The 72089-nt window shown below is 39.1% G+C and overlaps 3 protein-coding genes across 3 annotated transcripts in view; 2 read left to right on the top strand and 1 right to left on the bottom strand.

Annotated features, from left to right (window-relative positions):
- Positions 1–533, bottom strand: part of LOC589393 (proteasome subunit alpha type-6) — an 11319-nt gene extending 10786 nt beyond the window's left edge. Inside the window, exon 1 of the mRNA XM_030999590.1 lies at positions 376–533. Within this exon, the coding sequence (XP_030855450.1) occupies positions 376–451 (76 nt within the window). The 5' untranslated portion in view covers positions 452–533. The remainder of the gene's footprint in view (positions 1–375) is intronic.
- Positions 534–20294: 19761 nt separating this feature from the next.
- Positions 20295–24662, top strand: LOC589437. Its single transcript, XM_011670324.2, has 4 exons — positions 20295–20405; positions 22436–22504; positions 22812–22971; positions 23791–24662. The coding sequence occupies exons 2-4, from the start codon at positions 22459–22461 to the stop codon at positions 24095–24097; spliced, it is 513 nt and encodes a 170-aa protein (XP_011668626.2). The 5' UTR covers positions 20295–20405; positions 22436–22458; the 3' UTR covers positions 24098–24662.
- Positions 24663–51708: 27046 nt separating this feature from the next.
- On the top strand, positions 51709–68237 carry LOC581082 (putative protein TPRXL). The gene is made up of 2 exons (XM_795024.5): positions 51709–53113; positions 67571–68237. The coding sequence occupies exons 1-2, from the start codon at positions 52108–52110 to the stop codon at positions 67714–67716; spliced, it is 1152 nt and encodes a 383-aa protein (XP_800117.2). The 5' UTR covers positions 51709–52107; the 3' UTR covers positions 67717–68237.
- The last annotated feature ends 3852 nt before the right edge of the window (positions 68238–72089 follow it).

Genomic DNA, 72089 nt, shown 5'->3' with positions numbered 1-72089 from the left:
AGTCAATAACTCATAACACACAGATGCACACAATCATGCCGATGCGGCTGATCCGAGTGATCGGCAAGTTTGACAGTGGACTCACTCACAATTTGAATTTTTAAATTATTCTTTCTAACATTGGAAAGTTGAACAAAATTGTATTTTACTGCTATTTAGCTTTGGTGAAATCAGTTGAGTTTTGTACAGTTGTGTTTTAAATGTTGAGAATCAATAGTACAGCTTTAGTTTTACTCTTTAGCAGCCAGGATAGTAATGCACGTCTGTCAGAGGTGCATTGTGTGGCCCAATCAAGTATCAACCTTCATCATAATTCATCATTCATGGCATCGCCTGAACGACTAGGCCTACACTGTTAATTGTTAAGTTACATACCGACTTGATACAGCCGTCCTTCGGGAGAGAAGACAGTTATGAAGTGGTCAAACCCAGCACTTGATCCTCGTGACATTGTGGAAACTAGTAAATCTAGACCAGTCTTTTGAGTGTGCCTGTACTCGACTCCGGGCAAGCTCAGCGCTAATGTAGCTAGGCCTAAATCGTTTACAATGCAAGTCATTGGCGGTGCACGCATAACGTATGGAGCGCCAAAGGGGCCAATATCAACAGTCACAAAAACAAACAAAGATGCATACAAACAAACAAAGAAGCATACAAACAAACAAAGGACAGAGCAAAATAGACAAAGTACCCAGAAGAAAGGACCAATTAACAAAGAATAAATCAAAGGTCAGAGCAAAATAGACAAAGTACAGGTCAGAAGAAACAGAGGGCGTTTTGGTTTACGGTAAGCAAATAGACATCAGGCACGAAAACGAGAAAGGACAAACTCAAAAGGACATCACCTCAGCTACGAAGTGACCCTCAAAGGACAACAGAGGGCGTTTTGGTTTACGGTAAGCAAATAGACATCAAGCACGAAAACGAGAAAGGACAAACTCAAAAGGACATCAGCTCAGCTACGAAGTAACCATCAAAGGACAACAGAGGGCGTTTTGGTTTACGGTAAGCAAATAGACATCAAGCACGAAAACGAGAAAGGACAAACTCAAAAGGACATCAGCTCAGCTACGAAGTGACCCTCAAAGGACAACAGAGGGCGTTTTGGTTTACGGTAAGCAAATAGACATCAAGCACGAAAACGAGAAAGGACAAACTCAAAAGGACATCAGCTCAGCTACGAAGTGACCCTCAAAGGACAACAGAGGGCGTCCTCGAGGTTTTTTTCTTTTTAATCTAGGGCCTACTCCAATATAATACGCTGTAGGTCAATACAACAAATATGGGCTTTCATCGAAAGGGTGCGGTGCGGTGCGGCGCGGTGTGGTGTGCTCAACGCACCCATTCGATAAAAGAGGGGGGGCCTTTTCTCGAAAGGGTGCGTTGAGAGCGGAGTACCATTTTAACACACCCTTTCGATGAAAGCGGGGGGGGGGGGAGGGGGGGGGGGGGGGGGCTTTTCTCGAAAGGGTGCGTCGACTAGTCTTTCGCATCAGTCGTTTAAAATGAGGATCTCGGACAGAAGGTAATAGTTGCCAATTTAAGTATATCGAAAATGTATTAAGTGAAATGGAATGGTCTTGATTACAGAGTGGTCTCTTTGATGGGGGAGACAGAGAGAAGGAAAAAAGGGAAAGGGAAGATAAAAGGAAAGAAAGAAGAGGAAGAAGAAGAAGAAAAGAGGGAAACGGGGGCGAAAGGCTCTTGCCTCCCCCCCCCCCCCCCCCGCCAAAAAATAAATAAGAGAGAAAGAGAGAAGGGAAAGGGAAAGGGAAAGAGAATAAAAAAGGAAAGGAAGAAGAATATGAAGAAAAGAGGGGCTCTTGCCTCCTCCTCCTCCCCCCGCCAAAAGATAAGTAAGAGAGAGAAGGGAAAGGGAAAGGGAAAGAGAAGATAAAAGGAAAGAAAGAAGAGGAAAAAGAAGGAAACGGAGGCGAAGGGCTCTTGCCTCCTAGCCCTTCTTCCCCTCCTCCCCCCCCCCGCCAAAAAAAAATAAATAAGAGAGAGAGAGAAGGGAAAGGGAAAGAGAAGATAAAAGGAAAGAAAGAAGAGGAAGAAGAAGAAAAGAGGGTAACGGGGGCAAAGGGCTCTTGCCTCCTTTCTTTCCTATTCTCCCGCTTTTTTGTTTTTCTCTTTCTTTCTTTTCTTTCTTTTCTTTCTTCTCTTTTCTTTCCTTTCTTTTCTTTTTTTCTTTTCTTTTTCTTTTTTTCTTTTCTTTCCCTTTTACTCTCTTTTTCCCCCTCCCCCTTTTCTCTTTTTCCCGACGGCAGCGCAATTTTACCGACAATATCCTGACAGGTGGGGGGGGGGTGTCGCACCCCCACACCCCCTTTGGAGACGCCCCTGCCTTCGCCACTGTTGGCGACCACAAGGCTATCAATACAAATTAAGACATATTAATGAAGATTCTTTTTTAATGTTGCAGAGAGATAAGTATTTTCTCTATGAACTTGTTTAATGGAAAATAAATAATATTAAAAACATGAATACTATAGCGGTATAATGATGAGAGAGATGATTTAAGTCATACTTTTTTTCAATGTGATTGGAGTGGACTTGAGGGTGGGGGGGGGGGGTCCTCCTAAGATCTCGGCCGTTTCACAGCCGATCGCCGCGAAAATGCATATTTATGGTAATTTATGCAAACAAGGTCAGAGAATTCACATTTTTACCCATAAATCATATATAATTCATATTCGAGCGTTCTTTTTCACTTCATATATTCGTTAGAATAATAATACGACAACAAAGTTGGAAGAGCCAGTTTATCCCTATGTTATCTCTTGTTTTGATTATTTGTATTTATGTATTATATTATTTTGTTATTTCATTTCATTTCTAACCACAATTCAACTATTTTTACCCAAAATCAAACAAATTTACTTGAAACAAGACCAAATAACCAATGTTTTCTCTTTTTTTAAAAGAATAAATGGTATTTCCATATGTTTGGTACATAAATCACAAAAATGAGCGATTTTAGATTTTTTTGACATGCAAAAACAAAAGGTCACGTGACTCCGCAATTATACGTCCGATTTTCAACAAAAAAATGTTTCAAAAGATGCGTAAAACTCGAAAGAAAAAAGTCATGAAAGAAAAACTGCCGCGGTTCCGGAGTAGTCGCGAAATTACTAGAAAGCACTAATCTTTTTTGGGGCCCTCAAAAATTTGAAAAATCGTACCCCCCCCCCCCCCTTGAACGCCAGGGGGGGGGGTATCTCCCAAAAACGGTAAAAATTAACGTGTTTTTTTTACACGTTTTTTTCACAGGGCGGAGCCCTCAGAAGCTCAGGGGTATTAAACATCAAAATTAACGTCGGATGAGCATAATTTTATACCTTATTTGTGACAGTGGCAGGACACAATTTGGTGTTGGGTCCAGGGGGCGGAGCCCCCAGAAGCTCAGGAGTTTTGTCCATTAAATAATTATTATTTTATACCTTATTTGTGACACAGGGGTCACGAATTGGCGTGGGGTCCAGGGGGTGGAGCACCCAGAAGCTCAGGGGTTTTGGGCAATAAATAACGGTCAGATGAGCATATTTTTATATCTATTTGTGACACTGGAAGGACACAAATTGGTGTTGGATCCAAGGGGCGGAGCCCCAAGAAGGTGAGGGGTTTTATACATCAAATTATCGTCAGATGAGCATATTTATATATCTATTTGTGACACTGGCAGAACACAAATTCTTCTTCCTCTTCCTCTTCTTTCTTTCCTTTTATCTTCTCTTTCCCTCTCCTTCTCCAACATAAGATGCAAGACGGATATATATCGACTCACCTTCTTTCCAAGAACCATAAGGGCCTGGAATTTACTTCCCCCCCCCCAGCATCTTTGCCTGCGACGCAGTCGAAACCTTCAAAGCCGGACTCTTATGGGAAGCCATCCAAGGGGGTAATATAATCATAGTCCCTCCCCACAACTGCAATGTGATGGGACTTAATTCTAAAATGTTCTAGAAGCAACAAACACTCTCTCTCGAACGATAACGTTCTTATTGGTCATCTTTATATCCCTCTTGAGGATCAGGACCAGGATCAGAACAGATTCTCTCTCTCTCTCTTATTTATTTTTTGGCGGGGGGGGGGGGAGGGAGGAGGCAAGAGCACTTCGCCCCTGTTTCCCTCTTTTCTTATTCTTTTTCCTCTTCTTTCTTTCCTTTTATATTTTCTTTCCCTTTCCCTTCACTCTCTTTCTCTCTCTTATTTATTTTGTTGGCAGGGGGGGGGGGCAAGAGCCCTTCGCCCTTCCCCCGTTTCCCTCTTTCCTTCTTATTCCTCTTCTTACTTTCCTCTTATATTTTCTTTCCCTCTCCCTTCTCTCTCTCTTATTTATTTTTGGCGGGGGGGGGGAGGGCAAGAGCCCTTCGCCCCCGTTTCCCTCTTTTCTTCTTCTTCTTCCTCTTCTTTCTTTCCTTTTATCTCCTCTTTCCCTTTCCCTTCTCTCTCTCTCTTATTTATTTTGTTGGCAAGAGCCCTTCGCCCCCTTTCCCTCTTTTCTTCTTATGCTTCTTTCTTTCCTTTTATCTTCTCTTTCCTTTTCCCTTTCCCTTCTCTCTCTCTCCTATTTATTTGTTGGCGGGGGGGGGGGGGAGAGGCAAAAGCCCTTTGCCCCCGTTTACCTCTTTTCTTCTTCTTCTTCTTCTTTCTTTCCTTTTATCATCTTTCCCTTTCCCTTCTCTTTCTCTCTCTCTCTGATTTATTTTTTGGCGGGGGGGGGGGGGGCAAGAGTCCTTCGCCCCCACCTTATTCCCTCTTCTCTTCTTATTCTTCTTTCTTTCCTTTTATCTTCCCTTTCCCTTTTTTCCTTCTCTCTGTCTCCCCCATCAAAGAGACCACTCTGTAATCAAGACCATTCCATTTCACTTAATACATTTTCGATATACTTAAATTGGCAACTATTACCTTCTGTCCGAGATCCTCATTTTAAACGACTGATGCGAAAGACTAGTCGACGCACCCTTTCGAGAAAAGCCCCCCCCCCCCCCCCCCCCCCCCGCTTTCATCGAAAGGGTGTGTTAAAATGGTACTCCGCTCTCAACGCACCCTTTCGAGAAAAGGCCCCCCCTCTTTTATCGAATGGGTGCGTTGAGCACACCACACCGCGCCGCACCGCACCGCACCCTTTCGATGAAAGCCCATATTTGTTGTATTGACCTACAGCGTATTATATTGGAGTAGGCCCTAGATTAAAAAGAAAAAAACCTCGAGGACGCCCTCTGTTGTCCTTTGAGGGTCACTTCGTAGCTGAGCTGATGTCCTTTTGAGTTTGTCCTTTCTCGTTTTCGTGCTTGATGTCTATTTGCTTACCGTAAACCAAAACGCCCTCTGTTGTCCTTTGAGGGTCACTTCGTAGCTGAGGTGATGTCCTTTTGAGTTTGTCCTTTCTCGTTTTCGTGCCTGATGTCTATTTGCTTACCGTAAACCAAAACGCCCTCTGTTTCTTCTGACCTGTACTTTGTCTATTTTGCTCTGACCTTTGATTTATTCTTTGTTAATTGGTCCTTTCTTCTGGGTACTTTGTCTATTTTGCTCTGTCCTTTGTTTGTTTGTATGCTTCTTTGTTTGTTTGTATGCATCTTTGTTCGTTTTTGTGACTGTTGATATTGGCCCCTTTGGCGCTCCATAATAACGTGGGTGAAGCTTTTCTTCACACACCTAATCGGAGATGAACGTAGCCCATCAACGTTCACCAATGTGTAAAAATTGCCAATTTGGTGAATGGTAAGGATCGCATTGTACAACCGCTTGCACGCAATATAATGCTTTGTGTATCCTCCAGGCGTCAGCGCAGTGATCGCTGATTTACAACCAGGAGACGGATGGATATAGTATGGAAGAGGAGGATGGAGGGGGGGGGGGGTAAAAGTCAAAGAACGGAGGCCGCATGTAGAGCAGTTTTAATCTTTTAATTTAGAATCGCCATCCCTGATAAGCAAGCGTATATATGCCTACCATTATATTCTTCTTTTGACTTTAGGCTTTACGGCCATCATTAGCAAGCCATATACATTTTCTATCGGGGGAAAAGGGCGTATAATATCAACTCTTACCTAATTACAGAAAGTGATTTCACCGTCATGCATTTATTTCTATACGTATCTAATTTTTCATCATCTCGATCATCATAATTATACGAGGGCAGCTCTTCATCACCCTAGCGCCATGTACATTGTCTATGGATAAAGTGGAATATTAACTCTTCACCACCCTACGCTAACTTTTCACCACCCTATAGCGCCAAGTACATTGTCTATGGATAAACTGGAATATTAACTCTTCACCACCCTACGCTAACTTTTCACCATCCTAGCGCCATGTACATTGTCTATGGATAAAGTGGAATATTAACTCTTCACCACCCTATGCTAACTTTTCACCACCCTATAGCGCCAAGTACATTGTCTATGGATAAACTGGAATATTAACTCTTCACCACCCTATAGCGCCAAGTACATTGTCTATGGATTAAGTGGAATATTAACTCTTCACCACCCTTCGCTAACTTTTCACCACCCTATAGCGCCATGTACATTGTCAATGGATAAAGTGGAATATTAATTCTTCACCACCCTACGCTAACTTTTCACCACCCTATAGCGCCATGTACATTGTCTATGTATAAAGGTTAATATTAATTCTTCACCACCCTTCGCTAACTTTTCACCACCCTAGCGCCATGTACATTGTCTATGGATAAAGTAGAATATTAACTCTTCACCACCCTTCGCTAACTTTTCACCACCCTAGCGCCATGTACATTGTCTATGTATAAAGTAGAATATTAATTCTTCACCACCCTTCGCTAACTTTTCACCACCCTGTAGCGCCATGTACATTGTCTATGGATAAAGTGGAATATTAACTCTTCACCACCCTTCGCTAATTTTTCACCACCCTATAGCGCCATGTACATTGTCTATGGATAAAGTGGAATATTAATTCTTCACCACCCTTCGCTAACTTTTCACCACCCTAGCGCCATGTACATTGTCTATTGATAAAGTGGAATATTAACTCTTCACCACCCTTCGCTAACTTTTCACCACCCTGTAGCGCCATGTACATTGTCTATGGATAAAGTGGAATATTAACTCTTCACCACCCTTCGCTAACTTTTCACCACCCTGTAGCGCCATGTACATTGTCTATGGATAAAGTGGAATATTAACTCTTCACCACCCTACGCTAACTTTTCACCACCCTAGCGCCATGTACATTGTCTATGTATAAAGTAGAATATTAATTCTTCACCACCCTTCGCTAACTTTTCACCACCCTAGCGCCATGTACATTGTCTATGGATAAAGTGGAATATTAATTCTTCACCACCCTTCGCTAACTTTTCACCACCCTAGCGCCATGTACATTGTCTATGGATAAAGTGGAATATTAACTCTTCACCACCCTTCGCTAACTTTTCACCACCCTAGCGCCATGTACATTGTCTATGTATAAAGTAGAATATTAATTCTTCACCACCCTTCGCTTACTTTTCACCACCCTGTAGCGCCATGTACATTGTCAATGGATAAAGTGGAATATTAACTCTTCACCACCCTTCGCTAACTTTTCACCACCCTAGCGCCATGTACATTGTCTATGTATAAAGTAGAATATTAATTCTTCACCACCCTTCGCTAACTTTTCACCACCCTAGCGCCATGTACATTGTCTATTGATAAAGTGGAATATTAACTCTTCACCACCCTTCGCTAACTTTTCACCACCCTGTAGCGCCATGTACATTGTCTATGGATAAAGTGGAATATTAACTCTTCACCACCCTTCGCTAACTTTTCACCACCCTGTAGCGCCATGTACATTGTCTATGGATAAAGTAGAATATTAATTCTTCACCACCCTTCGCTAACTTTTCACCACCCTGTAGCGCCATGTACATTGTCTATGGATAAAGTGGAATATTAACTCTTCACCACCCTTCGCTAATTTTTCACCACCCTATAGCGCCATGTACATTGTCTATGGATAAAGTGGAATATTAATTCTTCACCACCCTTCGCTAACTTTTCACCACCCTAGCGCCATGTACATTGTCTATGTATAAAGGTTAATATTAATTCTTCACCACCCTTCGCTAACTTTTCACCACCCTAGCGCCATGTACATTGTCTATGGATAAAGTGGAATATTAACTCTTCACCACCCTTCGCTAACTTTTCACCACCCTGTAGCGCCATGTACATTGTCTATGGATAAAGTGGAATATTAACTCTTCACCACCCTTCGCTAACTTTTCACCACCCTGTAGCGCCATGTACATTGTCTATGGATAAAGTAGAATATTAATTCTTCACCACCCTTCGCTAACTTTTCACCACCCTGTAGCGCCATGTACATTGTCTATGGATAAAGTGGAATATTAACTCTTCACCACCCTTCGCTAATTTTTCACCACCCTATAGCGCCATGTACATTGTCTATGGATAAAGTGGAATATTAATTCTTCACCACCCTTCGCTAACTTTTCACCACCCTAGCGCCATGTACATTGTCTATGTATAAAGGTTAATATTAATTCTTCACCACCCTTCGCTAACTTTTCACCACCCTAGCGCCATGTACATTGTCTATGGATAAAGTGGAATATTAACTCTTCACCACCCTTCGCTAACTTTTCACCACCCTGTAGCGCCATGTACATTGTCTATGGATAAAGTGGAATATTAACTCTTCACCACCCTACGCTAACTTTTCACCACCCTAGCGCCATGTACATTGTCTATGTATAAAGTAGAATATTAATTCTTCACCACCCTTCGCTAACTTTTCACCACCCTAGCGCCATGTACATTGTCTATGGATAAAGTGGAATATTAATTCTTCACCACCCTTCGCTAACTTTTCACCACCCTAGCGCCATGTACATTGTCTATGTATAAAGTAGAATATTAATTCTTCACCACCCTTCGCTAACTTTTCACCACCCTAGCGCCATGTACATTGTCTATGGATAAAGTGGAATATTAACTCTTCACCACCCTTCGCTAACTTTTCACCACCCTGTAGCGCCATGTACATTGTCTATGGATAAAGTGGAATATTAACTCTTCACCACCCTACGCTAACTTTTCACCACCCTAGCGCCATGTACATTGTCTATGTATAAAGTAGAATATTAATTCTTCACCACCCTTCGCTAACTTTTCACCACCCTAGCGCCATGTACATTGTCTATGGATAAAGTGGAATATTAATTCTTCACCACCCTTCGCTAACTTTTCACCACCCTAGCGCCATGTACATTGTCTATGGATAAAGTGGAATATTAACTCTTCACCACCCTTCGCTAACTTTTCACCACCCTAGCGCCATGTACATTGTCTATGTATAAAGTAGAATATTAATTCTTCACCACCCTTCGCTTACTTTTCACCACCCTGTAGCGCCATGTACATTGTCAATGGATAAAGTGGAATATTAACTCTTCACCACCCTTCGCTAACTTTTCACCACCCTAGCGCCATGTACATTGTCTATGTATAAAGTAGAATATTAATTCTTCACCACCCTTCGCTAACTTTTCACCACCCTAGCGCCATGTACATTGTCTATTGATAAAGTGGAATATTAACTCTTCACCACCCTTCGCTAACTTTTCACCACCCTGTAGCGCCATGTACATTGTCTATGGATAAAGTGGAATATTAACTCTTCACCACCCTTCGCTAACTTTTCACCACCCTAGCGCCATGTACATTGTCTATGTATAAAGTAGAATATTAATTCTTCACCACCCTTCGCTAACTTTTCACCACCCTAGCGCCATGTACATTGTCTATGAATAAAGTGGAATATTAACTCTTCACCACCCTTCGCTAACTTTTCACCACCCTGTAGCGCCATGTACATTGTCTATGGATAAAGTGGAATATTAACTCTTCACCACCCTTCGCTATCTTTTCACCACCCTAGCGTCATGTACATTGTCTATGGATAAATGGTAATATTAATTTTTCACCACCCTACGCTAACTTTTCACCACCCTAGCGCCATGTACATTGTCTATGGACAAACTGGAATATTAACTTTTCACCACCCTACGCTAACTGAAAAGTCTTACAGTATTCGACATAAATTCGCTACAATGTTTACTGATCATGTTTAAGTATTAAAAAAATATGCTCCCTCTTTCATTTCAAAACTTTTACACTATGAATAAAGCTATTCACTCTTACCCTACTCGTAATTCCTCAAATTTTCATCTAGTATACCCGAAATAAATTCATAAGACACCATGGTCCTGACCTATGGAACTTCCTCCCAGAATCTATTAAATCATGTTGCTCCCTCTCAGGGCCGTAGCCAGAGTTTGATGTTTAGGGGGGGGGGGGGGGGGGGGGGGGCACATACATGTAATTGATCGACGTTCTGGGGAGGGGTCTAAACAATTTCAATTTTATTTGGGGGGGGGGGGGCACGTGCTCCCCCCCCCCCCGTGGCTACGGGCCTGCTCACTCTACTCATTTAAGGCCAAAGTTGAAACGATGTTATTATCAGAATACTCAAGGTAGAATTTCTGTGTCAACTCTTCATTGTTTATCATGTCATCTCTTCTTTCATTCGAATCATTATCATCATCATCATCATCGTCTTCATCATCATCATCATCCTCATCTGCATTGTCAATATCACCATCATCGAAATTTGTATTTTCAATTACCTATCCGTATCTGCTTAATATGTGTTAATATATTCATGAGTTTTTGTCTGGGGTTGTCGTTTTATCAAGCAATCTGCTTACAATGACAGTCCTTCTTCCGCAAATAATTGTATCATGTTTTATAATGTTTGAGGAAACTTAGTATTTATGACATTTTATATATATATATATATATATATATATATATATATATATATATGTATTTGCTAATTTATGATTCATTGTCAGAAAAAATACTTATTGTACTTTATATTATTATTGTTATCGAAAAACTGTATGATTACACGAATGCAGAAGAAAATATAATCAAATCAAAATATACTTATGTTATTTTATCTAAGGTCTTTTCAGTCTTCCGTTATTAAAAAATGTACTTATAACCCTATCAGGATTGGGTTTTTTCCTCTTTATAAGATGTAATTTTTCGCACTGCGACCTCACAAATCTTAACACTTTTCCTCGCTCGCAAATAAATGTTCAGACCATCACACCCAACTGCAAGGCATGATGCATTATGCAATATCTTGTATGGTGTATAAAGTGAAACAAATATTGAAATCATCCCTGATAATGTAAACACAATGTAGGGGTATATACCGAAGTCTAAACAATGTCTATTTTCTCTTTGAGATTTCCCTTTGTAGCCTAGGTGTCTTATTTTCTTCAGAAAGTGTCCTTTTTTCTTGGTGCCCCGCCCCCCCCCCCCCCCCCCACTTTTGAAGTCGCTCGGCCGCCCCTTTTCCCCAGTGAGTGGAGACTAAAAACTTGCGATTGATTGGAGGACTTACGATTGATTTGGATCAATCGTAACTCTATAAGACGGGGACAACTAAGCTCTCATGAAATTCTCACAATGATACACATCTGAAGTTTGAAAACAATATTAAGACTGCGGACACCAGAATATTTCGAAAACTAATAAACATTTATTGAGAAATTACAGGAAATGCTAATGCATATATGACTTTTTTTTCCTTTCAATTCTATTTTCTCTTCTTCGTTCTCGTAGACATAGCCTCTACGGTAATACAAGGCAACATTAGAATAAAGAATCATTACTAGTACTGTATAGATCAGGCGCGCCGGAAACAGTTTGGGATGGGGGGGGGGGGGGGTTGGGGGTGGCAAACATTCCAGGGGGCTCACCTTCCAGGGGCAGTGACGTAATGAGAAAAAACGTTCGGAAGGGGGGGGGGGCAGACGAAAAAATCTGCATCACCACCAGTCTTACATGTTACATGCAGCTCCCGCGGAACGTTTTTCAAAGTGGAGTATTAACGATCAGGTAGAGCGTAAATTGGCGTAGGGTCCAGGGCATGAGTCTCGGTAGGGGGTCAAGGGGCTGAGCCCCGGAAGCTCAGGGGTTTTAGGTATTAAATTACGGTTAGATGAGCATCCAGGGGCCCTCTTTAAGGCCATTGACGTGTTCCAGGTGGGGAGCCCCCAGAAGCCCAGAGGTTTTAATATTTAACTACAGTCAGATGAGCATCCAGGGGCCCGCCCTGTAGTGAGTGGGTCCAGGGGGCAGAGCCCCCGGAAGCTCAGGGGTTTTAGGTATTTAATTACGATCAGATGAGCATCCACGGGCCCGCCTTAGGGCCCTTGGTGGGGTCCAGGGGGCAGAGCCCGCGGAAGCTCAGGGGCTTAGGTATTTAATTACGGTCAGATGAGCATCCAGTGCCCGCCTTAGGGCCATTGACGTGTTCCAGGGGGGGGGGTAGCCCCCAGAAGCCCAGAGGTTTTAATATTTAACTACAGTCAGATGAGCATCCAGGGGCCCGCCCTATAGTGGGTCCAGGGGGCAGAGCCCCGGAAGCTCAGGGGTTTTAGGTATTTAATTACGATCAGATGAGCATCCACGGGCCCGCCTTAGGGCCCCTGTTGGGCTCCAGGGGGCAGAGCCCACGGAAGCTCAGGGGCTTAGGTATTTAATTACGGTCAGATGAGCATCAAGGGGGCCGCCTTAAGGCCCTTGGTGGGGTTCGGGGCGGAGCCCCCTTAAGCTCTGGGGTTTAAGGCATTTAATTACGGTCAGATGAGCATTTTTTATACCTTATTTGTGACATTGGCAGGTCACTTATTTCTTCTCTCCGTCTTTCTTTCTTTTTCTCTTTAACATACTTTTTCAAAAAGTGAGGTGGGGGGGGGGGGGAGGCTCGAGCCCAGCCACTTTGCAGACCATGACATAAAGGCTTCTAAATAAGCGTATTTTTCGCTCGACTGTAATTTGGGAATTTCTTATCGTCCAACAAACGCATAAAAAGGTAAGACTTACAAAAAAAAATGGAGAAAAAATACCGGAAAATCATGTCATAACAACAACATTTGTAAATTACTGGTATCGAATAAGAAATACACCCCCCCCCCCATCAGTACGCCAGCGTTCGGGGGCTCATGTCTTCTCACCCCTATAACAAAAAAACAGACACGCTTTCCCATTTTCGCACAATATGTCCATGATATGCGCTATTATAAAGACTTCCATTGATAAATACCGTATAGGTGGCATGCGCAATGTTTATGAAATTTAATTCCTGTGAACGTTTTTTTTTCTTTGAATGGAATTGTATATGTGATTTAATTCAGGATTTTATTATTGTTATGTTCTTTTGGGTTAAAAATACAAACCATGTTTACTCCTTTACTGTTTTTTTTTTTTTTTTTTTTTTTGGAGGGGGGGGGGGCGTTTTTGTGGAGGGGGGGGGGGGCAAAATGCGTTTTGTTAACAAATTCGTTGTTATTCACATTCTCTCTAGTATAATTATATGGGAGATAAATTCAATATTGTACAGTCAGTTTACATCTCAAATGCAGCTGTGCACATATTTAAAACATTAGACATGGCAACCAAGTCACAATGAAAACCACATATTATTAAAAACATTTACGAGACCAGCTTTGCCTTCGTGCTTCATTATGTTGTCATCCATTTGGAATCAATGTGGAATTGTGTGGAGGTCCTACATAAACAGCACAACAATTTCGCCGTTCATTTCCGATTCTCTTGAATTCATAACGACTGAAATAAGATCCATTCAAGTTGCAAACTTCCGACGAATCAACAGTTTCCCAGTTGCATGTACCTGCATAAGGTTTTGCGGTACCGCAAAATATTTCGGGAACAAGGTGTAATTGCGCATTTGCCAGGTATATTGAGGTTCATTTGTAAAATATATTCCACATATTACAGAATGTTACAATATATGTTTTCTCTACAGTTGTATTAGAAAAAGATATACAGGCTAGTACAATAGAATTTTAAATTATTGACGATTATATTTTGGAGAGTGCAAGTTTTATAATTTGTTTGATAGTCTGTTAAATGAAGAGGACTGTTTCATTGTTAAAGTATCTCACCCGTCTACATATCAAGCCCTATATATATTTTTTTAATTTATATAGGCGACAGAAGGGGATCGCATCTGTTTATTTCAGTTCATCCTCGTGAAGCAATTGCTTATACATAAACCCACCGATCGGAAATAATAAATCTCTTAAAGGTTTTATTTGAACCCCATGATCTCTTTTTCAGCCAACATGAAAGTCTGAAGAACTTTGCAGGAATTGTGAATATGTCCTATCTGTTAGCAGTGTCCTATAGAATTCAAATTATGCAAGGAAACCTGTTTACTTTTAAGACTTGACCGTCAGACGCTATTGAATGAATGATTGACTTGCTTTGGTAATAAATAGAGCTGTAAGGGGTACATGAGCATTACATGCAGGCACGGATCCAGGATTTCTTAGGGGGGGGGGGGGGCAAATTTGAAATCATGCGAGCCAAATATTGGTACGTTATGGTGACCAGCAGTGACGTAATTGGGAGGGGGTGGGTGCAAGTAGGGGCGAGTTTCCCCCTCCCTCCTCCGCGAAGCGCGGAAGCTTTGACATTTAAAAAAATTATTAGAGAAAGAAGACGATTCGTTGTACCGTTATCGACTCTTAATCTTCGTCTAAATTCAGTTCCCCCCCCTCCCGCGCGAAGCTTTTACGTTTCATTAAATCATTAGAGAAAGAAAACGATTCGTTGTATCGTTCTTGACTCTTAATCCTTGTCTAACTTCAGTTCCCCCCCCCCCCCGTGCGAAGCGCGGAAGCTTTTACGTTTCATTAAATCATTAGAGAAAGAAGACGATTCGTTGTACCGTTCTCAACTCTTAATCCTTGTCTAAATTCAGTCTCCTCCCCCTCCTCCCGCGCGAAGCGCGGAAGCTTCGACGTTTCATTAAATTATTAGAGAAAGAAGACGATTCGTTGTACCGCTCTCGAAGATAATCCTCGTCTGAATTTATTTTCTTCCTCCTGCGCGAAGCGCGGAAGCTTTTACGTTTTATTAAATCATTAGAGAAAGAAGACGATTCGTTGTACCGTTCTCGACTCTTAATCCTTGTCTAAATTCAGTTCCCCCCCTCCCGTGCGAAGCGCGGAAGCTTCGACGTTTCATTTAATTTTTAGAGAAAGAAGACGATTCGTTGTACCGCTCTCGAAAATATTCTTCGTCTGAATTCAGTTTCCCCCCTCCCGCGCTCCCTCGCTACGCGTTTTTTGGGGGACCACCCCACCGCCCCCCTGGTTACCCGCCTGCAGTCAGATGAACTTATGTTGATACCTTGTCTGCCCCCGGAAGTTCAGGGGTTTTAGGCATTTAATTACGGTCAGATGAGCATTATTTTGATACCTAATTGTGACATTTGCAGGTCATTAATTGGCGTGGGGTTCAGGGGGCGGAGCCCCGGAAACTCAAGGGTTTTAGGCACTCAATTACGGTCAGATGAGTATCAAGGGGCCCGCCTTGAGGCTTTTCGTTGGGGTCAGGGGGCCGAGCCCCCGGAAGCTCAGGGGTTTTAGGCGTTTAATTACTGTCAGATGAGCATCTAAGGGCCCTAGGTGGAATCCAGGGGGCTGAGCCGTCGTGGTTTTAGGCATTTAATTTAATCATGGTCAGATGAGCATATTTTGATACATCATTTTAATGGGTCACTGGCAGTTAACTATTTTTCTTTCTTGCTCTCTTTCTTTCTATTTCTCTTTAATATACTTTTTCAAAAAAAGTGGGGGGGGGGGAGGCCCGAGGATCCCGATCCCCGCCGTTCCGCGGGCTCTGACATGTAGGCATCTCAAGAAGCATTTTCTTGCCTGGCTATAAATTTAGGAATTTGTCATTTTCCAACAAACGCATACAAAAGTACAATTTACTTAAAAGTGATGAAAAATCTCGGAAAATTATGTCATTTCAGCATTATTTGTAAACCACCGTTATGGAATTAGAAATAAACCACGTTTGAATATTATTTCCCCAAAGCCCCCCCCCCTCCCCTATCAGTACGCCAGTTCCCCCCCCCCCCCCCGATTTACACCTTGTTGACGAGAAAATTACAACTGATATCCCTTACCTTTCTTCATTCTCTTTTTGCTCTTTCCCTTTCTCTCCTCTTTCCCTTTCCCTTCCCTTCTCTCTCTTTTAAGTTTGCCTGGGGGGGGGGGGGGGCAAGGTCATTTTGGCCCCACTCCGCCTCACACATTGTTGACTGATCTCCCCTTCTTTTCTCCCTTTTCTTTTCTTCTTCCTCTTTTTTGTTCCCTTTTAGCTCTCCTCTTTTCCTTTTCCTTCCTTCTCTTTTTTTTTTAACGCGGGGACGGGGGGGGGGGGGGGAGGCAAGGGCCTTTTGCCTCCACCATCCCCCCCCCCCCGATCGGGAAAATTGCAACTGATATCCCCCTTCTTTTCTTTTCTTCTTCCTCTTTTTTCCTTCCCTTTATCTCATTTTTTCCTTTTTTTTCTTTCCCTTTCCTTCCTTCTCTTTTATTTTTTGATTGGGAGAGGGGGCAGCAGCCTGGGAGGCAATTCCTTTTGCCCCCCCCCCCGATCTCCTTCTTCCCTCTTTTCTTTTCTTCTTCCTCTTTTTCCCCCTTTTTCTCCTCTTTCCCTTTCCCTTCTTTTCCTTTTCTTTCTCTCCTTTTTTTCGGGGGGGGGGGGGGGCAAGGCCCGCTCGCCCCCCCCCCTGGATCCGCGCCTCTCTTCATGTACTAAATGTACATTTGTCTATTATGTAAAAATCAGACTAATTAAACGAGCGTGCTCGCTAAATTCATTTCGACAACTAATGATCATTATTTTCTCACAAAAAGACATTTTCAAACCTTTTGGTTTTGAGGGAAGTTCTAAATTATTATTATCATTCAAATTACGTTGGAATTTAACCTCGTCATTATTTTTGGCCTGCACATAGGACATAATACCGTTTTAACTTCAATAAACTGTATTGTAATTGGATGGTGAAAAATTAATATTCCAGTTTATCCATAGACAATGTACATGACGGTAGGGTGGTGAAAAGTTAGCGTAGGGTGGTGAAAAATTAATATTCCAGTTTATCCATAGATAATGTACATGCATGGCCGTAGGGTGGTGAAAAGTTAGCGTAGGGTGGTGAAGAGTTATATATTCCAGCTTATCCATAGACACTGTACATGGCGCTAGGGTGGTGAAAAGTTAGCGTAGGGTGGTGAAAAATTAATATTCCAGTTTATCCATAGACAATGTACATAACGGAAGGGTGGTGAAAAGTTAGCGTAGGGTGGTGAAGAGTTAATAATCCATAGACAATATACATGACGGTAGGGTGGTGAAAAGTTAGCGTAGGGTGGTGAAGAGTTAATATTCCAGCTTATCCATAGACAATGTACATGACGGTAGGGTGGTGAAAAGTTAGCGTAGGGTAGTGAAGAGTTAATATTCCAGCTTATCACATGACGGTAGGGTGGTGAAAAGTTAGCGTAGGGTGGTGAAAAATTAATATTCCAGTTTATCCATAGACAATGTACATGGCCGTAGGGTGGTGAAAAGTTAGCGTAGGGTGGTGAAGAGTTAATATTCCAGCTTATCCATAGACAATGTACATAACGGTAGGGTGGTGAAAAGTTAGCGTAGGGTGGTGAAGAGTTAATATTACCATTTATCCATAGGCAATGCATATGACGGTAGGGTGGTGAAAAATTAAATATTCCAGTTTATCCATAGACACTGTACATGGCGCTAGGGTGTTGAAAAGTTAGCGTAGGGTGGTGAAGAGTTAATATTACCATTTATCCATAGACAATGTACATAACGGAAGGGTGGTGAAAAGTTAGCGTAGGGTGGTGAAGAGTTAATATTCCAGCTTATCCATAGACAATGCATATGACGGTAGGGTGGTGAAAAGTTAGCGTAGGGTGGTGAAGAGTTATTATTCCAGCTTATCCATAGATTATGTACATGACGCTAGGGTGGTGAAAAGTTAGCGTAGGGTGGTGAAGAGTTAATATTCCACTTTATCCATAATTGACAATATACATGACGCTAGGGTGGTGAAAAGTTGAGATCGTGAAAAATTATATCCATAGAAAATATGTACATGACGGTGACATAATGGTGAATAGTTTATGTGATTTTGTATTAAAGAGTCAATGCCCCCTTTCGCAGAGAAAAAGCATATATAATTATGCATGACATTATGGTGCGGGGATATATTGCAATTCGTAAGAAGATAATAACGTTTTAATTTCTAACATAAATGAGGTGAGGTCGTAGTATTCTTTGATTTGCCCTTAAGTACTGCGCTTTACCCCCCCCCCCCCTTCCATCATCTACTCTCATTATATCCGACCACCATGCCTATTTTAATTGGTAGCCAGCCATCGTTACACTGATCATGCCTGATGGATACAATACACAAAGAATAAATTGCGTGTGTGTAGTATAGCGGTTGTACGTGTACAATGCGATCCTTACACTTATCAAATTGGCAATTTTTACACATTGGATGGGCTACCTTCATCTCCGATTAGGTGTGTGAAGAAAAGCTTCACCCGCATAACGTATGCACATGTAGAGAACAGTCGAAATAAGCGGTTATTTGACCAGCATCAACATTATACGTTGCCAATCTAATGATCATGACTTATGAGAGAGATGCCAGAGACGTCTTTTCCACGGTCCCAGCAATGGCGGACTGAGGGATACTGGGGCCCCTCATAAGAAAGAGACAGAAAGAGAGGATGTAATTATATTTATCAAGTCTATGCGCTTTATAAAGATATGTAGTCTAGTCCAAGAATAATAACAGAAACAAAAAAAATCGTTTAAAAAAAGTGTTTATGGGAGGAGGTCCAGGGGGAGGGGGGCCGTGGCCAAATATAGATTTTTTTTTTAAGGTGGTAAAGTTGATTTTACCTTTAAAATTAAAAAAAAGAAGACGCCCCCCCCCCCCCCCCCCCCTATAAGCCATACAAATTCGAAGACACCACTTTTTGCCCAGAATGGCAAGGGGTTGTTCAGTATTTCGGCGGGAAATTGAAAATATTTGAATAGGCTAGTTTCCTCACAATGAATGTCCTTCAATGCCATTACATGACCCCGTTTCACTTCTGAAGGGGTATAGGGACAAGATCGTAACAATTCGAAAAACGCCACTTTTGGGGCAAAATGGGAGAGTGATTTAATAGTTCAGCCTTTTTGGGGGTGAAAATATTCGAAAACATCCTAATTTCCTCACAGTGAATGTCCCTACACTCCTACAGCCCTGACCCTCGTTTCTGATCTGATGGGGCATAGGGACATATATCGTAACAATTAAAAAAACGCCACTTTTTGGCCAATGAATGAAAATATTTGAATATCTTAATTTCCTCACAATGAATGTCCCTATACATGCCATGATATGGATTCTGACCCCGTCCCTAATTCTGATGGGCGCATAGGGACAAATATTGTAACAATTAAAAAAACGCCACTTTGGGCCCAAAATGGCGGGGGTTAGTTCAGCGTTATGGCGGAAAAAATGAAATTATTCGAATAGGCTAGAATTTCCTCAATATGAATGTCCCTACATGCCATGCAGAGGCGGATCCAGGGGGGGGGTGTAAACTAAGAATAGGTTTTTTTTAAAGATGGTATAACGCTAATTTTACCTTTAACCAAGACATATTCAGTTGGATATATTTTTCATTATAGTTTCGATAATTTATGTTTGATTTCAATTAACAGTAGTTATCCTATGACTTTTCAAACATTCCTTTATATTGTTCATGGCCTTATAATATCTTCAACGCTACTCCACCGTTAGGCCTTTATATACTCTCCTCGATCTATATAGCTCTCAGTGTGACCTCCCCATCACCCGTAGTATCTGAATGCTTTTGGTTTGTATAACACGTATATAATTTGTAACAGACAAGAAGGGAACATATTTGAATTAGATTCAATTGAATGATCTTTCTAAAAATTGACAGTCTGTAAGACGGCTATATGAGATATTTCCAGATAAACGAAAATACGATTGATTTTTGTTAATTTCCTAATCTGATATAAATCAGTTCTTATGAAATGCAAATAGCAAATTTATCTAATTAAAGTACAAACATTATTTGAAAATATTATTTTTCAGTAAATTTAAAGGAAATTTAAAGGAAATTTAGTATAGTATTAAATGTTTTAGTTTGATTTAAGCGTGTTTAATTCAATCATTTCTTATAATTATCAAATTGGAAACACTCCACTTTGCGCTGTTTACCTACTAATGCTAATTTCAAAAGTATATGTGTGTGTTATATGAATGGGATTTATTCCAGCGCTATCGAAAGACTTGACAACTCGAAATTCAAAACATAAACAGTGAGAGCTAACTCCGCAGGGAAAATCTATCTAGGATTGCATGAATTCAATTTCTTGTTAAAGGTATGTCATCCCCATGATCATATTTGTGTGAGATGTTTAGTTGTACAGATTTATGATACTCAGAAAATAGAAAACGAGCTTCACCTTCGACTCTCTCGAGCTCACTGCACCTCGACATCGACACCCTGCCTGGCACGGATTTGGGACGGAACTGTCGGCGGGAGTGCATGGTAGCGACTGGTATCAGTATGGCTATTTCCTCAGCGGGCGCGGGTAACTGCATGATGATTCGCCATGCACTGGCATATGGCATGGACTATATGCCACGCCCCATCCCCCCTTTTTGGGGTTGCACGTTATGTTGGTATTTTTTCGTAATAAGAACGAACACTTTCACACATATTTTGGGCTTGTCTTGACAGTATACTCTACAGTAGATCTAGTCTAGACCTAGAGTCTATGTATAATGTAGTGATCTGAGCGGATATTAAATAGCTCTGACGAGGTCTACTGATACTAATTAAGGGGGATAAATTTCTGATAATATAATGGATTAATCTAGGCTATACCATAAAACTGGAGATTCGATGCTCGAAGCTGTACGATGCGTTCGCCCTCGGCCGCGAGAGCCTTAGCCTAGGACTTCAGGTGCTTGGGCCGAATCACTACGTCATTATCTCGATTCGATTAAATTAAATTTTCAGGTTGTTTGATTATGTACTGCAACATGGTAAGCCCTAATTACTCCAGGGAGCTCCGACATCGACGTCAAAGGCGTCGGAGCTCCCTGGAGTTAGGTAAGCCCCTGAAACTCACATGCAAGTTTGAGAATGAGTTATGCAGCACATGCATAATCACATCATACGAGTGCGGGCAGGGAGGTGAGGCTATCCTATTTGGAAGGATCAAAATGTAAAAGTCAGATGAAGTAGATACTTCTTCTTCTTCTTGGCTTGCAGTTGGTGCAGGTGTTGGTAGTACACATATAAAAAGGATAGGCAGGTTTACAGTGGCATCACATACATCATATGTAGTGGAATTTTTAACGTGGAGGTCAAGTATGAAACTGAGAGAGAGATTGTGAAAGAGTAAGGGGTTGATCCAGTCATTCTGAGCCTGAGCCTGCTAGAGGAAGAATTAGACAAGGAGAAAATCATGAAAATGATAAAATGTTTAGAGTGGGAGAATGAAAAAAAAATAGCAAGATGTAAAGGAAAAACACAACTAAGATGGAAAACAATTGATTATAGAAGTGGAACTGGGAATTCATAGAAAGTAAGATGTTTTAAACAGAATAAGGAATTGGAGTAAGAAAGAGTTATGACAATTATAGAATAGAGGAAAAGGGAAAATCAGTTGAATGGATATTTAAAGTAGAGAGATGAAAGAAAAAGAGAAAGTGGAAAATAATAGGAAAATGTACAGAATACATGTATGTGATCAAGATGAATGATAACAAAAGTAATAAAGAATTCAAGTGTAAGTAAGAAAAGGAAAAAAAGCAAGATGGAAATGAATGAAACTTGAGAAGAGGAATAATGGAAAAAAAACATTAGCTGGAGAAAATGAGGAAGAATGAGTAGTAAGCTACAGAAAGTATTAAAAAATGCAGGAGAAAGAATTACAAAGAAATACACAAAAGAAGAGAGAGAAGAAGAAATTCAATGGATAGAAAAACATTGAGAATGTGCTTGCTGTTGATGTCGAAAGCACTGTGACTTTTGCTAGAGCAGCAACAATTCGTCCTTGTTTTCACGTAGTGACGGTAGTTAGTAAAATCGTCGACAAAGTGAATGCAATTTTTTTTCACTACCGTCACTTCGTGAAAACAGAGACGAATTGGTCCTGTCACCAGGATGTTCCAGAATATCCAAATATAAAACCAAGTTGCTGGGGCTATTTCCCTTTGGTGTGACCATTCATCCCGGTTCCTGCATACCATAGCTCTTATCAAGTGTTAACACAAATAAAACCGTAACTGGAGTAAAAGTAATTTCAAAGGTATTTCATGAAATTGTTGTAACACATGTCATCCTACTCCGCTGCATTGTCGACCAACTTCTTGTCATCCTATTCTAATTTTCTTTCAGTATTTCATGGAGGATCATTAAAGATGGAACTGAATTCTTCAATGCAAGTTCTCGTCATTCAAACTGGAGGTAGGAACTAGGCATCACATACAGTTAAACATGACCTTTTTTTGTACACTTTTTTTTTGGTGACATTGTTAATCTAGTAATTAAATTCATTTAATTAATTTGATATAATTTTTTAAGTATTCTTTAAGGCATTACAGAATTATTTTTTAGGCCCTGATGAGATCTTGCTTTTAACAAACTTATGAAATTTTCACTCTTTTGAAAATTTCTCTCCAATCTTTACAAATGATTTCTATGATTTTTTTTGTTATCCTCATAGGTTTCATCTAATGTATAATATTGTGTCTCTTTCAATTGATACCCCCAGGAACGATTGACAAGGATTATCCAAAGAGAAAAGGTGGTTATGCATTTGAGATTGGCAAGAGTGCAGCCAGGGGCATCATAGAACAGCACAATGTTCCTCTGAGATTCAGATATGAGACTGTTTGTCAGAAAGACAGCCAGGACATCACTGACGAGGACAGGTAAGAAATCAGAGAAATCAAATGTTCCTGATATGGATACCACTGGAGTTTATCTTGTAGAATCCTTTGACCGGGGTAATAATATATACTCGGCCTAGAAACAAATTTAGGCACGTTATAATAAATGTGATCTATCATTATTATTATTATTATCTATTTACAAAGAGTGACAGTCAGCAGTGGAGGTCACTTTTGATTGGTCAGTTATTTCATGGAGCTATGAATAGTTCCCTCCCTTAGCTTTAGAGATTGGACGTGAGAGGGAACTATTTGGAGCTCCATGATTTAACCTATGACCGCGTTGGGTATGTGTATATGCTTTTCCTACAACTATCTCTTTCAATGTGCTATGGATACAACAGTTGATAGTTTTACAAACTTAATTTCTGCTGTCCATAGGTAGTGAAATCTGAAAACCCAAAGCTTCATGACATTGATTCAATACATGTACTTCAGTAACTTTGCAGTATATAAACAAAGTGTGGAAGTAGTATTTGGGGTCATTCACTGTAAACATTTCTGCCGTGTATACATGTAGGTAGAGTAACAGCATCAGTTTGCGTACAAATTTGTTTGCTCAATTTGAGACTGTGCACACAAAAAAATACATTGTGCATTTGAATTTAAAAAAAATATTGACTGTTACTGTTACTTGTACAACAATTTCACTTTTACCATACAAAAATGAAATAATAATTGAAATATGATGGATATATATATATGTATAGTAAAATATATGTAATTGTAAAGTGTTTGGAGATCTTAAAGTTCTAGCTGTCATACTTTTTATTTTTTATTTCTTTCATTTTCTCTCTGAAGGTTGAAGCTTCTGACGGTGTGTAATGACTGCAGCGAGAAGCTCATCCTAATCACCCACGGAACGGACAACCTCCTGACCACGGCAGCATTCCTAGGCCACCAGAACCTACCAAAGAGGATCATCCTCACCGGTGCTTTTCTCCCGGAGAAATTCAAAGACTCTGATGCTGCTTTCAATGTGGGCGTGGCCTTGGGTGCCCTCCAGTGCCTGTCTTCCAATGGTATCTACGTTGCAATGAATGGCTTGGTGTTGCCATGGAGACAAGCGATGCGGGATCCGGATACTGGGCAGTATGTGCCCAAGTAGTGAATGCTGTTACCTCTGGACTGGGGTGAATAGCCTTCCTGTTAGTTAAGGTTCGTTCACATACGACGTGATGAATCATAGCGCTTATTACGATGACATATTGTGTAATGTGCTCAACACGTCTGTATCTCATAACACACAGATACATGTAAGTGAGTATGCTTTGCTGCACACAGGTACTTGTTTCATTCCCACCTGCCATGCACTTACACTTACAAGAATGGTGTGGTTTCCTCTGTCATTTGTGAACGAGCCTTTATGCAGTCAGATTCAGTGCAATAAAGTGATGTGAGCGGAAAGCCTTAAGAGAGCATCAACCGGAATTTCTGACTCAAGCATCAAATATTGTTATCTTCTAGAGATGCAAGTTTCTTGAAGAACATCTATCCTTAACATAATAGTTATCTGATAATCAAGAATCGGTACAATTAGTAAAAGACAGATGGATCTAACTTTTTGTTGCATTTGTAGTTAAAGTCAAAGATTAGATTAGGCTGTATGAAATTGTAGTAATCAACTCAGGGATGAAATCAAAATAAATGTGTCAATCATAAATCATGATCTATATTAAAAGTAAAGTTGGTTGTGTTCAATTTTGTATGAGTGTGTGAAAAGTTAAGGAACCACTGGCTAATCTCTTATAAATACAAGCATGCTAGGAAGACATTATGTCAAAGATGTATACAGGCACTGCCAATGTTGGGAGATAACATTTAGAGTCAAACGTTGTTTCCCAGGAAAAGTGCATACTGCATAATGGAACTAATTATGAAGTAATTGAAGGAGGTTACTAAACTTATTGCACATGCATTTTCTTTGTTCACAGTATCCTTCAAAGTTTTAATTCTCTCATTGAACAATATGTCAACCTTAGTGAAATGATTATAATTGCTTGGATAATCTTGAATATGTAGATACTTGTACATTTCCTTTTGATTTAAATCTGGATCATTCCCTATTTATATACATGTATATTTTCTTTTGTAGATTTATCACTTTATGAACAAATTAAAGGGGAAGTCCACCCTGAAATTAAGTTAGTTTTAATAGGAGTAGAAAAATGAGAGAAACAAGTCAGTGAAAGTTTGAGCAAATTCCGATTAAAAATAAGGAAGTTAGGATTTTTGAAGTTGTGATCAATCAAACACAAATTGGCAACTCTATGACGTATCATGCGAGCTCAACTTTCATTTGCTCAGTACTAAAAAAATCTAAAATTTTCATTTTCCCTCAAGAAAAATTTCAACCATACATGCACCCTAAATATAATAATTGCAAATATGTTTCTATACTCCCCCTGCAAGGAACAAATATATATTCCGTCATCAATAACGAAGAAAACATGATTTTATGGAATATTATGCACAAAGCAAATGAAGGAGAGCTCGTATAATAAGTCACGGAGTTGCCAATTTGTATTTGATTGATCACAACTTCAATAATTCATAACTTTCTTATTTTCATTCAGAATTTGCTCAAACTTTCACTCACCTGATTTTCTTATTATTCTGCCTCTATCGAAACAAACTTATTTTGGGGGTGGACTTTCCCTTTAATCATTTCTTTTTTGTAAAACTAAATTATAGTTGAAGATTTCAGATTTGTTGCTTTGGGTTTTGGTACAGTGTTCTGTGCTAAAGGTCTTCTTTTTTTTTTAAATATGTTGTTTCTTTACCTCATAGCAGTTCAGTGTCTCCTTTCTCTTAGAGCTATTTTTTTATTTAGATTTCGATTTTGAATGCTAGAAATTCTAGGTATTATACATGAGCAGGAAGAGCAACATTCACAGAAATGTTTTAGTCAGAAGTTCAGAGATTTCTAAGGTAGTTCGCTGTGTCATTCATTAGTAAGTTCAATTCAATTGTACATTGTAATTGCAGTCTAGGTAGTTGTAGGATATATCATCTGTTACAAGCCAGAGGGGTGATAGTTCATATCAATTTACACAGGGTTATTGCTCTTCTGGCTCCAAACAGATGATATCATACATACATGTATACATAATAATGAGTATTGGTTATCTCAGGATGATGTACTTGTCAGCTGCACAAATATGAAAGTGATATATGCAAGAAGTCTTCCTTATATACAGTAATTCCATTAAATACATTTTGAACTTTGGAAAAGATTCTGTTTTGGGCAATTCCACAGTAACGGAAGGACACTCAGACAAGATTTTTGAACTTCAGGTTCATACTAAAAGAAATGTTTTATTAGTATGTATTAAACTATGGGGAACAAAATGTGTTTCAGTCAAGTGGAAAGCTTCATCAACTTCACAAAGTTTGGATAAACACTAATTAACTGGAAAAACCATGTCCATTTTTATGTCCTTCCGTTACCGAGATAATTAATATGCACATTCTTAAACTAGTTAACTATAATGACAATTTTTTTTGGGAGAATTAAAGGCACTTATATAGGTATTATATCTGTACTGTTTCACATCTTATACTAATAAAACAGTTCTTTTAGTATGAACCTGAAGTTCAAAAATCTTGTCTGAGTGTCCTTCCGTTACCGTGGAATTGCCCTTTTTCTTCCAAAGGCACTGGATTTAATCTCTGTATTTTCATGTACAGTATGTGCCTGCATGAGTTTGTATATAGATATATACTAAAGTATAATATCATAGTAACGGTGTTGTAGTTAAGTAAACAATTGACTGTATATGAAAAGGCTGTGGGTTTTGTTCCTTAGCAAGGCACTCCTGTCTTTAAAGTGTCTCTGTAACATTGCTTTAAATTGTGAAAAAAAAGGCCTGGATTTAGCTCATGCTGCAATCATAATTATAAACCTTTGGGTCTGTCAGGAATCCCATGACTTCTACAAACATTTCATTTTTCGTTTTGTACACATACTTGTAATGTTTGTGGGTGAGTCTGAATCTTATGATGGGTAATGCTGAAAAAGGTTAGTAATATGTAATGCTCTTAGAGATATCAGAGAAATACTAGTAGTAGGTACAATATAAATCCAGAGTAATGATATTAATAATGGTTCATTTTGTATGAATTTTGTATGTAGAGGTGTTGTGGTCGAGTGGATACGTCACCGGATCTACATTTGCCACACTCCACCCAGGTGAAGTAAATGGGTACCTGGTAGGAATTTATTCCTTGAAATGCTAGAGTGCCGTATGGCAGCCGTGCAAAAGCCAGGGTAATAATCAGGAGCACCAGGAGTGTCAAGTCTGACTGACATGAGCGCTTTACAAGAACCCACTATTATTATTATTATTATTATGATATGATAATCAATTATTGATTAAATTTTAGGGGAAATTGCTAACTGATTGTTAACTCTCTGCAAATTATGAGTTAACACCCTTCTGGCTCCAAACAGATGATACATTCTAAAAAGTACATATACATGTAGTTTACCTGACTTTTAAATCTTTTTATTGGTACTACCGTCAAATATTTATTGCGAAGTGATGCTCAAGGTTCACAGTTTATTTTCACTTCTCTTAAGCAGTACAAATAACATGTTTGATGATGTAAGGCAAGAAATTAAGTTATTGCACTTTTAAATATACAGTTTGCAACATAATTAATCCTACCCCTTGTAAATTGGACGTTTGTTGTATTTTTCGTAACTCAAGAATGATAGGTGGACTGATTGAATTAGGGCCTTTGTTGAATACCTTTAGCTGTAAGCTTTAATTGCCACATTCTCAAGAAACATCAATCAGAGCAAATCAACTTTTAAAAATTGCAAAATTGGTAAGGGTATGAATAACTTTGTTGTTATCCAGTAATAAGCCAACCAGGACAAATTTACCAATTCTGTGAGACCAAACTGATTCCACACCATTTCCAAATTGAAATTTTTTTCCCGCCATTTGGGGTAATGTAAAAAAATGTACTTCTTTTGGTCTGTTGCCGTTCTGGTGTCATTCTGGCTGTTGTGACCTAGTTGTAAACTTTGCCTATGAAAAGTTAATTCATTCATTTAATGCCTTTGTGAAGTATGTCTGAGCAGAAGTGTAATACATGACAATTATTTGCATATGAATATCACAGTCTTATATCTCTTAAAAGTATTTTACAATTAATCTGAACGGAGAAATCCCCGTTCAACTGCAACTCAATACGCAATGCAGTGCAGTGCCAAGTTTCCGAAAGGGCGGATAGTGCAACAAAAACACTGAATAAGATGTGATACATTGCAGCAAGTATATAGTTTTTTTTTAAAGTAAGTAACCATACCTCTCTGGCCATTAGATGTTTGAAGTTGTACATAGATATAAAAGGGCAATCCAACCCTTTATTGGAAACGCCCCAATTTCAAAAAATGAAATGGAAGCTCTCATTACCAATCATGTGAAAGAATATGTTTTGACTAATATCCAACCCTTTATTGGAAACGCCCCAATTTCAAAAAATGAAATGGAAGCTCTCATTACCAATCATGTGAAAGAATATGTTTTGACTAATACATGATAATAAAAAATTTGCCGGGAAACCGCCTACTAATTCATATATTTGGTAAATTTGTTTCTCTCATGGTCTTTGAGAGATATAGGGTAGTCCCATATACATCTTTCTGTGCATAGTGCTTGTAACTTTACGAAGAATGGGCCAAATTTCTTATCATTTTGATGATTCCAGAACCTTGCAGATGCTAAATGCTAGATGATCAACCTTTTATGATCGATTCCACAACGTTTCTTTCACAATGCAATCGCATGACCATAACTGGTCTTTACCTTTAAGAAATTATGAAATATGCAATCACTACAGCTAGGCGAATCTTGAATTGTTTTTTTGTCAGTGGATAGTGATGTAGTGATAGATAAGTCTACTGTTTGCTGTGTATCACAAATATCATTTTTTTCCCAAGTGCCTTCACCCTTGGGGCACTACTCAAAATATTTTAAGGAGAGTATATCATTACAGGTCCTCTAAAAAGAAAAGACCATCCCGAGTCATACATTGTTGAAGTTTTACAATTTTTAGTCATATTGTGTGTTGGCAACAAATGGTTGTCCACCACAAACATCACAGAGGCATTGGCGATTTTTATTCAGCCAATTTGAAGAGGCCATACCCATAATAGTGGTTGCAACTTTCAAAAATGCATAACTTTCTCATTTTTGTCCAATTTCATTCACTATTTTCACCTGTATGTTTCTCTGGTTTTTCTTCTAGAGTAGTTTGCTATTAAGGTTTGATTTCCCTTTAAATTGGCAATACTGTTTTGTGATTTGTTTTTATATCATGATGGGAATGTTGTACAGATTGCATTTCATTAACCGTATAGGACTTTTGTTTTTAATTGTTTTTTTCTTCTTCATCATGTTCATGGAAAATATTACTGACTATCATAATGTTTATCAATCTTTTAGATATGTGTTTCATTGTGTTTTGAATGAAAAACTAAAATGACCCTGTTATAGAGTTATTACACTGTATGACATTGTGATTGCATGTATGGTATTTAAAGCTTATCTGCCGTAGTTTACAGGAGGGATTAAACCGCTCTACAAGGTCATTGGACAGGTGGCTATCTCATCAACTCAGCTCTCACTTAACATAAGAAAAAGAGGATCATGGGGGACCAATGGTCACCGATTAGGCATTGTTTGTTATATAGAGGGCGCAAGTAGCTACCAGTAGTGCAGTGGGCCTTTAAGCATTTTATAATTTTATAATATCATCTATCAACCAGGGTCCTGTTTCATAAATCTTGTTATCAATAACAAGTTAAAATGATTGTTATAAGCTACTGAAATCGTGTGAGCTAGTTTATCTTAGAATTCAAGCATTTGTTATTGATAAAAAGCTTATATGAAACGGGGTCCAGGTTGTATTCAGCTTGTTATTTATCATGTGGACATTTTCTGTGCGATCATTTGTTACAAAAGATCTGAGGTGTTACATGCGCTGGTCAACCATTGTGATGATTTGAATTTACAGTGTGTCTGAAAATATGTGTTATGCAACAATAATCACATCGGTAGCATGATTTGATGAAAGCAATTAAATCATAGGATCAGTGGTGTGTCGAGAAAGCAGTAACTATAGGATGATGAAATATAACTGGGCTTTTAAAAGTGGACATGTGTCCTACCCCTCCGGTCCTCCCATCCCGATAATCTCGATAATAGCGAAATCAATTCAAACAAATAACTTATATTTTGAAATCCAATGAACCCTTCTAACTACTAAAATATATTAGGAGCTTTTTTAATTTTTATGTGAGAAGTTTGTTTTATTTATTTACTTTGTTTTTTTTTTCTTTCTTCTTTTTCTGTCTAAACTGCAAGTAGACATTAACTCTGCCCTATGCTGATTTCGGATTACAATCTTGTGAATACTTAAGAAACGGCCACATTGTAGTGTCTTTTTTCTATGTTTAAAAAATGTAATTATTTAAGAGAAAGGAGGAACTTTTATCTTTCATTATGAGAATAAACTTGATTTATTTTGATGTATTCCTGTTTGATCCGACTACTTTTATTGATGTTTCCTGTTCATTGCAAAAAATAACATTTATTTAGGAGGGGGAAATGAGAGAGAGAGAGAGAGAGAGAGAGAGAGAGGGGCGGAAAGAGAGAAGGAGATAGAAGGACTAAAAAAACAGTGAAATCTAAATACGGCATAGCCAAATTATTCATGTCTCTTTTCTTTTAAACGTCATAAGCAGAATGATATTGCAATGAATAAAGCAATTCATTTAAAACAGGACGACCAGGGCTACTGTCGGAGTAATGCCCTGGTTTCCGCGGATAGGACAAAACAAAATTTAACAATTTTGTTAAAGCCTATATGTATGAGGGCCCAATATGTATATTATATACATGTACTTGCATATTATGTCCCGGATATAATGTGCACTGTGCATTCACGCAAAATAGAACAGAGAAATATAATTATATAGAGGGGAGGGGGCAAGACCGTAAAAAGTTAAATTGGGGAGGGGGATGTTTCCTCTCTTTAAGACCATTCTATCTTTGCTTTATGATCACATTTCGTTAACCGACAAGGAGGGGGGTATATAAGCAAGCCCTCTACATATATACCGTGTGCACCATCTCCACAGTCTGGGGAATATTCTACCGTATAATGGTCACAGTGAGGGCATATGTTAGTCACTACTTGTCACAACAGTAATTTACATCGAAATCAGTACAAAGCGAAATAACATGGGCAAAGACAATCAATAATACTACTAAACTCACAAGGTGAACTCGGTTGATAAATCTTTATTTATTGATTATTAATAAACACAGAAACTTAATTTTCCCATCAAAAAGTATGTTCCGATTTGTACCCACCATTACCTTATCTATGCTAATTATACAAAACAGGAAAAACTGTATATATGTGGTAATCACAACATATTTGAAAGTATACAGTTTCAAAATCCTAAGGCTTGTTTACAAAGGTTAGAATAGTACTTGTCACCGAAACGCAAGTATAAGCGAAAGTGAGAAGAAATATTGGCCACGTACGGTCCTCCTATGACACCAAAATATACACAGGGGCTAAACGGCCGGTACGTGACGGTTTAATATCCAATTGTCAAGGACTTTCGGGATTTTCAGAAATTGGCGCTCCTCTCCGTTTCAAACGCTGTTAGATTATCAGCGCAGGGTCGTCGTCATACTAATTGAAGGTAAGAGTACAAGGTGGGAGGGGGGGGGGGGGGCAATCGAATTCTAATTCGATTTCGGTGATTTACAAATGTTGTGAAATGACATAAATTGAGTAAATTATACTGTTTTATGAGTTTGTTGGAAAATGACGAATTCCTAAAGTTACACTCAGGCGAGAAATATGCTTATTTAGAGGTCTACATCAGTGTAAAAGCTCCCGGAAGCTCAGGGGTATTAGGCAGTTAATCAAGGTCAGATGAGCATATTTTGAAACCTCATTATTTTGTGACACTGGCAGGTCACTTTTTTTTCTTTCTTTTTCTCTTTCTTTCTTTGTCTCTTTAATACACTTTTTCCAAAAAAAAGTGTGTGTGTGTGTGGGGGGGGGGGGGGGGTGGGGGGGGGGGGGGGGGGGGGGGGGGGGGGGGAGGCTCGATCCCCCGAGTATATTTTGATACTATATTAATGACACTTTTATAACGGTCAGATAAACATTCAGGGGTACGCATTAGGGCCCTTGGTGGGGTCGAGGGGGACACTGGCAGGTCACAATTTATTTTCTCTCTTTCTCCCTACTTCTCTTGAATATACTTTTTTCAAAATAGTGGGGGCGGGCCGTGCCTTGAGTCCCACCGTTCCGCGAGCCTTGACATGTAGACCTTTCTAAATAAGCATATTTCTCGCCTGAATGTAACTTTGGGAATTCGTCATTTCTCAACAAACTCATAAATCAGTATAATTTACTAAAAATTATGTCATTTCACAACATTTGTAAATCACTGAAATCGAATTAGAATTAAACCACGTTTGATTTTTTTTTTGATTTTTTGATTTTTTTTTGATTTTTTTTTTTTGGGGGGGCTGCCCCCCACCCTCCCCGATCAGTACGCCAGTGGTGTCCTGAGGCATATCTGGCGCTTGGTCTCGTTTGGGGGGGGGGGGGGGCGCAAAAGCATATCTTTTTCCCCTTTTCATTTGTTCTTCCTCTTTATTTTATTTCACTTTCTTTCCTCTTTTCCTTCCCCGACCTTCCTTCTCTCTATCTCTCTCTCTCTCTCTCTCTCTCTTTTTTTTGCTGAGGGGGAAGGGGGAGGCAAGGCCCTCCCCCTCCCCCGATCCCCTTCTTTTTACCCCTTTTCTTATCTTCTTTTTCTTCTTTCTTTCCTTTCTCTCCTCTTTCCCTTTCCCTTATTTTCCTTAAGTTCATCTCTCGTTTTTTTTTTGTCGGGGGGGGGGGGGCAAGGCCCCTCGCCCCCTCCCCCGAATTAGATCCACACCTGGTAGCACACACATGCTTTAGCAGTCATGTCAAACAAACACTTGCAAACTATTTTTTTTTAATCTGAGAATGTATACTATTATCTAGATCTGTTAAGAATAAATCATTGTCAAAATCATTCCATAAACTGTGGTAAATAGGCCACCTTATGGCCAACAGCGTTATAAGATTACACATATCTTAACATTCAAATATCAAAAACAAACAAAGAACAGAAGTATAAAGAAGAAAAGAAAAAAGAAATGTACAAATGACGATACTACCATCCACCCCCCCCCCCCCCCATCATCAATTGTTATTTTCAATAAGCGTTAAACAAAAACGTTTAGTTATGTCAATATGTATCTAAGCGCACGTAATATATAAACACTACCATATAGAACTCTTACAGTAAATAATATTGGGATTGCATTACCCCTTTGTACGCTACATGACGCGAAAACCTTCAAGGCCCGAGAGTGTTCAAGCACCCTATCCCCCCCCCCCCCAACAAGACACAATTTTAAAGTGCTCCCTCCCCCTCTCCGAGCAGTAACTAGGCGTGTAGTCCAGTCAGCTCCGTTTGGGGAGTTAGGAAAGTTTCATGAAATCAAGATTGTGGATAAATCAAGTTAGGCTAAGTAATATGATTACTAGTATCCTGAGATTTTGAAAATTCCGATGTCATGGACAAACGAAAATCTGATTGGCTAAAATTGTATAGTTCCTGGGTGCCTGGAGATGATAGGTCCATAAGTCCCAATAAAAGCTCCGTTCGCATATGCCTTCCGGTCACAAAATCGTATCTTATTTAGCTAAAAATCTTGAAAATCTAACTTCCTTACTTATTTGGAAAATATATCGTGCAATATTGTATATTTACGAAAAGCTTGAATGTGGTATATAACCCTAAGGCTAAATCCACTCCAAAATAATTCGCTTTCAATAGATGCAGAAAAACAAGAGAAGCAGAGCACAAAAAAGTAAAATCTGAGCTCTTAGGCCAAATAAAAAAGAATCATGTTTAGCGTCCTGTTTTTTCGAAAAACAGGAAGGAGGAGGAGGCCCTTTTTTTTTTTTTTTTCAAAATGGCCGCTCGGTACATTTTCCCTGACATTCGGGCTATTTTTCAAGATGGCGGTCGACAATTTTTTTTTTTTTTTTTTTTAAATCAGAAATAGATCCATTTTAGCAGTGTTTTTCATATTTTTTCCTTAAATTTTTTTAAAAAAAAATAGGAGGCGGCCCCCAAAAAGGAAGCAGGCGGGGACGCTAAACATGTATATTTTTTTACATGGCCTGAAGCAAACATGCCTCCTATCACTATCACTATTATTTCTAGGTCAACCCTCACTTGTGGTATAATAGGAGACCAGCCTGTAGGTCCCGTGACCAATCTCTGGGAACAAAGGTTTGAAAGTGTTTTTGTGTTCCCTGATGAATACCGAACAATTTTGACTTGGGCTGCCCCCTTGAAAATCCCAGGCATTTTCTTGAGCTGACTAGACTTGACTAGAACAAAAAAGCATGTGTATTTTGTACTGTGCGTATTGCATGTATTGTATACATTATAATAGAGTTTATTGTGAATATCTGTAAGTATGGATACTTTCAATCCATATTGCTCTTTAAAAAAAAATATAATATCTCTGAAACTTTGATATGTTTTAGTAAACATGTCAGAGATTAAATTTCATGAAAAATGTTGTCAAGGTCACGTGATCCACAAGGTCAATTTCAAGGTCAAATCTTAGGTCAAGAGGTCAAAGTACCCCAACATCTACGAATTTTCAAAATGGCGAATGATTTTGAATCCTAATTGAATACCCTTTCCAACAATACAAATTTTGTGAAGATTGACCCATTAGGTCCCGAGATACAAGGGTTCAAAGGTAGGCCTGCCACCCCCATTTTTGCAAAAATCTCAAAATTTGGTGGGCCGTATCTCCCAAACCCCTCACCCGATTGACCTAAAATTTGGGGTTTGGTGCTGTGAGATCACACTCAACAAGAACACTAAGTTTCATCAAAATCAAAAATGGTCGAGTCAAAACCATAGGGTGATTTGACATGGAATGATCCTGAGGCTATATCCTATTCTGAGTTCATTTCCCCGCGCTTGAATTGGCGTCTGTATTTGCCTGAAATAAGCAAAATACAGGCCAAAACCAGCACGAAAAAGTTTCCATCGCTTATCCCTTCGTAATACAAAATCGCAATTGGATTTAGCTTTTATAGTAGAAATGATTTCCAATACGTGTGTAGGTAAGTTGCTACAAGTTTTACTTTGATTTGCATAATACATGAATACCTCCATAGATCTTTCCCGAGAGTCATGAGAATATACAACCTGATATGATCATCTGATATAATGTACTACACTGTTCAAGGTAATTGGTTATTTTTGCTGTAACATACGACAAAATAGTTTGGACTTTCAAATCTATACAAAGCATGAAACATCAAAAGAGTATCGGAACATATGATCGCAGTTGGTTAAGATCAATTATATTAATTGCTACTTCAGTAGTGCAAAGCCAGGGCGTCGCCAGAAGAGCGTGTGGGATGTGACACTCCATCCCCGTCAGCATAGCCTGTCGGCAAATTTAAATATTTTTGTTTCATCCTTGCTGGCAACTCCAAACAACTTGATGACTTTTATTTTCTTCCTTATAAATTGTTTTGTCGAAAATATGTCAACAAATTATTATCTGATTAATGTTATTCTCATTTGTTTGTTAAAAATTTATGGCAACCGTGTCGACAAAAAGTCGCCCCCTCTCTCCTGCCCTTCTAGCGACACCCCTTGCACATAACAGGATCACCACGGGAAGGTAGCAGCATGACCCCGTGTTAGTAAAATAATAAAATGAGAAAGAAAAAACATAGGCGAGATAATATCAATGGTAATTTTTGTTAGTATAATCGGGAACCTCAGTTGGAGAAACGAAAGCTCTGTTGATGATAAAGAAAATAACTAAATGGATAAATACATAATATAGATAATTTACTGAATATCAAAGTGAATGGTTGCAATACCTCTGGTAAAAAGCTGAGGCGGTAGCAGCAGCAGCAGTAGAGGAAGTAGCAGCATCAGCAGCAGCATTGCACGGCAGCAGCAGTGGCAGCAGCAGCAGAAGCAGCATTGCATGGCAGCAGCAGTGGCAGCAGCAGCAGTAGCAGCAGCAGCATTGCACGGCAGCAGCAGTGGCAGCAGCATTGCATGGCAGCAGCAGTGGCAGCAGCAGCATTGCATGGTAGCAGCATTGCACGGCAGCAGCAGTAGCAGCAGCAGCATTGCACGGCAGCAGCAGTGGCAGCAGCATTGCATGGCAGCAGCAGTGGCAGCAGCATTGGCAGCAGCAGCATTGCATGGTAGCAGCATTGCACGGCAGCAGCGGCAGCAGTAGCAGCATTCCACGGCAGCAGCAGCGGCAGCAGCAGCGCATTTCATCATCAAAGACAATGGCAGCAGCGGCAAGAGGAGGAAGACGGAGAGAAGGAGTAAGAGGAGCTAGAGGGAGGAGGAGAATAATTGGTGTTGTAAGATTAAACTCACTAGACCACCAACAGCACACATGCATAGTAAAAGGTAACAAAAACAGACAAAGGTATCTTATATACATTTAACAAAACTAAAAAACAAGATCAAAATATGAAAATTAATCAAAGTAATGACAGGTCATAACAAAACAAAAAACATCACATAAATGTTATATAAGATGTAAACATATGTAACTAATGTAGAAAAAAAACATTTGCTGTATTAGCGGTTAGTATCATAAATAAAGAAAACAAGTGTTTTATCGGTATAAAATAGCAGCATTTGTGTTAATAATTATGGAAATCAAAGCTGTGGAGATGAATGTGGAAGAAACTTACCAAAGCAGTCGACGAGATTATTAGTAGCATTGAAATAAAACTGGAACAATTTAGTTCAAGAATGATTTACAAAAGAAATAATAAATGTAACTATCTCTTAATTGTCATAATAATTCCAGGATTGGTACACGTATGTATCTGAAATTATCTTTTTTCATTATTATCAACTCAGTGCAATTCAGCCTTCAGGCTATAAATTTCAGTACTCTAAACCATTCAATCAATCAATTACTTTTTCAATTATAGTTCCAGTAAGAGTACACAGATCATGTATTAAGCTCTAGTTTTTTTTTTTTAATGTAAATCATACCATAATCTTTATAGACATAATAGAACACTTCAAACTGCTGAGCTCATGAATATAATTTTGCAACTGCCGTGTTTCATACTGGGTTGTTGGTTACTCACAAAAGCTGGTTAAAAATCAAGTTCAACACCGTCCGTACAGGGAACGGGTTTTTTTTAATTTCTCAGCCCGTTTTACTAGTTGCTATATGTAGCGTCATCCCCGTCATCGCCGTGATCTTTGTCGCCATCACATCTTTCGTTTTCTCCCTGCTCTTTGTTGCACCTGAATATTAAACACTTCTCTATATCGATAAAGCATGACATTAAGACAAGTCTAATGTATTTTGTAATTTGCTGTCCCGTTCGTTACCAAGAATAGAGAGATATACACAAAATATCAATATTATGATAGTCATTTTAATTCTTATTTATCCCAGTAATAGTGCTATTAACTTCATTATTATTGGGTATACTATACTTTAAGAATGTTGGTAACGTACGGGACTAAATACCTTTAACTTGCTCATTAGGTCGTTCCTCTCTCAGTATGTTCCAGTCTGAGAAAACGCTGAATAAACATGCTTGAATGTATGTTTGAGATTTTATCGCAACAGTATCCCCTACTTGTGTTATCATGTAAATCAAATCAATCTTTCCTTTATCAAAATCTTATTTGATGGAAATGGTGGAAAAATTTAGTATTTCATCAAAAGAATTGACCTTTAACGGCCTATGATGATTTTTTTGCCTGTGCAAACCATAATAAAGCAAATGTAAGTTTTTCCATCATATGATAAACTTAATCATTTAAAAACTGTTATCACCTACCTGTGACATAATTGTAGTTTATCTTACCTGTGATTTCATAGATTCTTGATGAAACATGTGATAGATGGAAGGGCAATTTGTTGCTCGGTGGATAATAGTTTGTTGCCCAAGGTCGCGGTAGACACTAGTAGAAGAAAGGCGACCCGTTATTGACGAGTGATAAATTGATGACCAAGGTAGTAGTAGGTGGAAAATGCAATTTATTTCCTTACGAATGAAAGACGATTGACCAAGCTATTGGTGTGTGGAAGGGCGAATTGTAGCTTAGCGTAGTGGTAGATGGATGGTGACTTGTTGCTCGACGGAAGGTAGATTGTTGACGAAGCTAGTGGTAGAAGGATGGCTACTTGTTGCTCGACGGAAGGTAGATTGTTGACGAAGCTAGTGGTATAGATGGATGGTGACTTGTTGCTCGACGGAAGGTAGATAGTTGACGAAGCTAGTGGTAGAAGGATGGTGACTTGTTGCTCGACGGAAGGTAGATTGTTGATGAAGCTAGTGGTAGATGGGTGGCGACTTGTTGCTCGACGGAAGGTAGATTATTGACGAAGCTAGTGGTAGATGGGTGGCGACTTGTTGCTCGACGGAAGGTAGATTGTTGACAAAGCTAGTGGTAGATGGGTGGCGACTTGTTGCTCGACGGAGAGTAGATTGTTGACGAAGCAAATGTTAGATAAAATGTGTGTTGTTACATAACGAAGCTAGCTTAGTGGTAGATGAAAGGTGAAAAGTTGCATGGCGGATCATCGCGGATGGAAGATGTTTGACCAAACAAGTGGTAGATGAAAGGTGACTTGTTCCATGGCGGAAGGTAGATTATTGAAGATGCTAGCAGTAGATGGAAGGTGCGTAGTTACATGAGGAATAGTACATTATTAACGAAGCTAGTGGTAGATGAAAGGTGACTTGTTCCATGGCGGAAGGTAGATTGTTGAAGATGCTAGCGGAAGATGAAATGTGCGTAGTTAAATGAGGAATAGTACATCATTAACGAAGCTAGTGGTAGATGAAGGTGACTTGTTGCGTGGCGGATGGAAGATTGTTGAAGATGCTAGCGGAAGATGAAATGCGCGTAGTTACATGAGGAATAGTACATTATTAACCAAGCTAGTGGTAGATGAAAGGTGATTTACTGTATGGCGGAAGGTAGATTGTTGAAGATGCTAGCGGTAGATGAAATGTGCGTAGTTAAATGAGGAATAGTACATCATTAACGAAGCTAGTGGTAGATGAAGGTGACTTGATGCGTGGCGGATGGAAGATTGTTGAAGATGCTAGCAGTAGATGGAAGGTGCGTAGTTACATGAGGAATAGTACATTATTAACGAAGCTAGTGGTAGATGAAAGGTGACTTGTTCCATGGCGGAAGGTAGATTGTTGAAGATGCTAGGGGAAGATGAAATGTGCGTAGTTAAATGAGGAATAGTACATCATTAACGAAGCTAGTGGTAGATGAAGGTGACTTGTTGCGTGGCGGATGGAAGATTGTTGAAGATGCTAGCGGAAGATGAAATGCGCGTAGTTACATGAGGAATAGTACATTATTAACCAAGCTAGTGGTAGATGAAAGGTGATTTACTGCATGGCGGAAGGTAGATTGTTGAAGATGCTAGCGGTAGATGAAATGTGCGTAGTTAAATGAGGAATAGTACATCATTAACGAAGCTAGTGGTAGATGAAGGTGACTTGTTGCGTGGCGGATGGAAGATTGTTGAAGATGCTAGCGGAAGATGGAAGGTGCGTAGTTACATGAGGAATAGTACATTATTAACGAAGCTAGTGATAGATGAAAGGTGACTTGTTCCATGGCTGATGGTAGATTGTTGAAGATGCTAGCAGTAGATGGAAGGTGCGTAGTTACATGAGGAATAGTACATTATTAACGAAGCTAGTGGTAGATGAAAGGTGACTTGTTCCATGGCGGATGGAAGATTGTTGAAGATGCTAGCGGTAGATGAAATGTACGTAGTTAAATGAGGAATATTACATCATTAATGAAGCTAGTGGTAGATGAAGGTGACTTGTTGCGTGGCGGATGGAAGATTGTTGAAGATGCTATAGCGGAAGATGAAATGCGCGTAGTTACATGAGGAATAGTACATTATTAACGAAGCTAGTGATAGATGAAAGGTGACTTGTTCCATGGCGGATGGAAGATTGTTGAAGATGCTAGCAGTAGACGGAAGGTGCGTAGTTACATGAGGAATAGTACATTATACGAAGCTAGTGGTAGATGAAAAGTGACTTACTGCATGGCGGAATGTAGATTGTTGAAGATGCTAGCGGTAGATGAAATGCGCGTAGTTACATGAGGAATAGTACATTATTAACGAAGCTAGTGGTAGATGAAAGGTGACTTGCTGCATGGTGGATGGAAGATTGTTGAAGATGCTAGCAGTAGATGGAAGGTGCGTAGTTACATGAGGAATAGTACATCATTAACGAAGCTAGTGGTAGATGAAAGGTGACTAATAGCAAGGCGGATGGATGATCGTTAACTTGACAAGTGGTTGGTGGAATGTGACTTATTGCATGGCGAATGGAAGATTCTTGACCAAGCTAGGAGTAGATGAAATGAGACTAGTTGCATGAGCAATAGTAGAATGTGGTGAAGCCATTGGTAGATTCAAGGTGATAAACTGTTGACCAAACTAGTGGTGGATCATGGAAGGCGACTTGTTTCGTAATGTGTGATAAATTGCTGACCAAACTCGTGACAGACGGAAAGGCGACATGTTGCTCGACGGATGGTAGGTGTAGACTTGTTTTTTCTCAAAAATATTCATTATCAATTAGATAAATATTCAAAACTTAAATGACCAAAGACCAAACTGTACGTTGAAACGTGTGCGTTGTTGCATGACGGATGGAAGATCGTTGAAGATGCTAGTAGTTGATGGAAGGTGCGTAGTTACCTGAGGAATAATACGTTATGAACGAGGCTAGTGCTTGGTGAAAGGTGACTTGTTGCACGGCGGATGGAAGCTCGTTAACTAAACAAGTGGTAGATGAAAGGTGACTTGTTGCATGGCGGATGGTATATTGTTGACAAGGCTAGTGGTAGACGAATGGAAACTTATAGGATGGTAGATTGTTGGCGAAGCTAGTGGTAAGCGTGTGGCAATTTGTAGCTCGACGGATGGTATATTTTTTAAGATGCTAGCGGTAGATGGATGGGCGAATTGTTGCTCCACGGATGTTAGATTGTTGGCGAAGCTAGTGGTAGGCGTATGGCAATTTGTAGCTTGACTGATGGTAAATTGTTAAGAAGCTAGCGGTAGATGGACAGGCGAATTGTTGCTCCACGGATGTTAGATTGTCGACAAAGCTAGTGGTAGGCGTATGGCAATTTGTAGCTTGACTGATGGTAAATTGTTAAGAAGCTAGCGGTAGATGGACAGGCGAATTGTTGATCCACGGGTGTTAGATTGTTGGCGAAGCTAGTTGTAGGCAGGGGCGTACGCAGGGGGGGGGGGGGTTTGGGGGTTCAAACCCCCCCCTTTGGAATTTTAATGTATGTAAACCCCCCCCCCCCTAAAAAAACCGAAAACCCCCCCCCCCCCCTTTGGCTTTTTTTTTTTTTTTTTTTTTTTTTTTTTTTTATTATAAAAAAAAAAAAAAAAAAAAAATTATACCCACGGCTAACCTAAATAAGGTGACCTTACCCCCCCCCCAACGAAAAAAAATGTCAAATTTTGAAATTTTGAGACCAAAAAAAAAAAAAAAGTTTCGTGATGCGTGATAAATTACTGGCCAAACCCGTGGCAGACGGAAAGGCGACACGTTGCTCGACGGATATAAATATTCATTATCAATTAGATAAATATTCAAAACTTAAATGACCAAAGACCAAACTGTACATTGAAACGTGTGCGTGGTAGCCGTTGTTGCATGGCGGATGGAAGATTGTTGAAGTAGAGGTAGATGGAAGGTGCGTAGTTGCACGAGGAATAGTACATTATTAATGAGGCCAGTGCTTGATGAAAGGTGACTTGTTGCATAATGGATGGAAGATTGTTGAAGAAACTAGCAGTAAATGGACGGTAAATGAATTTGATTGTTAACGAAGGTTGGTTTATGACGAGGGTGATTGAAGAAAACTCGACGGACGTTAAGATTGCTATCCTGGGTGGTTACGAAGATGGTTTGGTGAAGGTCATTGTTGACGGAGGCTATGATGGAAGAACACTTGACGGATGATAGATTGTTGACAAGGGTGGTGAACGAAGTTAATGTTGATGAACTTTGATTGTTGATAAGAGTGGTTGGTGAAGATCATTGTTGACGAAGAGAGTGGGTGGTGAAAACTTGATGGACGTTAAGAAAGTTAACGAGGGTGGTTGACGAAGTTGATTGTTGATGAAGGCTGTTGATGAAGGAAGCGGTGGAAGAAAACTGGACGGATGATACATTGTTAACGAAGGTTGTTCGACGAAGTAGGTTTATGACGAGGGTGGTTTACGAGGGTGGTTTACAAAGTTGATTGTTGAAGAGATCGGTTGATGAAAGTCATTGTTGACGAAGAGAGTGGGTGGTGAAAACTTGACGGGCGTTCACATTGTTAACGAGGTGGTTGACGAATTTGATTGTTGATGAACGTTGTTGACAAAAGAAGCGGTGGAAGAAAACTGGACGGGTGATATATTGTTAACGAAGTTGGTCTACGACGTTGGTTTATGACGACGGTGGTTTACGAGAGTGGTTTACAAAGTTGATTGTTGATGAGGATGGTTGGTGAAGGTCATTGTTAACGAAGAGAGTGGGCGAAGAAAGCTTGACGGACGTTCACATTGTTGACGAGAGTGGTAGACGAAGTTGATTGTTGACGAAGATGGTTGACGAAGGAAGCGTTGGAAGAAAACTGGACGGATGATACATTGTTAACGAAGTTGTTCTACGACGTAGGTTTATGACGAGGGTGGTTTACAAAGTTGATTGTTGATGAGGGTGGTTGGTGAAAATCATTGTTGACGAAGAGAGTGGGTGAAGAAAACTTGACGGACGTTAAGATTGTTAACAAGGGTGGTTGACGAATTTTATTGTTCACGAGGGTGGTTGAAAAAGAAGATTGTTGACGAAATTTATTGACGAAGGGATTGATGGAAGGAAACTCGACATATGATAGATGTTAACGAAGCGAAGATGGTTGACGAAGTTGATTGTTAATAAGGACGGTTTGTGAAGGCCATTGTGGACGAAGATGGAGAAAGAAGAACGCCTGATGGATGATTACTGTTGATAAGGGTTCATGACGAAAGTGATTATTGACGGAGGGAATGGTAGAAAAAAACTTGAAGGAGACAAGATTACACTTTTCCATTTATTTTCTGTGTCCATATCTTGGCGTCCCAAACCTGTCAAAAGAAATTTACATGACATAGTCTAACTATGTAGCTATCAAGCTCCATGGTCTGACACGGGTTCTGATACTAATACCTATCATGTATACCACTAGATCTAAGGATAGAAGATTACGTTTCTTGATTGCCGGTTTTTATCGGATGTTTTTTTCCATCATCCTGGCTAATAGATGTTCTGCTGATTCTATTTCTAGTGCAGTTAGAGCAATGTCTTATACTCTTAAATATCAAACATAGCCTATGTGCTCTCGTGAATTCCTAAAAACAACCATACGCTAACGATATATCATGTAGTTGCATATAATATAACTCTATCAATACTCTCTTCTATCCTCAATATCCCCTTTTCACCTTTGCCCCTTTTCATATTATAATCCATATCATATATGACTTTTTGTTTGCCTTTGATCATGTTGATACTTAATTAATTTTAATCCTCACCAACGAATCATAGAATATACCTATTTTACTCTCTTTGCGCTCCGTCTAACTAGCTGTCACCTTCTAGAATTCTTTTCAATTATATGATTCTCATTTTTAATGTTAACTACTGACATCATTTTTAACTTAGAATAAGTATTTTCTACATCTTCCTTGCTGCTATAATCACGTTAAATATAATAATGCTACTACTAATACTACTGTCTTCTACTGCTTTTAATTTAATTCCAAATGCTTTTAGATCTATTTTTCACCAATAATTCAAAACTTCTCCGCTCCACACGGCCTCGCTGTGGCTGCATTTAGTTTATAATAAAATCAGTCAAATTGATTGATAATATAAATGTATAATAATGTGATAGTGATATTAATGTCGCAACAACAACAATAATAATGATAATAGAAGTAATAACAATAAAAATATTAGTAATTACTAACTTAATAATATACGACTAACCGGTAAATTATAACAATTGTTATAGATCTAACTCTTTTGGCACATTAGTAGCCTAGATCTTTATAGAACGGAAGTTTGTTTTGGCATCTAAAGAATTAATCAATTTCATGTACAAATTTAATGTTAAACTGTTTTTTGATTACTCGTCGACCATATTCTTACCCATTTAGTGTCTTTGTAACTCCTTCATGATCATCTCTTGCTAATGTCAACGATGATTAACGTGAACAACTAGGTCTATAATCTTATCGTGCATTGGAGTGTGGGACTTTAACGTTCTGAGTTGTTATTAGTACAATATTGTCAGATAGTTGTCAAACAATAATGACGAACTTTATAAAAGTGTACGACAATGGCAATGCAGAATATAGACATAATATGTCTACACTCTACAGCTACTTAGTATGTAACAAATCTACAAAATAAAAGTAATGAAACTTACCGCGAAAACTTACCAAATGGACGTGGCCATGATGTAAAATGCTGCATTTGCTCTGGATGTTATGCCTGAGGACCTGATGACTGAATATTATTCACCATGCCAAAAAAAAAAAAAAAAAAAACACACGAACGAAAGAAACGAGCGAGAGAACGAACGGAAGAAAGAAGTGCAGACGGACGAATGAACGATTGTACGAACGAATATCGTTGAAAAAGTGACAATTTTCAGGAAAATTTCACCCGCCGAAATTTTCGTAAAAATTGTCGGAAAAAGCTTTGCCGCCCGACTAGCGACTTGACGGAGACGTGTCAATCGAAAGAGTCAAATAACACTTCTCTCAATCAGCAACTAAAAGTGGAATACCCATAGGTGGCAATGCAACAATCTTCTTGATATGAAACTATAAATTTTAAAGAGATAGGTTAAGATCAAGCTTAAGCCAGGCGCCTATAAGGGACCTATAAATTTTGCCTAAACTGACTTACACTACGAATCCTGGCATTAAACCTAGCCTTACGACCCATCTCAAAAAAATTACAGTTTCATTAAGATCATTAAGTAATATTGCTGTATTGATCTACAGGTAAGAATAACTAACTGTGTTCAGTCTCAGCAACCTCAGAGCCCATTTGTCCTGGTTGATAGGCTGGTTTGTTCTAGATGTTATGCCTGAGACCCTGATGACTGTATATTAATCACCATGCAACAAACGAAGAAAAAATAACGAACAAACGAGCGAACGAAAGAAACGAGCGAGAGAACAAACGGAAGAACGAAGTGCAGACGAACTAATGAACGATAGCGAACAAACGATTGTACGAACAATTATCGTTGACAAAGTGACAATTTTTAGGAAAATTTCACCCGCGGAAATTTTCGTAACTTTTTTAAAAAGAAAGCTTTGCCACTCGACTAGCGACTTTACGGAGACGTGTCTATCGAAAGAGTCACATAACTCTTGGCACACAAGAAACATTCTCTCAATCAACAACTAAAAATGGATACCCATAGGTGGCAACGCAACAATCTTCTTGATATGAAACCATAAATTTTGAAGAGATAGGTTAAGGTCAAGCTTAAGCCAGGCGCCTACAAGGGACCTATCAATTTGCCTAACTGACTTACACTACGAATCCTGGCATTAAACCTAGCCTTACGACTCATCTCAATAAATTTCACAGTTCCATTAAGATCATTAAGTGATATTGCTGTATTGTTCTACAGGTATTACTAACTTTGTACAGTCTCAGCATTCTCAGGTCCCATTTTGTCCTGGCTGATAAGGCTGGCAGGGATGATAATCCATAAAAAGATCAATCCAAAACATAGAATTCAGCTCCGCAAACACGCATCCACTTGAAATCCATAAACAAATTATTCTTCAAAGCTCCACAAATGTTCTTCTTTCTGCAAGTGTTCATAAATAATCACACAACTATTGATAACAAGTTAGCCTTTGCCTCGGCAAGCCACCTGCCCAGCCGAGACATAATATCAACAATCCTCCCGCAAGTTCGGATTAGTCAGGCCGACACTGCAGCTCGGGCAAGCTCGGGCGTGAAAAAGGTCAAGATAATGAGAGTTGTCACTTCAGTTGTGTCACCTGCAGACGATCAAAGTTTTAAAGAGATGTCCATCTATGAAAGTCTTGTTGCCCACCGGTTCAATGTCTCAAGTTCACCGTCACATGCCGCATTGCCCTTATGAAGATAATCCATACTATGAAAATGATTTCCAAAGCGCATTTATCCCGGTTTTTAAGCAGTTTTGTCTTTCCCCGGAGAAAAGTTCAAGATTTCGCTCAGGTGATGAAAATGTGATGCATTTGGTGCCGTCTGCAGCTGTCAAATGCTGCCGCGAATTTGCATAACAATAGGGGCTGAAATGCACCTGAGAAAGGAACGTGCTGGCATGTTGAAAGAATGACATCACAATGCTGTTATGAAGTATATGAATCCCGGATATGAATGAACTCGGCATTCGAACATACTAGTTTTTATGAACAAATCTGTGTACTAAATGTATTTAAATGCATGCATGTTCCTCATAACTGTATAGATATGTCAGGTGTAGTTGTAGTTGTGGTCGGACGCAATGATAAAGTAAAAACAAAGGTTTTTTACGGGAATGTCGCTCTTCATTTAGGAATCTAACAGCTTCACATTATTTTGTTCCTTCATTTCTTATCAATTCCACTGCTTTCCGTATTCTTCATTTCTTCATTCCATGAAAACTGTAAACAAGAACGCAAAAAAATGCAATTATGTAAACAAGCTAAGAGATAAATGTCTATAACTATTTTTTACTTAAACCAATACTGAAAAAGGCAAAGTATAAATGCTCATTGAAAATAATCAGGCTCCAAAAGTAATTTCTCAAATGTGATGCATTGTTAGGTACATGTAAATCTTCTTATCAAGCTATACCACTCTAAAAGGTACCAATATTGAGCAAATTCTTATACTCGACCAAACAGTAAATCCAGTATTATCGTACAATTTCAACACACTTTCTCTTTGTAAGTATTCCAACAATTCAACATAAAACAGATTACCAAAGTAAACATCACATTATTTCACTTGCATTTGCAGTTATGTAAATAAACCTGACTGAGATATGAAGTACTTAAACTACAGGCCTACTGTACGTTAGCAATTGTACACAAATTAATGTACTGAAAGTTGTGGCACACACACAATCTTAATAGAAACTCATCACTTTATCTACAAGGGGTTTCTTACACATCAAATAAACAATGTTTCTTATCTTAATATCATAAACTAAAACATTCAAAGGAATAACTAACCTCTTTGCCTCCTTATACTGATTCTTCGACACTAAAACATCCGAGGATGCAATAAATGAGGGAAGATTTTCTCCACAGAGAACTAACTTCTCAGAATACAGCAACCGCGATCTAGCATGCCGATCTAGCCTATACACAAGTACACTGATATGTCAGGCAAAGGGTGTAACACACAAAAACACACATAGCACGTATCATATCAGTCGGCGTGAAATCGGCGCCTGCGCAAACGTTGTCTATTCAAGCATATTCGACCTAGCAACAACAAAATGTAGGTGATATTCTTCCTGATTCTCAAAACCCAATAGTTCATTACAGATGAGTAACATATTTCGTCTCAATCACTTGGGGAATAAGCCGACATTGTTACGTCATATCGGCTGTTCTGAATGAATTCTGCGCCTGTGCAATCTGTATCATGGCGTATGAAACTTACGCCCATAAAATATCTCGTAACAGGTGAATAAAATATTTCGCCACGAAACGGTTGAGGAAGAAGCATGAGTGCATGAAGAGCCGAGCAAAAAAAGGCCCATAGGCTATTGCCGTTGTTATCATTTATTATAAACAGTGACTGTGAAGATCGTTCAGCTGTTAAACAGGCGCGTAGCCAGGGGGGGGGGGGCGGTGGGGGCGGTCGCCCCCCCCCCAAAACGCCGGCCAAAAAAAGAGAGAGAGAAAGAGGAGAAGAAAAAAAAAAGAGGACGTAGGAGGAAAAAGGGAAAAGGAGTCGAGAACGGTACAACGAATCATCAAAGCTTCCGCGCTTCGCGCGGGAAGGGGGGAACTGAGTTCAAATTTAGGATTAAGGGTCGGGAAAGTTACAACGAATCGTCTTCTTTCTCTTATAATTTAATGAAACGTCAAAACTTCGCACGAAAGGGGGGGGGGAGACAGAATTCAGACAATGATTAAGAGTCGAGAAAGGTACAACGAATGGTCTTCTTTCTCTAATAATTTAATAAAACGTCAAAGGTTCACGTGAGAGGGGGGTGGGACTAAATTCCGACAAGGATTATGAGTCGAGAAAAGAACAACGAATCGTCTTCTTTCAAAGCTTCCGCGCTTCGCGCGGGAGGGGGACTGAATACAGATAAGGATTATGAGTCGGGAAATTATGTACAACGAATCGTCTCTTTTCTCTAATAGTTTAATGAAACGTCAAAGCTTCGCGTGAGAGGAGGGAGGGACTAAATTCCGACAAGGATTATGAGTCGAGAAAAGAACAACGAATCGTCTTCTTTCAAAGCTTCCGCGCTTCGCGCGGGAGGGGGACTGAATACAGATAAGGATTATGAGTCGGGAAATTAGGTACAACGAATCGTCTCTTTTCTCTAATAGTTTAATGAAACGTCAAAGCTTCGCGTGAGAGGGGGAGGGACTGAATTCAGACAAGGATTATGAGTCGAGAAAGGTACAACGAATCGTCTTCTTTCAAAGCTTCCGCGCTTCGCGCGGGAGGGGGGAAACTCCCCCCTCCCTGCACCCACCCCCTAGGGAGCGCGCTTCGCGCGCTCTGTAAGTGATTCGCATGCTTCGCGTGCTCATTACCGCCCCCCCTAAAATGAAATCCTGGCTACGCGCTTGCTGTTAAAGGCATCCCTTGTTGCTAGGTCGGATACTAGATTCTCGGGCGGGGGAACATATTCTGACAAGCATAAGATAAAGTAGAAAAAGAAGAAGTGGAAGAAGAAGGAAACAAAAAGGGAAGAAGAAAGGAGAAGAAGGGGAAGAAGAAGATATAAAGGGAGTGAGGGTAAAATAAAGATAGAAAGAGAGAAGAACATAAAGAACAAAGGAAAATAATGTTATAAAATGTCTAAAACTGCTGCCCGCGTTATGGGCACAATATGACGGAGCTCGTTATTGCGCTTCCTTGAAAGTGATTGAGGAGAGCCAATTAGTACCTATGGTGGCGTAACGAGTCAAAAACTTTGAGGGGGCTGAGTCAGTAAGTTCTGAAGGACTATAGGAACACAATTACACAACAAGGGTATCAGACCCAATAAAAAGACTTTGTATTATTTCACAGTATAATTAGCTTTGGATTTCAGCGAAACCCTTATTTTAAAAATTTACGACCGAGCTACCTTTTTTTTGGTGGTAGTTTGGAACTTTGCATTACAGCACTTTGATCACACTTAAATTTCTCTTTACGCCGGAGGGGGGGGGGGGGGGGGGGGGGGTAAGAGCACATTTTAAAATTTTGTTTTGTCCCAAAAATTTGGCCGACCAATATTTCGTTCAGTTGGGGGGGGGGGGGTAAGGTCATCTTTTTGGGTCACCCTTTTGCACACACACAAAACAAATTTGAGGGGGGGGGTTCCTCCAACACACACACATAGACAAAAAAATTGAGGGGGAGTTCGACCCCTTCCCCCCCCCCCCCCCCCCCCCCCCCCCAACCCCCAACCCCCAACCCCCTGCGTGTGTACGCGCCTGCACAGCAACAAGTTTTCCTAGACGGGATCTGTTGATAAGAAAAAAACATTTCTCTCACAATTAGTAAAGTGTATTTAAAAGAAATACGCACGGGGAACTGAAACAACTAATACAACGTCAGTACACCCGTAGGCGGATCCTTTAGTCGAACGGAGGGTCCGTCCCTAGCCCCTTCCCCAACACCCCTCCCGCATCGACCCCCCCCCCCCCCCCTCGCCCGTGAAAAGAGGAAATATACCTCTTTAAATATTTTCGATATATAATGATGATGATAATAATGATAATGATAATGATAGAAAGAATAACAATATTACAATTACAATAATAATAATGGTGACAATAATGATAATAACAATAATAACAAAAATAAACATGATTGTGACAATAAGTAAATGGGTTGACTTGATTGGATTGTAAGTGAATGACAAGGTAATAAAAATAGAGGTATAGAGAGAGAGAGAGAGAGAGAGAGAGAGAGAGAGAGAGAGAGAGAGAGAGAGAGAGAGAGAGAGAGGGGGGGGGGAGGGTTAATACATGTAAGTATTATGCGACGAGTGGTTGGAGAAAGTTAGAATCATCCCCCATGGGCCATGTCGATAATTTCAATAGTCGCATGCTGCCCTCTTTTGGCATGTCGCAATAATAGTTTCACACACTTGATAACAAACCTGTTATCATAATTATACATGTAATGACTTGCATCTGAAGAAGTTTATTGAAGATTTAATCTTGACGCACTAAGGTACACATGATTATATCCCATGAAAAACAAAGCACAACGAATCAAAACCAAATAAATAAATAAATAAACCTTACCAAACTGTGATCTGAGCAAAGGAGAGCAATGCAGCAAATATGACGCGGGAAGGGGGGGGGGGGGGGGGGGGGGTGCAAACTCATCATTCTACATGTTTGTCTTATTTCCAACAAAATTGGTAGTATCTGTTGGATTTACGTGATTATTTATTTAAAAAAAATACTGTTGTGTGTCCTTAATTGGAACCATGACGGACAACATCTTTGCTGATCATGTTTTTTTCCTGAATATGTATATTCCAATGAATTAATACATTTAATTTCTAGAATATAGTTTTCATACTAAAACTCTCATCTTTGATAGTTGTTTTTGGAAATTAACGAAAATTAAAACGCTATCATTGTTAAAGATTCGTAATGCACCACTAGTGGCTATCCCCATTAAGAGTTTATTTTGTTTCATTTTATTTATTTTTCCTCGCTCGCTTTATTCCCTTAACTTAGATAGTTGAATCAGCTGCCTCCTTCATCAGACCCAATTGTGTGCCCCTAAGCCAGCCACAATAATTAATTTCATTGTTTCTATAAATTCTCTTTGAATTCTACTTTATCATAGTCATACTACATCAACTAAAACTAATAAGCTAACCTGGTGTTTAAGTGACTATTTTGTTCAAATAATAATCAAGAATGTAAACAGAATTACAGGATCCTTCTCCCCTTCTCGATACATGTTTAATATATCACGATTATTTTATTTAAAATACCTGACCTCCGTTGAATACACAGACAGACCAAGGTATATTGATCCATTTACATTTTACGTGCCATATCAACCCTGGCCTGAATGGCATATTGATTTTAGGAACAACAATGGTAATTCTCTCATACACTCCCATCGAAACTATATTGATTATAATCCTAGTTCTCCCCTACATTGAAGTTGGCAGAACAAGGATGTCGAACTGCGACCTCTTCGTTGACCCAACGACTGAAAGGACACAAAGAATAGGGGTGTGTTGCTTTCTTTTCATAGGTCGCGAAAGGGTTTAGGGACAATTGTTCAAATATTGGAAGTGCGGCTTTTAAAAATCGCTTTTCAATAGCCCAGAATGTTTTCTGTCGAATAAGATAGGAGGTGCAGTCTGGTTATACGCATCAAATACAAACATTTAGAAGCAAACAGATCAAAATGTTTTGCAAACTTGTGTACACCTGACTCACTCGCACACGCACTTCTTTCCTCTCTCGGTTCGGGGGTGTAATATTTTCCTTTTCTCTCTCTCTCTCTCTCTCTCTCTCTCTCTCTTCGAGGTTGACAACTTCTGTCGCACGTATCAAAGTTCGACGGTTGCACTGCACTTTGCACAGCAGACTTATTGTCTGTCGGCTCAAGTTTTGTGGAAACTAACGGTGTACCTGTCTGCTAGTTTTTAGTCAGCGCGCGATGGCTGCGTGTCAACTTGGTGATGATTTAACGCCAAACCAAGAGACGGTGGTCGAACATGAGTCAGTGTGTAGCCATAACGATTTTAATCAGCTGCCAACCGTGACGGTATGTGATGCCAGGAGTTTATCGATCAGTAGTGCCACCAGCAAGACCAGCGGCAGCAATAGTAGTTCTAGTGAAAGCTACAGTCCAGCTAGTAGCCCTGCGAGCTCTCCCGATTCATCACTGAGTTCTTCATCAAGTGGCATGATGGAGCTAGGTCGGAGAGGGTCTAACCGGTCTTCACCTACGAACATGAGTGATAATGGAAAATCAGACGTGCATTTGGAATTGGATGCGTTGGAAACGGGAGTCAGTCAGATGAGAGAGAAGTTTGAAGATTTGAGCAGTAATAACAATAATCTTCATTTCAGCGCACCGACGAAAGAGAAACTGCGGTACAACCGTCGCAGCCTAGTGCGATCCAGTAGTAGCGCTTGCAGCAGCATCTCGGAGAATATGGAAGATGAGGGTTCGTCGGAGGAATCGGATGCCGACAGGAACTCCTCCTCCTCCTCCTCATCATCATCACCTCGAAACAGACCACCTCTTCAGAGAGGCAAAGCCATTCGGGGGGAGGATTTACTCTCCTCCAACCTGTCACCCCGGAGCATCAGCCCCATAAGCCCCTTGGAAGAATTGGAGACCTACTCCGGGATCAAGACAGTGGTTCGACGCCCGAAGAAATCTCAGAATGGGCGCAGTAGCCCCAGCTGGAGATGGAGTGTGATGGGCGTGGCCAATGGGGACTTGGATGCGGTTACCAAGGCATCCCATAAAGGGCGTCACCCGCCTCCTGTCTCGACATCGACTCCAACCGGTAGTAACGGACACGCCTCTCTATCGAGGAGGAGTTCAATGGGATTGTCGTCAACGCCGACAACGACATTGATATCACCAAGAACGAGCAAGTTATCAACGGAGTTCAGAAGACTGTCACTCCAGATGGATATGCCATGGAGAGGTAAGTATCCTTGCTTAACAATGCATTCGAACGTCTGCTCATTATTTAATATCAATTTTTAATGTACACCTATATGCATCCCAACTTTGGCTAATTTTAGAATACCCCAACCAATTGTTTTTTTCTCACTTGAATGTCCACCGCCTAGGGATATTCTTATGGTAAGGGTTAGCTAAGAAACTTGGGTCATTAGATTTAGCTTCATTGGTTAAGCTACGAACGTCTAGTCAACTTTGGGGGTAAGGTACTCTAAAGTAATTGCTCCTCAAAATGTAATCACCACACGCACCCAAAGCGTTATTTCCACCCACAGGCCCCTTCCTCCCCAATTTCCAACATAATTCAGTTCTATTCACTCTCAGTTTTGTATTTCAACACTACTTGAAGTTTCTTTACTATAAATGTATCGTTATCATATCGAAATATATTATATACTGCATCAAGTGTTACAGTTATTTTGAGTAAACCGATGATCATGCACATTTTCAATAGCAGTATACAACAATGTACACACTACAATGTACAAAGGAATCTACTCGTGCCAGAAAGAAGGGAAAAAATGGTTGATAAACCCCATTCAATACTTGCTTTGTTCATGAACCTGTCGGAATTTTTCAGAAGGATGTTATAATTATGTGTAAATACTTGTTAGCATATGGTTGGTAGCATTCACGACGATAAATCACCAACACAATCCAATCGAACATTATGCTGGCATTAAAAAAGACAGTACGTCGATATGTATTATATGAAGTGGGCGTTTTAGCAATTTAATGTGCACGTTGCCCAAACAAAAAGCAATATTATACCTTTACAAGTCCGTGATCACAATATGATAAGAAAACAATTTTTACGCACGAACTCACGAAACTCTTTCACACGATCACAACCCCTGATAACATTTAAAACTACATTCACATCCCAGATAATATCTTCAGCGGGGTATGATTGCCCTCATTTGTTTTCCTAACCCAAAGCCCTTTGAAGTTTGAACATTGACACCGTATCGATCTGATAAACCCTTTGTTGAATAATAAAACTGAGGTCTCGATTACGTCAAGGAAATTATTACTGATGTTCAGCTTGGGCATACTGGTAGATTGGAGCGATATAACATTATAAAGAACGAGTAATGTTATTTCGGATAAGAATATCATATTCTGTGTGATATATGTTTTGCATGATATTCACGACAAATGCTCTATGTAATTAATTAGATGGGTTTCAAAAGCAATTGAAAACCACAGCGTTCATCAGCGTTCCCTTCTTGTTTTGAATATTTTTATCAATATCATTTGAATAAAGAACTGTTTGCAATTGTGGGTACCATTCATCAATCTGGCAAGCAAATGCTTACAGTACAGGCAATTATTAGAAGAAGAAAAAAAAAACAGATCAGTGTGGTGAATCATCTTGTGTGCTGTGTCTTGAATGAAATTTATTCATCAAATTTCCTCATAAAATTAACTAAACAACAGTAAATGATTGACTCAGTATTCGTGCATGATATGGTTCATTCATTCTTGAGAAGATATAATTGTAGAAATTATAATTTGTCTTGCTTAACGTCGAATCGTGGCCGAATTCAAACTGAACACAATGGAAAATATCCTTGGGCTCGTGAATTGATGATAAATGATGCATGAAACACGTTCTTTGGAGCTCAAAAAGTAATTTATCTCCTTTATTGTAATCAGGAAACGCGGTATACATGTAACGATTTTGGATTTATTTGTGCAGATTCACTTTATCCACATTGGCCTTCCAGCCGGATTCGGGGCCTCAAACATTGCATAACGATGTACATTAATCTAGCTCAGTATTATAATGTTTCAAGAGCATAACAAACAAACAGAATAATAATAAAGGTCACCTAGATCACCTTTTATACGAGAATATTATTATCTGTGTATAGACATTTCCATTGTCTTGAAGCCTAGGCGGTCTCTAATATAGTTCATAAAGTTCATAATTCAGTTTTATAGTCTAAAAGGGTATTTACAATACATACCATTTCAAAAGACCATTATGAACACGATAGATCTCGTTGCAAACATTGTTAAATCACAAGTTATGCACCGAAAGACAGGTGCCCCCCCCCCCCCCTCCCCCCCCCCCTCTCACGCTGGACCCATACTACATGTACGCCATTGAGTGTTAAAATGAGTGTCCCAGATGAAGAAAATGAAGAATTCAAATTTCCCAGTCCCTTCCCAATAAATATATTTTATTGTTAATCACCAATGGGCTTCTTGGAAGAAAGAAAACAAAAATCCATTTTTCTGTCGACAATAATTTCAAAATATTAAAGTAAAGTGGACGCTTATTACACAGTTTCTGCTTTGTAAGATCATTTTTTTAGATAGGCAATCTACAATGGAAGCTCTTGGCTTCCTACCATTTTATCTATTTTAGTCCTATCTGGACTAGGATAACCTGTTCCACTGATAGTTAATGAAGGATTTCTCGTCACGTGCGACATGGACTTGAGAGTGTGTCAAAACAATAAAAACGACACACCAGACGGACTGTTTCGAAGGGACGGGAGATTAGATGAGAGCATTTTGAATCAGACAGAAAGAAGAGTATCGTTTTTGTACATTAGAAAGAACTCATGCAATGTGATATAAAATGGCCAGAATCACTTTCTTCCAATTATATAAATGAATAGTTTTGTACCAAATTCGAGCAGTACCCCCTCCCCCTAAAAATATATAAAAAATCGGAAGTTAATTTCTAGCACAATTTTGCCAACTATGCAAATCAAAACAGCCTCTCAATATCCTGTTTTGGAAAATATGCTCACCCGCATGCAGGTTATTTTGCCAAAATTCTGATTCATAAATTATGCTTAATAGAGGAATGATTACAGGGCTAAAATTTCTCATGTTTTGTAGTATGGTCATTAAAGAATATCAACAGTGTTTTTGATAAATGGGTATCCCGATAAGTTCTTGAAGTACAGCAAATATAAGAAAGTAAAAAGGCAAGCATAAGCAAAAAATGACAATAGTCAGATACAGCATGGTCCATGGACACAGCGAATGACGTTTCCTTTTTCTTTTCTCGTGGGATCCTCGTAATATTTCCTTGCAGAATAACACCTGCGATATTCTCAAACCTGACTTTGTGGCTAGTGGCCGCATAGAGTTCTACCACTGTTTAGCTAGGCCCCACCTTGAACGTGTTCGAAGGGTCTCGGCGTTGACGAGCTAGATTCCAGTACCAGCGGGATGCCCCTTTAAGTGTATGTTCTGGAGAGCGGTGGCGTAGGCAGGGGGGGCAGGGGCTCGAGGCACGTGCCCCATTGAATGTCAAACGGGGACACGAGATGAAGAGACGAAAGGAGAGAGGAAAGGTAACATGAAAAAGATGATGCCAGCCTTCCCATGCCCTTCCTCTTACAACGCCCTTTCTTTACAACTATCAAGACAGATGCCCCCCCCCCTTTCCTCCCTCGACCATCGATGCCCCCTCAATGGCAATACACAAGCCGTGCCACTGCTAGCAAGTTTTGACGTTTGATTTGTCGCAGGGCTGTTCAAATAAAAGAACAACACAAGCACGGAAAGAAAAGAAACATCTAGCGGTAGCACAAAACATTTTATGGTGAGAATAGAAAGGCTGACAGGGGTTGGTTGGGGTCATTTTCCGTGCATTAATATGATTGTGAGAATATCATACTTGGGGAAAACTTTCTTTGTTTATGGTAAACTCGGTAAACTTCGTTTAAACTCGACCAATTTCGGCAAACTTTTGTACACGAGAACGGAATGAGTTCTCTCCCCTCCCCTTCTCTCTCTCTCTCTCTCTCTCTCTCTCTCTCTCTCTCTCTCTCTCTCTCTCGCTCTCTCTATATAAATTATATATCTCCCCATACTGTCGAATATTAGAGAAAGTAAATAGTGCTGCTATATTGGTATGATTTTTCCAATGGATTTCTACAAAATTCACGACAAGATCATTGGAAACTAATTTCCAATGACGTAATAGAAATTTAGTAATTGCAGCCATATGCTTCACACGGTCGTATGGGACCAATTATACCACCGTGTGTGCATTCTAGACCAATTTCAAATTCAAGCTGGTTCAAACTGAGAGGTGTTTTGATTTTATATTCATAAACACAGTTGGAAACTTTATACAAATTCCTATGCAGACAGAAAAGCGTAGTAATATTCTTGCAGAATGTGCTACACCACCGTACTGCTTCTTTTATGATATAAATTTATGTCAAAACCCTGCAAATACAGCGATATATCAATTTAAACATAAAAAGGTATTAATGAAATGTTTGTCAGAAAAGTAGGACCGATTTTGTGAGTATGGTGAGAACATCGTTAGAGTTGATTTTCCATTGTCCATTGACCTAAGAAATAGAACACTGAAAGGTGATTCACTGATAATATACAAGTAGTACTCGTAGTGTTATTTTAGTTTCGGATCAACGATCGGTCACTTCTCAGGTTGCCGAGTCAAGTGTGCCCATTATTCAGGTCTGCTATTTTAAAGAACTATCCTAGATCCAACATCTGGATATCTAAGATTTTTATAATGAATCACTTGAAATGAACTACCCAGAAATATATCATAAAAATCTTTGAAAAGAGAATAATAAATAATTTCTTTATAGAGGAATATTCTCTGTCTCACTCCTTTGTGTGTATGCGCCCTCGGTGCTTCATATTTTTTATTTCGAGTTTGGGGAAAGTTTCTCTCATAATGATTAGAGCCTATATTGTACACAGTTTTTATAAGTATGAAATTTGCGACTTTTGTCCATGCGTTCATTTGCCAAACGAGCCAAGATGAAATTATCATGAATCATGTAATAACATTGTAAAGTAAAAAGACCTCGTTAATATTTTTTTTATTTCAGCTTTTTTTTTACAACTCATAATCAAATGACAGTACCTTTAAAGCGTCACTGTAGCAGAGTTCAGTGTATTCCTAATTTCCCGGTAACTCTATCCAAATCATGTCTGGACATTTGAGGCTTTACTGGTACCCATATCTTTCATATGTAAATTGAGATTGTTGATGTAATCATTTCTCTCACAAATTAGTGTAAGGGTTTAAAATGTGCTTACATGTCTTGAAGAATATTTTTGTAATTAAACTCTGTTTATATTTTATTATCGTGGCCCGTATTTATGTTAATTAAAGGAGAAACTAAGTTATCTCAACTTTAGACATAGTTTAGTTCCAGCATCGAATTATTTTTTTTAGAAGAGTGCTGACCAATAATTATGCCAAGTGTGACCTATTCCTCATCAGCATAAGCTCCATTACATCTACCTTTCTGAGCCAAATAAGTATCCAAGAACGTATGACACATGCTCCGATGACAATAGTCCCTTGGTAAATTTATAACTCTAAATGAATCACTAACACTTCACCAAATCCTGAATCTAACACCAAGGAGGTACATTGTGTATATTGAATCGCAACCCGTATTTCTTTGACGTAAGCTGTGAAAAAATGCTGCACCGCTATAGATGGCCTTTATTTACTACATTTTAGGTTTTTCCTACTCATCCCGAATATTTTCACATTCTTAGAAATAAAACGATATTGACACTGGGCGTGTTCGGTTCAAAACCCTTGTCTCATTTTGTCTTCATAGCCTGTTGCTTTATAAAATACAAATAACATTATGATACGTGACACTGATGGGTTAACGGAGGGGTCGAATCTTATCGATTTCTTACATCGCCACACTGCTTCCTTTTGCTAGAGGTTAACGTGCGTGCCTTGTTCCTTTTCAAATTAATTACCTCGGATCATATTGAAAGTATTATAGCTGCTGGTAAAGAGCATATGCCATGACATAATATTTTCTTGGTGGTAAACAGTTTGGCTTTAGAGACTCTTGAACACACATTTTTGTTCTTACAATGACGTATGTGAAGTTCCAATTGTGTGATGTTGCTAAATTATAGCTTTCACGAACTACATCTTTAATAAAGGACTAAACGAATATAATGTTATTGTCTTTTAAAAAAAAAACTTTAAGGTTATTATATGTGAAGGCATTAATTGAAATACCATTGATTTTGTATATTAAAGAATGAAAGCACATGAGCAACTCTCAATATTTTATGTATAATCATTTTTGATAAATAAATCAAATTTTAATCTATACTCATGTACGTCGTTTAACAGGTTTTCGTTTGTTTTCTTCATTCTAATAAGACGCTTTTCTCTCAGCTTTATCATCCATTTTTCTGTTCCAAATATCATTTAATACCAAATACGCACAAATTTCAGGATCCCATTCCTGGTTTATCGTGCATGAAGAGGTCAGATTTTGTTTAGTTTCCTGCTCTATTCTCCGGCCCAGTAACTTGCCCATTTCCCTCTCACCCGTTCCAGCCCCTTTTTATCAGTAACCATACTCCTTCCCCTTCTTTCTGTTATATCCCCTTGATAATAAACGCATTCCTCAATTAGAAAGCTGCACAAAAAAATCAAATTGTCAATTATTTCCTCCTCTTTGCTGCGGTGAACATTTAGAATTTCATATTTGTGTTTGTAATTGATTTGTGTTGTAGTAAATTTTGACTGTTTTTCTTTCTTTAGCCGGTTATTATTTACCCATTATCATAGCATTATTGTAGGGGCAGCGACCCACCTTTTTGTTGTTGTTGTTGTTTCTTTGTTTTAAAACACTTGATACGATACACAGTTTATTCCGAAACTATTGGAGGCAACCCCCGCCTACACCGACGCCCCTGTATGATGCATTTTGTTAAGGTATTCCTCAATGATAAGATATTATAATCATATGGATGGTCGTGATTTTCTACTTTTTGTCAACCTGATGGACTATCAAACTTGAGTTTTAAAGACCCCTGATTTCCTGACCTATCTCTGCAAGATCTGTATAAAGTACAAGTTAACTTTTAGCACATAAACTGCTGGGATTTCGTTTCGCTCTAACAGTAGGTCTTTTTTCCATGGCCACATTTATCATCATTGTGTAAGTTTTGTGCACCATATTTCTCGAGTTTAATAGGGGGAGCATCAGCTTAGATTATCTCCGAATTCACATTTTACAGATTATTTATAAATAAAAATCTGAATTAATAAGATTTCTGCTTCCTCCGCCGCTGCTATATGCACTGTCATGTAATGAATGCTATAATTATATTAAACCCTTAATATCTCTAATGAGCCTAATATGATTAGCAGCTTATGATGATCTGGGGTTCAAACTCATGGCCGATTGGAGGAAGGCCATCATTAATGATTTTTCCCCTTTTAATGCATGCTCTAGACTCGAACACCAATTCAACGTTATTAATACCTTCTTCCTGCATGTCCTGTCCGTGACATCTCAACATGCTCAATCGTGTAGCCTAAAATGTACTTATACATTTAGTCAAATTTGTTGAATGTTGTGATTGCACTTCATGCCCCCAAAATGTAAAAGGGGGCGCCAGGTCACAATAAGGGACACATTGCTTATGTAAAAAGTGAGGGCGCGGAGCAATTGTCCCACCCCGCCCCTCCCCCATCATTTTTGCACCTGTACGTGCCTTTTATAATAATGTAAGTTTCCATATTTTTGTTTTTGGATATTAAATTTGATTACTGGTTACTATGGAAATAGCCAAGTAGAAAATTATCTCACAATATTATATTAGTATAACATAGTAAACCCCCTTCCCGTTTGAGTTAAGAAGCTGCATGTTTTTCTGTTTGTATTTGTGTGTGTGTGTGTGTTTTTTGGGGGGAGGTTTTTTGGAGGGGGGGGGGGAGATATTTTCATAAAAATTGGCTGAGTAGACGACAACTTTCTCAACCTCTATCAGAATTGGTCATGAGCTCAATTGTCGAGGGACTTTATAATTGCATGTTCCTTCTAGAAACTGTCCAGCTGCTCTTTACAGTCAGTCATGTTAAACATGTAAGACATCGCTATCCAAACCATGACATTCCACTTTGTGCAAAATATATTATAGTAATATATTTCATTGATTGCCATGTGTAAGTTTTAATAGTAGACGTAAACAATTATTGATACAAATGGGTAACGGGTATCTTCAAAACAACCAGTGAGTTGAGCCGAAGAAATGACTTGGAAAAGTGGACGAACCCGATGTGACTGTATAAATTCATTAACTCTAGCTGATACCGCAACACTTCATCATCCCTTACTGATTGGACACGGAAACTCCTAGGAATAGTAATACAAAAGGTCCAGGTTCATTAAGGAAACACTTCATTTTATTAACAAACTATCTCAATTAGTTGTTTACAAAAAGTCCTTTTTTAAAAGTAGAATTAAAACTAATTGGACAGGTGCTCAATCATGTTAAATGGCGGGTAAATTCGGTCATGAAATGGTACGTGCTTATTATTTTGATGTGAAGATCATGACTGTTGACTAATTGCTATGATTTATCGTAATTTGGCTAATCGTTGATAGAATTTTACGACTTAATCGATCGCTAAATTTAGATGAGGGACTTATACTTCTCATGGTGGGTCTCAATATGGATATACGAAACCGAAAAGGGATAGAAGAGTTTTAAAAAATGTGTATTTTTTCCTCTTTACAAATAAAATCAGAATCAACAACTTTGTCATAGTATATAAAGAGAACCTGTACAGGAGGCAATCAAGGCCCTCAATAACAGAAATTTAGGAGTTTCGATGGCACGAATTCTGCTGTAAAATAGTTGACTGTGTTAATGTTCCCATAGGCATTCGATAACACATCCCTCCTTTTCTCTCCATTTCCTGATACCCCCCCCCCCCCCCCCCCCCCCCCCCCCCCCTTGACAATGTTTTTGCCATTGGTCATTTATTTAGTCTTTATTTTTTTACTAATGCGACATGCTTAAACAATACGCACATTTAAAAAAAAAATCACGATTAATTTGCTTTTAAGTAAGAGAGCAGTCTCCTCTCAAATTAATTTTGAAATTGAAAGCAAATTTCACCTCCTTACAATATATAAATAAGATTTGAAGAAATGCAGTATGAAAAAAATACTCGTGTTTTCTAAGCTTCATTCGAAGGGAATCATCCTGAGGATTAAAAAGGTATTTTGCTGTTCCTCTGAATAACCCAGATGACGGGATTATGCAGTCTGATCACTAATCTCAGGGGATTTAGAAAGCGGAAATGTGGAATTTGGAATTGTCACTGTCAATTTGAGCAATCAACCTCCAACCCAGGGCTCTATCCTATAACTGTTTATACTTGAAGGTACATCATTGAGTTCACCGTTTACCTTTAGAAAATAATAAAGAAATTCTACATTTTAAAAGGTTAAAGGCGTAAAAGCATTATGATGATATGAAATGAACAATATAAACATTAGCGATTTTTTAAATAGTTTTCAGGGTATCCATATTTGTTCGTGCTTGGAGGGAAGTTAAAGGCTAAGAACAAAATGCTCCATGTCCTTTACGTGCAAGTGTGTATTTATGGGTAATTTTTAGGATCACAGTTTAATGCGTTGCTTGGCAACGGAAATGTACTTCATTACGACATGTACAACTTATTTCCTCAATCTTGTTGGTCGCTCTACTCATTAGATGATAGATTTACACCGTTGATGGTATATGTGTACTTTCTTTAAGCGGTTATACAATAATTTAATTCAACTGGAAATTTCATCGTTGCGTCTTATTTCTTTCAGGCTTGTCATTATTTCGAGATGCTTATTTTCAACTTAAAAGCTTGTAAGCTACCGTCTTAGTATCCTCCTCCCCCCCCCCCCCCCCCCCCCCACCACCACGCGTTCTCTCTCTCCTTCTCTCTCTCTTTCTCTCTCTCTGATGTCTCTTCATTATTACACTGTTTTCAGCTCGGTCAAGCCTCGGGCATGTAAATCACAATAAGTGCAGCTAATTGAGTAATAAATAGGTGTCGGAATAATATTTGCTCGACCCCTGTAGCGCTGTTGTTATGTTGTTCAGCCCACGCTTAGAAACGAGGGCGAAAGTACAACGCAACAATTTATACATGAACTCTAATATAATATAGTGTTTTACAAGCTTTCTACAAAACGCGCTGGCAGGTCTACACTTTCTAACAAACCATTGTCATTGAATCATTGGCAACCCAGTAAAAAGTTAGTATGATAATAACAAACATGACAAATTCCCTGCAATAAAAAAAAGTCTTTTCACAAAAGGTATATCGCACATAAAAAATGCACGTGGTTTTTGCATTATGACATGTAATGAATTATATTATTTACTTTTTTGAGCTTGCTTTTCGTGAGGAGAAATATTAGCCCATCTTTCATACAATGGAAAGAATGAAATAATATTTCGTACGAGAGAAAGGGCCTGACCCCCCCCCCCCCGACCCCGGTCACAGAAGGCTCACAATCAAGACTCATGATAAGAATATAAATATAGTTACCATGCATGCAATCAATTTGTTACGGGCGGGCGAGGGGGGCGGGGGGGGGGGGGTGAAGGTATCCTTTCAATTATTTCAACTTATGCTTTGATCGACGTCACACCTGTAGAAGGCTGCTGGTCATCATGCTGGTCAGTCATTCTACAGGTACACGCAAGGGTCAGATCTGATGGGTTTTAGAGCCTGTCTGGGCCAGGATGAGTGAGGATGATCCATTTTATAATGGATGATGACATGCCTTTTCATTGATATTTCCTTGATGGATAATTATGATTGCTCAAAATCCATGATCCTCGACTCCTGAAATCATCATTATCGAGGGTCTTAACTCTGCTCTAGTCTTATATTAACTTAAATTTTGTAAAGCATGAAGAGAAATTCGGCTACAAACACTAGCTCATTGTCTCATTGTGCAGAATTTCCATGAAGAGCGGTATAATGACACAATGACTGTTCAAACATCCTTCAACCAAGGTTTCCACACGACTGTTGCAACGAACGTCAAAATTATATTTATGTGGATATCGATACGTGACCGGGTATGAATTCCAGCCAAACCATAAAATGATGTTGCCAAAAATGCATAGTCATATTGCACCTAGAATAGTTGCTCATTATTGTATCACTCTTTTTTATAGGTGTTATACTTCAGAGCAATCTCTGTGATGCATTTACAATCCTTACAATTGGAAAACTATATACGTTTGAATCCATCTTCTCTTGTACGCTAGCTATGATTAAATATTTCCATAGTTTTCGTTGGAAGCATCATTGAAATATAATTATCAGCTGTTAACTTATTGACTACTGCATTCATACCCACATGTTCTAACATAATATAGGAGCCATTCAGTTCCACTAGTCAATGGGCTGAAACTGTTATTGATGAAAATACTGTAATGGACAAACTACAGTTAGGACAATCTTCAAACTTCAGGATTAGTCATCGTTGGCACGAATGGCCTTCTCCCGACCCATGCTAGAAATACCCCCACCCTGGAGCCTTTAAAGATACCTTACAAAAGCTCAACATGGGCGAAATAATTTCTAGAGCCCACTTCATAAATTAAGTATAGGATACTATGCTCAGTCGACTGCTACATCCCAGCTGAGGAGTTTATGCAGTGGCCCACCAGAACCAGAACCAGAACATGTTGCATGATGCATCTGCCCCATCTTCCAATTTCCAATTTCCATTCTAAATTTCTCTAAAGTTAGACTTTGCCTGCGAAAAAAGGGCTAATATCAGTTATAGTCTATCTAACCATATCCTGACTGGTTGCCAAACAACTATGAATAGGCCTTTCATCTGTTTTGTGCAAAACATGAGTCATGCTAAATAATATGTACCGTGCACCACAATGGTGTTTTTTAAAACCAGGGATGGGTTGTCTTTATTATGATCTCTAATGTAGTTTTCCCTTTTAGCGAGTGAAGGTTAGATTTTTTTTATATGAATGAATCTCTTGGAAACTGAATCAACGTATGGACGGATGGGCGCGCCGCAAATTGTTGTTTGTATTTATCTGGATAATGGCTCTAGGAATAGCCATTCTTTGTGTAATTCAGCAGTTTCAGGATATAGAGTTATAGGATGGACTCAAAGGGATTCTTTGTATTCATGACCGCATTTAACGACGCATTTTGGTGTTTTTTAATCCGTTCAAATTACCTGGCCAAAGTGGGTTTACTGTAACTTGACAAAAGCTGGTTTGATTATCAATCTACTTGAACTTCTCAGCATGCAAATCTATAACGATATTTCGCTTACCCAAGAAAAAGAATAATAAGTAAGCTTTGTTTTGCTAAGGTGCAGATCCGGGGATTATGCTAAAGGGAGAAGGCGTAAATTTTCTCGACATTATGGCAGACGCTATTCTATATAGAGGGGTCTCAAGCAAGCTCCCCCACCCCCCCCCCATCCATTTTACTTGATTATAAATCAATTTAAGCAAGGCACATGTAAAAAAAAATGAATGCAAGAACTGCGCCTGCATTACAGGGAGACTGTAGTTACAAGCAATCAAACAAGCACAACAAAAATATGCAAAGTGCTCTTCGATTTGAGCTTAACAGAATACGGAACGCCCACCTTCCCTTCCTTCTTGTTCGATTTTTTAAAACTTTTATTCTTCATTTTCTTCATAAACAGACATTCAATAGGGCGTCACCTGAGATAAGAAAACATAGAAAGTGGAAACTTTTTCGTTCCTGTATTTTTACCCCCAGCTAATTCTAGCTCGGATATAAAACGTCACAGGTACATGCGTTGGTGTATCATCAGCATTCTACCGTAACCATAGCAACGAATAGCATGATTGTATCAGTGCATTAGCACTACTCATTGTGTAAAATAACGAGTAAGAGTCTCATGAATTGATCAGAGATTCATTGATTTGTTTTTTGTCTCGTCTCCATGAAAGTCCTTGAACATGACTCACCTATATCCGCTAGCGATAAGGTCACCAGGTGACTTGACAATGAGGGGGATTAAAGGGATGTGAAGGGGATGGTATACTTAAAGGGGGTGATGATTACAGCGAACGCCCCTGTAAATCTCTACAGTCTTAAAGCGTTTTAGTCAGGCGTGGTTCAAGAAGAATAACGGTGATGTGGCTTGGGGTCTTGCATTCATTTGGGGCGGGGGGGGGGGGGTGATTCCCGAAGGCCCCCTCCCCCAAAACCGATCATGACTTTAGTTCATAAATCGACGGAAAATCTTATTTTGTAAGATATTTAGTCATAATTTATTGACAAATGAAGAAACTTTAGAACATATTTTTTCCAACTCCCTGATCCTATTAACATGTAGACATTGCTTCTATGATAGAATAAAATGTGAATTCAGTAAACAATTGTTGTTAAAGTATCCATGTTTAGAGCATTCAGAAGGGGGTTGAACAATTTTCATCCTACTTCTCATCATTATGCTATGGTACGCAATATGATTGTATAATTTCGTTCCTACTCACAATTTCAAATTTCGTGTACCTTCCTCTTATTTCCCCCTTCCCCTAGTATGTCTTCTCCTCCCTTCTGCCCTAAAGTCTCCCTTCCATTCAATCCCACCCACGCGTCTCCTCCTCATACTGTCCCTACCCCCCCCCCCCCCATTTTTCTTGTCCCATTTCACCCCTTGCCGCACCCTTCACCACTGTCCGTGAACCTAACCAGCCCGGTGACTTGGCTTGTATGAACCACTTTTCAGCTGAGCCACCAAACCACAGAAATGATGACGTTATAGATCACGAGGCATTAGTAATCAATTTCTAACGAGAAAAAAGAAAGATGTTAAGACGCATTCTGATTATGCAGACTTTCAAATTAACTCCTTCATGACTAATTCATTCCTTGTAACTAGGCAAGCAAGAATTATGCGCCAAAGAAAGTGTACGTAGTTAAAAGAGTATGGTCATTATAGGGGTAGGAGCGGTTCTGGATGATTTCTTTTGAGGGAAAGGATGTTTGGGGTCTTGGATTCTTGCGTTCATTTTGTCGTGTTGATTGATTTATTGATTAAATTTTTTTTATTTCATATCATTCTATTCTTCTTCTTTTCTTCTTCTTTTTTTTCTTTTTTGGAGGGGAGGAGGGGGTGCGGGCTTGAACCCCGAGTCCCCTCCAGAACCTCAATCGAGCAGGGGAGGGGGAGGAGAGGAGGGGTGCCCCATACCCCATATATATATATTTTTTCTCTTGACATTATTTTTGTCACACACTTTAACTCTTTCGGCCATATAAAATTATGAGCCTAATATTTCTCTTCAAAGATAAACTTGTGCTCCCCCATTGAATAAAACATTGGCTACGCCACCATGAACATGAAAATAGTGATGTCAAATTGAACCCTTACTAAGCACCTAAGTGATATCTTTAGGGGAGCTTTGGATGTTATCTAATGTGCACATTGATCATACTTCCCCAACTGTTTCCTCTAGAAGTTTCGAAAATATGAATACAAATCTAACAAAGACACGTTTTATGTACACATCACTTTTGTTCATATTTGTCTTGTAAATGTTCCATATCTAATATATTTTTCTTCTTTCTTTTTTGTTTTTGTTTCTACAGATCCAAACGAGCGCCTGTTACAGTTTGCAGACTGGTTGGTTAAACGTACGGAGGAGTTGATGGAGAGGAGCGCCCGCGCGCGGCAGAAGACCTACGAACTCCTGCGATTGGCTCGAAACAGGCAAAAAGATCCAATGGAATACTGAGAAATATTGAATCACTAATCATATTTGTGCAATTCTAAATGGAAAGTCTTCCGATTCAAGTCAGTATCGTGACAAAACAAGACATTATGCAAATGGAACATAAATTATCGGTAATGATGAAAGTAATGGAGAAGCTGGAAATGCATTGACAGGAGATGGAATAGTTCAACGGATATCATACGATTGTAAGAGGCTCGAGCTGTTGAAACTAAACTGCAGAAACACTGATTATGAAGAGAATTTAGAAGAGCCTTTTATTTGCATGTCAGTAATGTCTTCGCATTCTCTGCTTGATTGGAAGACTCGGAAGCGTCATCCCTTTGTTTTAATGGTGGAGGAGTGGAAGGGGTCGGGCTCGGACTACAGAAAGCCAAAACTTAAAACTTATCTGGAATTTTCCAAGCTAAATATTAGGCTTTCTAGTTTATTCATTTGATGATAACAAGCATGTGGTTGTGACCGTCAATATGGAAGGGGATAATATTTTCTAAATATTTTTAGAATAAATTTTATATGGAAGGTAAAATTGCCAGGAAATATTGTCTTATCAATGGCTATTGATATCATTATGGCGTCTATCAAGGCTATATTTCCGTTTGAAAACATTTAATATTGGCACCATGCAGGCTGTGAAACAATGCTGAGAATATTTTCCCTCACATCAATCAGTTTTTCATCCGTGGAATATCCGCGGGAAATCTGATTGCTTCGAGCTAGGGTTTGAATCCAGTACGACAGGAGTATTAATGGTTTATAATAATACAGCTTTCGGTTGCACATTTATCCTGTTAGACTTTAAAACTACATACATTTACCGGTTGATATATAGATGATGATGCAAATGCTGGTCATATTTTCAAAGGAAAACTGAAATAGAATTTTACGCTGATGGTGTGAAGTCATCCACTTATATTGGAGCATACGAAATAATATTTACATAATATATGTACGATAATAATTATTAATGCAGCATAATTTGTAAATACTAACTCATTTTCAGAGCGCTGAAAAATATTACTTCTTTGCTTGCCATTACTGTTACATTACTTGAAGTGAATGTTTCGTTATTTTATTTTTACTATAAATTACCATTTATCCTAATTAGTTTTTTTGTTCTGTCTAAATTCATGTTATCATTCCTTTCACTATCAGGGCACGTTGCTTGATTAAATACATCGTCCAATAAGCACTCTATAATTATCGTTAATAAATTCTTAAAATCTATTCTATTTTCTATGTTCTAGAAGATATACTGCAATAACGACGAATATTACTCAAATTGAGTCATACTTATTCGACCTTGCAAACGAAACTGCACATATTTGTACAAAAGGTAATTTTCAAACGATTGTTTTGCTTTGCTTTGAACATAATTAGACCTAGTTCTGTTCCTTAGCGTTTGAGGGTGTATGGATTCAGGAAGAAAAACAAAGATTTGATGACCAGAACGCAAAATCTATTTTATCTACTATCTAATTTTACACATGCGCGCCTGGTCATCTACATATTTTCTTTAAGTTTTGTTTATTGTACATTTACATATTTTTGTATTTATTTTTTAATTGATATGTATGGAGAAATGGTATGATTTACCATTTATCCTAATTAATTTTTTTGTTCTGTCTAAATTCATGTTATCATTCCTTTCACTATCAGGCACGTTGCTTGATTAAATACATCGTCCAATAAGCACTCTATAATTATCGTTAATAAATTCTTAAAATCTATTCTATTTTCTATGTTCTAGAAGATATACTGCAATAACGACGAATATTACTCAAATTGAGTCATACTTATTTGACCTTGCAAACGAAACTGCACATATTTGTACAAAAGGTAATTTTCAAACGATTGTTTTGCTTTGCTTTGAACATAATTAGACCTAGTTCTGTTCCTTAGCGTTTGAGGGTGTATGGATTCAGGAAGAAAAACAAAGATTTGATGACCAGAACGCAAAATCTATTTTATCTACTATCTAATTTTACACATGCGCGCCTGGTCATCTACATATTTTCTTTAAGTTTTGTTTATTGTACATTTACATATTTTTGTATTTATTTTTTAATTGATATGTATGGAGAAATGGTATGATACCACTATTGTTCAATCTAATAAACTGTACCAAACTGAAACACTGTGTGAATATTGTCCCCAAATGCTTTGTGATAGACATAGAACACAATCATAATTATAATGTTTAGAGTAAATGCAATGTAGATAAGGGAGATATCAGTGAAAACTGTACATTGCTGCCAGACTATAAAATTAAGACACAAGGGTAATTTGTCATTCATCAAGCCACGTCAAATCACACATACACCAACAATTCGTTAGCATTATTATGAACCGACGAATCCCTCATATAGTATATCCCGGAGTGTATCAATATAATCGTTGGTTCATAATATCGACGACGAATTCATTTCAATTCAGTTCAAGAGGAGTCATTCTTTTTAAGGGGCACGGGTGAGGCAGATGTCAAGAATCTCTGACATGCTACACATATCAATAAAAAGGTTGTGACTTTGTGGGGCCATTTTTGCAAAATCGTTGGGCAACCGCCCCTGCTCCCTCTCCGTAACGACATCCCTGGATTTAATGGCTAACAGGATGGAAGGGGGTGGGAGGAGGGCAGTGGCGTAGACAGGTTCGTACACCTGGGGGGATGACTCAGGGGCGGATCTAGCTTTTTGCTAAGGGGGGGGGTTGACCAAAATAATGACGATGCAGAGCATCGTCCACGAGCCGCGAAGCGGCGAGCCGATTTTTTTTGGGTGTTTATTTGAACCCCGTAAGTGATGTTTTCCTGGCATCTATTAACACAATTTAGACCATAAAAAGCAGTGCATGATAACGTCTTTTTAAATCAAGTAACAGTTAAATACACAGTTATATCCAGAGTTATCATGACTGTGTTTGGTTAAGTTACCAGATGAGTTGAATATCTTCTCACAATATTTGCACTTGAAAGGGTTTCTCTCCAGCGTGCGTTCTTTTTTCTTTTCTTTTTTTCTTTTTTTCCCCCTTTTTTTGTTGTTTGTTTTTTGGGCCGCCCAAGGGGGGGGGGGTTTAAACCCCTAACCCCCCCCCCCCCCCCCCCCGTAGATCCGCGCCTGTTTAATCTTGTGGTTATCTTGTGGTTTCCAAACCACAAGATAACCACAAAATACTTGTAAGATTTTCTTTTTTTTACCGTCTGAATTGGCTTTCACCGTGTGAATGCGGCTAATAACAATAAACACAATTACAATAATGATGAGGATTATTATTATCATCATCATAATTATTATTATTATTAATATTATAATTGTTATCATTATTATTATTACTATTATTATCATCATTATGACTTATTAAGTAAGCAAATATCATTCCCCAAAACCTGGGGGGGATGATTGTACATGCCATCCCTCCCACCTTGTGAGGTGGGGGGGATGCATCCCCCTCATCCCCCCGTTGTCTACGCCCCTGGAGGAGGGGAGAACAGGAGCGAGGGGACGGGATAGGGTGATTAAGAGGGAGAGAGAGAAAGAGAGATAGAGAGAGAGAGAGAGAGAGAGAGAGAGAGAATGAGAGAAAGAAAGAGACAGACATAGTAAGATACATATAGGGACAGAAAGAGAGAGAGAGAGGGAGAGAAAGAGAGAATGAGAGAAAGGAGTGGGAAAGGAATGTGTTCGAGGAAGACATAAATGTGTACATTACAAACTGAAAAATAGAGTTGATGGAAGGGAATAATAAAAGCAGAGGAGAACAAGATAACAGAAATTCTTAGTCTTCACATAGAAGTTTTATAATTCACAAATCTTTTTCTCTGCAGCCATAGAAGAACAACCATTTTATCACATTCTCTTGACCTGCAAGCATCATTCTCTTCCAAAACAATAGCCTTCGAAGATTGCAAACAATCAAACATATTCACACAAAATCCAGTAACTCTTCACAAAAGCTTTATCTTTATTCATTGAAGAAAAAATATATCTCTACCTCCAAGTAGTTGGGCACTAACAAAAATATTGAACGGTCTTTGATCCACACGCAAGGGCGAAACCAGGGGCGGGCATGGGGGCACACGTCCCCTTTTACCTTAAAAAAGCTAAGAAATTATTCACATAAATCTTGTTCACGCATTTTGAAATGCTTCAAGATGTACCAAAGAGCATCTCAAGGTTCAACATTTTCTGGGGCCCTTAGTGGGCCCCGGACCTCATGCCCTAAAGGCTCCAGGCTTCACACATTTCATGCCCCCACTCTTTGGAAAATCCTGGATCCGCCCCTGATACGATACTGTAATTTCTAAATAATTTACAGGAAAATTATTCTCTCTGCACTCTTTTTTATCAAGTTAGGGAGAGCAAAATGGTGCATGTAAG

The sequence above is a fragment of the Strongylocentrotus purpuratus genome, unplaced genomic scaffold (assembly GCF_000002235.5).
Source record: "Strongylocentrotus purpuratus isolate Spur 01 unplaced genomic scaffold, Spur_5.0 spur5_scaffold_5, whole genome shotgun sequence".
NCBI classification, from domain to species: Eukaryota; Metazoa; Echinodermata; class Echinoidea; order Camarodonta; family Strongylocentrotidae; genus Strongylocentrotus; species Strongylocentrotus purpuratus.
The sequence above is the reverse complement of the archived record's forward strand: the minus strand, read 5'-3'. Positions and strand labels throughout refer to the sequence as shown.

Bases quoted from the DNA above. Each gene is read 5' to 3' on its own strand.
- LOC581082 (XM_795024.5), top strand. From the start codon at position 52,108: ATGGCTGCGTGTCAACTTGGTGATGATTTAACGCCAAACCAAGAGACG. The intron at 53,114-67,570 runs GTAAGTATCCTT...TTGTTTCTACAG, and splicing joins GATGGATATGCCATGGAGAG to ATCCAAACGAGCGCCTGTTA.
- LOC589437 (XM_011670324.2), top strand. From the start codon at position 22,459: ATGGAACTGAATTCTTCAATGCAAGTTCTCGTCATTCAAACTGGAG. The intron at 22,505-22,811 runs GTAGGAACTAGG...TGATACCCCCAG, and splicing joins TCTCGTCATTCAAACTGGAG to GAACGATTGACAAGGATTAT. The intron at 22,972-23,790 runs GTAAGAAATCAG...TTCTCTCTGAAG, and splicing joins GACATCACTGACGAGGACAG to GTTGAAGCTTCTGACGGTGT.